Consider the following 71,235-nt stretch of genomic DNA (forward strand, 5'->3'; position numbering starts at 1 on the left):
AGGTTTTTGGGAAAAATTTCTGTAACTTGTTATTCAAAGTTTTTATTTAATAACTAAAGTCCTATATGAATGATTTATTAGAGGTTTAAAGTAATGATATTTGCAAGAGTATGTGAGCAGTGGTATATACGTATTGGTTTTGGGAAAGCTGGAATAAGAGTATTGCCTTGTGAAGTTCATTTCCCTTTTTATTTCTGCTCTTTTGCAGGTTACAATTTTGGCTGGTGTTCTCCTTCACTGCTCTATTTCACCCAAAGGTATTGTTGGTTGATCTTATTTTGTTTCTGAATTTGTGGTGGAGTAAGTTTGTGCACTTACTATGAGACTATACATGAAACTCCATGCTAGAGGCTCATAGGAAAACCTCCATAGAGTATCTTGTATCATCTTCTATTTCAATTGTAGCCGTTTCGCTTCCAAAATCTGGTTGCTAAACTAAAGCAGCCGAGAGGGATGTCTATGATTTCTTCTCCTTCTTTGGCTCAATTGAAACGTTTGTTGGTTGGTTTGGAATATTACATATTCGGTGAATGTACATGTACTGTCTATCTGACATTCAAGGATTCGTATTAATTTAGAACTTTTTATTAATCAAACTTATTTAACCACTAATCATGATTGGAGTCCTTAATTCTTTTCAACTGTTCAGATTTTCTGTCTATCAATCTGTGAACTAGAGTTTCAAATTGGATTGAGATTTGCAGAAGCCTTACAGTTTCATGAATCATTGTTGAGCTTGAACCAGGTAACTAAATGTTTGATTCTATGTGATTTGCTTTTAAATTAAATATATATATATATAATTGAACAGTTAGTAAACCATGCTAGTTTGATGGTTTTATACATATATTGCTGGACCCCTAACCTTTATATTACTACACAGAATTCCTAAAACTTTACTCTGTACTTTTGTTTATCATTTGTCTTCTGTTCAATAAGCTAAAACAATGAACGAGAAAATTGGCAAATTCTGTTGTAAAGTTTACAAATTTAGTTATACCTACAATGACAAATGAATAGATTGATTTCAATTTTATTGACTTGGTTCAGGAATTCAATGTGAATATTGTAGTTTCATATTCAAACCTGTGTCACTAGAAAACTTACAGTTTCTATAAATGCACTTTTCATATCTCTTTTGATTTGATTCAAAATTTATGTTAATATTTTTTCCTGGAATAATTCATTTTGTTTGGTATAATCTCACTTCTTTTTATCAACAAAAGACCTGTCTAACTAAAAAGACGTACTACAGTTTCTATAACTGTACACTTTAACTTTTATTTTGATTTTATTGGAGCCTAATCTAATTTTTTTTTTTTGTGCAGTATTGCAGTGTGCTAATGTCATTAACTCCTTGAATGTTTTATGATATTGCTTGCATCGAATCAAATAAGTTGGTATTGAATTTCTTTCACTTAGTATTGATTGAAATTGATTTTCAGTACTGCTCAGAAAGAATGCTCACATATTAATAGCCGTTTCTAATGTTTTTATGTGTAGCAACTTCTGACAGTACAATGCATTATTTGATACACAGACCACTACACCTTAATGAAATTGTTAAGTCAATTCCAGTAGTACTGGCTACAACTTTTTTGTTACTAACTAACATTGCCATGTTTTGGAGATTTGGTCTTAAGCACCACCATTGTATCTGGGGGAATATAGAATGTGTCTCTGTCTTTCATGTTGAACTTTTCTTAATGAAATAGTCGAAGATCATGAGAATGCAGATGATCAATTCAATCTTGATCTCATTCTAAAATTCTCTAATTGCTGGAAAATTTAGAATCTGTCTTAAAATAATCAAACTTAGTCATGAGAGATTGCCGGTTGTCAAAGTGGCATGATGGTTAGTTTTGGGGTTGTTAGGATATGCATTTAGTTGCTTCTAAGTTGCTGTCCATGAGGTAATGAAACTGTTGCAACAAGTTTAATAATTTTAATCAGGTTGGAACTAGAGGAATCATTCATGCAGTTTGTGCATTCTTTAGATACATTTGCAAAAATCATTCATGCTGTCAATCATTTAAAGAGAAATTATTATCGTTACTATTGTTTTAGTTTTATCTATACGTGATATTCAAATGTTCAGCTGATTTAACTGTCAAGTTACGACAAAAGAGGCTAAAGTTCTAAATTATGTTGTTGTCTAAAGCTGCAGTTTTGTGTAACAAGTGTGCTTTTATTAAATTAAATATAAAATTTCTTCTTTAAAATATTTGCAGAATGAATTGACACAAAATTGAAGTTTCATTATCACATTCTTGACTCATTGACACAAAATTAAAGTTTCATTAGCTAGGTACCAGCAAGATGTTCTTGTCTTAGAGAGTCATGATCTACCTGGTGGTGCTGCTCGTTCATTTGAGATTAAAGGATTTCAATTTGACTCTGGCCCATCTTTGTTCTCTGGTTTCAATTAAAAGACCCTCAGGCCAATCCTCTTGGACAAGTAACGTGTTCTTTCATTTTTCTTTTCTTACTTTTAAGTCATGATTTTATGGACCTACTTTTAGTGTTACTCAAGTATTACTCGAGATTATATTTCAGTTTCTTGCCATCGATACCATTGATCAAGCTTGCAGCATGACCAAAATGGATAAAAACAGTATAAAGTGCTATGTCAAACTCAAAATCATTGTGGAATAAGTTTGACATGTTTACAGTTCATCGATCTAATATATAATCAATGCCCCTGACATTTCCCCTTTGATTAAACCATGGTGGTATTTTGGTAACACAGAATTACTAGGTTGTTTCTTATCTACTTAAGACCACCTATAATAATAAGTAATTTAATTATTGCTTCTTCGAATATGAACTCTTTTGGAGATACAAGACTATTGGCTTTAGCTATTTGGTGTTCAAAAGTGGCAAATGAGTTAATTGCTTATCCTGACCTTAAGAGTGTGGTAATTTAGATAAATACTCATGGGTTCTCCAAATAGATGAGTCCAATAACATTGCAATCATTTCCAAGTTCTGGATGCATTGGGTGAGACAATTCCTTGTGCCAGTTATGATTCATGGATGGTCTACTTACCTGGAGGTGAATTTCTGTCACGCATTGATCCCTGACTTTTTCAAGGTGGAATCTAGTTGTGAGTTTATACATGTTTCATATGTTAAGCAATGGTTTGTCTATATTAAATATTTCTCAGTTGTTAATCAGGTCATTGTTAGAATTTCTGTCTTTGTTGTCTATGCAGATTGCTAGAATTATATGGTACACTGGCCGTCTTCTCTTCAAAACTTTGATGCCTAATCTAGCTGCTATATCAGAAGGATTGGCCCTACTTTTTCTTCATTTCGTGATCCGCTTAAAGAATCAGAACTATTACATTATTGGCTAAAGTAAAAACTTCAGCTACTTAGTTGCTTAGGATTGGTATAATTATGGATGTACTTTTGCTGCAATGACAGATTGAATATTGGTATTTTTGTACTTGGATTCCAGATTTGATGAATATATGGCATTGTGTAGTTTTCAGATTACATGCTAAATCAAAGCAAAAATATGTTGTTGAAGAGACTTAAGAACAACAGAATTGAGGAAAAATCTATTGTTGTTTTTCCACTCAAACAACAGAAAATTGTAGTCCTAAAATAAAAACAAAGACAAAGATATATAAATTTTTGTTGACTCAAAACAAAAACAACAACACAAAATTGTAGTCTTAGAAATATATTATCAACAGCGATAACCAAAAATCTATAGTTATAAATATATTCAAACGATATTTAACTATCGCTTAAATGAATATACAACAACAAATAAATGTCTTATGTTAGTAGGTAACAACAAATAATTGTCTTGTGTTGGCAATTTTACCAACAGATAACTGTTATTAGAATACAAAACAAATAACAACAAACTGTTATTGTAAGGCATTACAAACAACAAATAACTGTCATTTGTATGCATCGAAAACAAGTTCTTGGTTTAATCAGACAACAGACGACTTGAAATCCTTCTGTCGTCTGAACTGCAATCAGACGACAGACGAAATCTGTCGTCTGATACCCCAAGAGACGGCACCGTACTAGACAACAGAATTTTTTTTAATCAGACGACAGATCTCCTCTGTCGTCTGATAGCTTTTTTGGCATAGTGCAACGAGCATTTATGAGGATAATGCTGCTTACATTGAACAAATGAAGCAAGGCTATATCAAAGGCGACAACACCAAGCACATATCGCCTAAATTCTTCTACAATCAGCAACAACAGAAGCTCCTCAAGATCAAAGTAAACCAGGTTCGATCTGAGGACAATGCGGCAGACTTGTTTACTAAGTCATTGCCCAAATCCACGTTCGAGAAACATGTGGCAAGAATTGGCTTGCGGAAATTATCTGAACTCCCATGATTGTAGTCATCAGGGGGAGGCACAGACATCAGGGGGAGATGTCTACATGTTCGTCTCGAATCGTGAAGGGTGTGTTGTGCTCTTTTTCCCCTTCGACCGAGGTTATTTTTGTCCCACTGGGTTTTTGTTACTCAGCAAGGTTTTGAACGAGGCAACGAGAGAAGCACCGCGTTTGGACAACACAAGGGGGAGTGTTTAAGGATATCTCTATTTGTGTTTGATCCAAACTCTAGGTTACTTGACCTAGTGGTAATAGGGTTCAATTAGAAGAATCTAGAGATTATCTTTCCTTGTATGATTCAGACTCTATGCATTGTAATCCTCTATATAAATAGGCCCCTATTATCAATGAGAATACACAGCAAATTTCTCTCAATTTCTGATTCCCTAAAACAATAAGATATTAATCATATTATTATTGCATATGTAATTAATCAATGAAATATAATAGTTGAATTTGTAACCAATATATATATATATATATATATAATTGTTGAATCGACGAAGGAGATTAGCCCATATTTTTTGTTTTTCTTTTTGTTTTTTGTTTTTTTTAAGTAAAGATAATCATGATTTGATCCTCACGTGAGCTTAGCATTATCTTATAGTTAGTTATTAAGATTGCAAGCTCCCAAGACGAGCATATCCATTCAATATGATAAAGTATTTAAATTCGAACTATTTCTCATCTTCTTCCTCCTTCTGCACTTCATCACAGTTGCGACCATTTTTAAATACAGATCTTTCCAACCTTGAATCCTGCAAAAAATTGAGGGCACAGCTACCCACCCTTGCCCTCCCTTAAATCTGCCCTTGGCGGTGGGTGCTGGAGATAGAGGAAGAGGAAAGAAAAACAAAGATGGTAGAAGGAATGGGTCGTTGTGAAGACCGCCTAGGCACGCCCATAGCCGCCTAGCCCCGCCTAACATCCTCACTGGCTAGTTCCACTGATTTCCAAGAAATTGAGTCAGTGCTCCACCTCCCAGCGCTTAGACCGATTTTTAGAACACTGGTTTTACCCGACTGATTTTTTTTTTGATCAGTTAAAAAAATTTCATTGATAACAAATGGTCAATACAACCTTCGGGGTAAGGTGGCCTCGCTAAAAACCCTGCATGATCATAGCAAGTAAAAAAGAGCACCACCCCCCATATCATCAATTTCTACATTCATCTAAAATGATATCAGTAAGCCAAGGTGGCCCTGCTTCCTGCCAGAGTCTATCTTCGTCAGCAATCAAGGCATGCTTTGCCATCTTGTGTGCAGCAATATTGCCTTCTCTATTGACTCTCTTCCACAGGATTGATTCGAAAGTTGAAGCCAAGCACTTAATATCATCCAAGACTCCACCCTCCACACTAAGATCAAGCTCTGTCTTATTCAACGCATCAATTACTATGGAGGAATCACTCTCCACTACGAAGTTCTGAAAACCAGCTTCTCTACATAAAAGTAGTCCATGATAGACAGCAAGAGCTTCAATAGCAACAATAGATGGGTTTCCTGGCAGTACCTTGTGCCCTGCACACTTCAATTTCCCCTCACCATCTCGTACAACCATGCCTAGACCAGCCTTCTTCTTTTTATAATCTATTGCTGCGTCAGTATTCAACTTCAGATTTGGTGCAGTAGGTGGCCTCCACTTGACTTTCACTCTCTTTTGTGTTGCATCTTTAGTCACGGTCTCATTACTCCTTTGTGCATCTTGGAAGTTGTTTAACCACTCATTCGCACTCCATACAATATGCTTACTCTCCTCCACAACTCTTTCATGCTTAAATCTGTTCCTGCTCTTCTAAAGTAACCAACAGATAACACTGAACAATTCAACCTCCTCTTTGGAGGAAGTTTTAACCACATGCGCAAACAAGTCAATGAAACTAGGTTCTCTCCATTGTTTATAAACTCCATTTAAGAATGAGAATTTCCAAACCTTCTTAGACCACGGACAGCTCCACATACAATGGATTGTTGTCTCCTCCTCCCTCCCACATCGGCAACAAAGGCTAGAATTTCCCACATGCCTTCTGAACAAATTAGCAGCACAAGGTAGGAAGCCTTTACAAGCACGCCAAAGAAAAAGTTTCAACTTATTAGCAATTCTTAATTTCCACAAATTGTCCCAAACTTGGGTACCTTCCTTATTGCTACTGTTGCTACAACCCACTGACCCTTCATGAACCCTGTGAAGCTCTGATGCTAACCAACACCCTGACTTCACTGTATACCTTCCATCTTTGCAATAATGCCAAACAATAGCATCATCCCTCCTACCCGCAGCAATATGTATTGACAGAATAGTATCGACCTCATGTGGGCGAAATGTAGATCTTATCAAACTTTCATTCCACATGCCAGGATAAAGCATCAACTTACTAACCTTCAAATTTAAATTACCAGTATGGGGAGAGACCGGTCTGAAGGTCCATTGTGTAGGTAACCATTTATCAAACCAAACCCTTATATTACGTCCTGTCCCCACTCTCCACCTAGTCCCACTGATCAGCAAATCTCTACCCCACATCAAACTACTCCAGATTAAAGAGGCACCTACTTCATTCCTAGCTCCCGCCCAATTTGTATGCGGGAAATATTTACCTTGCAGTAGCCTGTGCACAAGGGAATTAGGCTCCATCACTAGACGCCATACTGTCTTTGCCAAAAGTGCTCGATTAAAAGCTTCAAGGTCCCGAAAACCAAGCCCACCTTGACTCTTACTCTTACAAAGTTGATTCCATTTACACCAATGCATCCCCTTCTTCCCATCCGCCTTCCCCCACCAGAAGTTTGCAACTTTAGATTGAAACGACTTGCAACTTTAGATTGAAACGACTATTTTGATCTTCTTTAATTTAAAAAATAAAAAAAAGATTTTATTTAATTATTTGAAAAAAATTATCAAATTTTTGTTTTTCATAAAAATTTTATTAAATATTGATGTTGTACCAAATTGGATAAAAGAATTAGAACTAAGTGATTGACATGATATTTTCAATAAATGTTAATGACCAAAATAATTCTACAAAAACAAATGTATAAAGTGTAGACTGAATCAAAATACAGTGATTAGGGTTCGAGTCCCAACTCTCACAAGTTTGTGGCCAGCAAGTTTGAGGGGCTTTCGGGTTCGTGCGCTTGCGGAGGGAGATTAGTCTGGTTTTGCAAGGATACTCTCATGGACCTTGGTCCGAATACTGACGACCTGCCCCAATGCAAGGGTCAGACCGAACGGGCTTGTAATGGACTTAAGGCCTAAGTGTCAAATGATGACCCCCAGTACAAGACAATTGAGAACTATATTGTCGTAGTAAGTAACTCTTTTGATCAAGGAATCTGAAGAAAATGTTTATTTTTCTTTTCAGATTGTGTAAAATATAGACATGAAAAATTGAAAATCAACTAAATGAACCCTTAAAATTGCCGTACGATTTTAAATGCAATCTTCTCCATAGAAAATACATTGAACCCAAACATTAAAGTATGATTTTCCAAGTCTTTTAAGTCATCGCCTCTTAAAAAAAGAAAAAGAAAGATGATGTCCAAGTCAAAAAAGAAAAAGTGAAAGCTGGCACCAAGAAACAATCATATAGGTGTAAGCTGCTTGGCAAGTGCGTACACTAAAACAAGTTGCAAGGAAAGATAACATTAATTAATGATAGAGGTTCTCACATTCACATTGCAGCTGGCGCTGAGAATCTATCTACTTGAGAGTTGAGATCTAGGAAGGCAAGTTTCAACAGATCGAGCAAAGCAAAGATGGCTTCTTTGACCACTAGTTCTTCATCTTCTTCTCTCCCACTTTCTTCTACTGATCACCAAAATCACTACACATACGAGGTGTTCCTGAGTTTTCGAGGCGAGGATACGCGCTTTAATTTTACAGATCATTTGCACACTGCTTTGTGTCAGAGGGGAATTGAGAACTTCAGAGATGATGGGCTCAGAAGAGGAGAAGAAATATCATCGGCTCTTCTCAAAGCAATTGAGGAATCGAGAGTTTCAATCATCGTCTTCTCTCAAAACTATGCTTCGTCAAGGTGGTGCTTAGATGAACTGGTCAAGATACTTGACTGCAGAAAATCAAGAGGACATGAGGTTAGATCGATTTTCTATAAGGTGGATCCCTCAGATGTCCGACACCAAAGAGGTGCTTTCGGTGAGGCATTTTATGCGCTTGATCAATGCAAATACAAGGATAGCATGGACAAATGGAAGGCAGCTCTCAAGGAAGCAGCAGATTTGTCTGGATGGCCTTTCAAGGATGGCGAGTATGTCTTTAACCCCTCCACTAGCTATTTAATCAAAATATATTTTTGAAGTATTTGATTTCGTATATATGCTTTTAAATTCTAGGTACGAGTCTAAATTTATCGACAAAATTGTTGGGGAGTTGTCTGCCCAAGTGATAAACCCTTCATGTGAGTTGCAAGTAGCTGCAAATCCTATTGGAATAGAATCTTGTAGACAAGATGTCAATAGACTTTTACACACCGAGGAAAATATTGTTCGCATGGTAGGCATATGGGGGCCTGGTGGAATAGGAAAGACCACAATTGCAAAAGATGTGTTTAATTCAATTCACCATAAGTTTGCTGGTAGTTGTTTCTTGGCAGATGTTAGATCAAATTACCTAACTCAATTGCAAGAGAGGCTTTTGTTTGATATTTTAAGGGACCCAGCTTTGAAGGTGAATAGTGTTGATCAGGGAGTCAGTTTAATAAAGACAATGATGCGACATAAAAAAATTCTCTTAATCCTTGATGATGTGTCTCATTCCAACCAATTGCAGAACTTAATTCCATGCCCAAATTGTTTTGGGCCGGGCAGTAGAATTCTCATAACAACAAGAGATAAACGTTGGCTAATTGCTCATCAAGTTGATGAAGTATACGAGGTCAAAATGTTAGATTATGATCAAGCTTTGGTGTTGTTTAGCTTGAATGCATTCAAAATAAATGGACCTCCAAGTGATTATCTGGAACTTGCACGACGTGCTATATGTTATGCCCAAGGCCTTCCATTAGCTTTGATTGTTTTAGGGTCTCATCTATTTCGTAGAAGCAGGGAGGAGTGGGAAGCTACATTAGATAGTTGTAGAGAAGATCCCCATAGAGAGATAAGAAACGTTCTCAAAATAAGTTATGATGCTCTGGGAGTAGATTTGAAAGGATATTTTCTTGATATTGCTTGTTTCTTTAAAGGTATGCATATAAACCATGTGAAACCAATACTAGAAGCTTGCTACGACCTCAAATCAGTGATTGGTATTAAACAACTCCAAGAAAAGGCCTTAATAAGAATTGACAGAGATAATGAGATTTGGATGCATGACTTGATAGAAGAAATGGGTAAAGACATAGTGTATCAAGAGTCACCTGGTGAGCCCGGGGAACGCAGCAGAGTATGGAGCAAAGAAGATGTCGACCACGTTCTAACATATAATACAGTAAGTATATTAATGATGTTCTGTGTTTTTCAGAAAGCATTTTATATTGAATATAATTTCTTATTGAAACCTTGAAGAATGTTGTATTGAAACAGTACTTGTGCTTACAATAGAAATTGCTATGTCTTTTTTTTTTTTTTGGTCGGAATAGAAATTGCAACTATAAATGTTGCTAAGTTAGTATGATTGCTTTCTTTTAATGTAGGGCACAAATAAAATTATAGGCATCCAGGCCCGGGTCTTCTGGCGATCTTTTAAGATATCTTTGAATGCTAAAAGCTTCTCAGGGATGAAGAATCTTAGATATATTTCTATGAGCGAAATGATGGAGTATGAATTCTTTTCTGGAGACATTGATTATCTCTCCAACCAATTGAGATGGCTTGATTGGTCTAAATGTCCGTTGCAATCCTTTCCATCTAATTTTCATGCAAACAAACTTGTAAATCTCGATATTTCTGAAAGTTGCGGCATCACACGGCTATGGGAGGGACGTAAGGTACTTTAATCTAATAATCCATTTTATTTCAAGACTTTTTTAATTAAAAATAAATAATAGATAACTATGCTGTAAATTATTGGCTCCACTTGGTTGATCATTTCCTTTTTGTTTTGCCATACAGAATTTTTCAAGGCTAACATGTATGAATTTAAGGGGTTGTGATTCCATAACAGAACTCCCAGACTTTAGTGGAATCCCCAACTTGAAGGAGTTGAATCTATGTGAATGTCGCAATTTAGTCGGGGTTCCGGATTCCGTTGGATTCCTTCCTAACCTTGTCATCTTGAATGTTGACCGCTGCTTTGACCTTATTATGTTTCCAAGAAAAATCAACTGGAAATATGCAGAAACTATTTCTATCCGCTCTCGCAAGCTTGAGGAATTTTCAAAAGTCGGAAAAGAGATGAGTTCCTTGAGAATTTTGGATATATCAGACACTTGCATTAAAGAATTGGATGAGTCAATTGGAAATCTCATTGGGCTTGAATGGTTGGATCTTTTTAATTGCAAAAATCTTACAACTCTACCGTGCAGCATTTATGGATTGCAAAATTTAAAGAGGTTTGAGCTTACTAACTGCTCGAAACTTGTCAGCTTTCCAACAAATACCAAAATTTTGAATGTTGATGGTTGCTCACTATCACTTCCCAAGCTACAGATCTTCGATATCGGAGGATGCAGTTTATTATCAGATTGTGATTTCCTGATGACTCTTGATTGCTGGGAAACATTAAAGTGGCTTAATCTGTCAAGAAACAATTTTGTTAGTCTTCCTGCTTGCATCACCAAATTTGTCAACTTGGGGTGGCTTGACTTGCGGGATTGCAAGAGACTCCGAGAAATTCTGGAGCTTCCGCCATACGTTAGGCCAGACATAAGTGGTTGTGAATCACTGAGGAGATTCTCGAAATTGACAAATCCTGGAGCTGTGATAGAGGCGGAGTCGTCTTTGTGTTCCAAAACTCCAAAACGACACTGCACCGCGGAAGAGTTGTCTATGGAACCAACGCTAGTGATTCCTCCAAAACGACAACGTACCGGGCAAGCATCAATGGTTCATTTTGCTCATGAAATGGTTCTCCTCAATCCCCAATCCCCATGATCCCTGACCTGCACAGCTCCCATCACTCAACTAAGACCCGTAGCTGTCTTTGTCTCTGCAACCAACTCTAACATCCACTTCAACCAAAACTGATCAATCTGTAAGTTCATATTACATCTTCTTAGTATCTTTCTCTTTTCCGACTTTTCTAACTTCTGAATGTTGCTGGTATTGTATTGTATGCGAGGTTGTTTAAGAATAACAGTGTGTACTAAAAGTTCATATTTCAGAACACTGTTAGTAAAATCAATAAACATTGAAAAATAGCTCACTCTAATAGGGTCCTCTCGAAGACTGATTCTTCCTCTAAAGTTTTAGAAAAAGGTTGGAAGGACAGGATACCCACATTTTGAATACCCTATGCATTGAAGTCTCTGAGTATCTCAACTCTGCGACTCCAGCATTGTCTTGATTACATTAAGAATAATCTCTGTTGCATCCAATTGCATGAAGAAATTTTCTGATCCATGTCTGCTGCCAATTGAATTGCAACGATTGTTTTACCCTGCCAATTGAATTGCTGCCATTGTTTTAGTCTGCTTTTAGAGCAGACGGGCAGATCTATCTTGTTTGTTACTGCATTAGAATTTGAAAATGTAAATCATGTACAATTAACTCTGGCCTGTTTTGAGGTGCATTAAGGGCAAGTTTCCCATTTTCAGCCTAGCAACTGTTACAGAAACAATGAACGAATTTTTGTGAATCCTTAAGAATGCAGTGATACTAGCAAATGGTATGAGAAAATGCAGATGCATATGATCATGAATATTCATTCAAGCTAACTAATGGCTGTTACTAACTAACCTTACCTGTGTACTGTCTACAAACTTCTGTGATCAAAACATTTCCATAATATAATAGTTAGCAAAATCTAAAGGCATTTCATCAGTTGCTTTGTATTTATTGTGGACAGATGGAATCAATGAAGGCATGGTGCTTTGGATCTGGTAGGTGCTTGAGATTGGCTAGATGATGATGGGGAACAATGGTATCAAAACTGTTTGTACTTGTCCTCATTGTTGATCCTCAATTGATTCCATTGTTGTAGGAGAATATCGGTGGTATCAGCTAGCTAGGAAATGAAAATTAAGGTAGTCCATACAAATTGGTTGATATGATCCCATTATTAATATTTTTGTTTCTGGTTCGTTCTCTTTCCTTTCACTTTGTTGCTAGTTGATTGATATCATGCATTTTGGTTGCTTTTCCATTTGCAGTGGGGACTGTAGACTTTCCACTCTGAAAGGTTATATATTCTGGCCAAGTGGGGTACATGCTGATCTAGCTGAATTTGAAATGACTGCAAATAAGCTAGAAGCAAAGGTATATGCTATGTCCCCTTAGTTGTACTCTTGCCTATACTCATTTCCTAGTACTTTTATGCTTTAGTGCCTATATGTTATTGCTTACAATTTGATCGAAATATGTTATGTTTAAAGAGCATGATGTTGCATTATCCACATGGTCCATGGATTAAGCACATGGAATATGAAATTTATTACTTTAAGCAAAATCTTCCTAGCACATGCTTCAACCATATTCAATTTTATTCTACAGATTACAACTTGGAAATTCATAAATAAGTATGGCCAAAGATTTGCCTAACTCATATACATCAATTTTTTGCTTTTGGAAGTTCTAGCCTGGCTTTGGCTAAATATCTTGCTTCAAGGTGATGCAGCAGGCATGTGCTGACCTTCTTGAGGAAGAACAAATTGGTTTCATTGTTCCTAAGGATGGAGTTGATGTCACGGTTAGTTACTCCTTCTTGGAGTTTGCCTTTATTGTAGATTCATGCAAGCAAACATTAATTACTTGCTTCAATTAAGCAGCATATATTCAGTAGCTAACATCAATCTGGATTACCATTCACTATGGCACTTTAAGAAAAGGAGCAACTACTTCTACTTAATACTTACATTTTGAAAGAACTGATCTTAATATCCATTAGTTGATGGCAATTTTGTTTTCTAATGCGTTCTTGAAAAAGTCTGATTGCCTGTATTGCCTTGCAGTGATCATATGTGGTGGTTGATGAGAGTTTTCTAATTCATTAGAAACTGGCATGAGTCCCTTCATAGGTTGCTGCAGGATCAGGCTCTCTCCGGAAAGCATTCCAATTCGTCAAAACCTATCAATAAGTGTATATATGTAATCCTGTTAGAATAAATAGTTAAATAGGCGCTGCAATTAAGGTAATGCAAACAAATGATCCAGTACTAATTTTTGGTTTGTAGTTCATTTCTTTGGTTTCACTTTGTTACTTACTACTATGTTTTTGGGTGATTAATGTTTCACATTTTCATTGTTGCTTCCATATGCAATGGGAACTATAAACTTTCACTTGGAATGGTCGCAGATTCCTGCAAAGTGGGTTGCAGGCCGATCTAACTGAATTTGTGATGACTGCAAATAAGTTTACTTTATATATGGTACAATAAGGTGGAAAATAAAACAATTAAAACTTAAAAATAATATTTTCCAACTCATACACGAAGGACAATCTTGCTTAAAGAAAAAAATGCCGAAATGTCTTCACATGTGTTAAACTGTTAATAGTTGGACAGAGGAATTGACAAAAATATCAAAATGCCTTTACATCCTACCAGCTTGAGGCACATTGAGTACACATTTGAGTATCATATCCCTGCAACCATTCATGGGATATATTCATCACTACAGATTGACAATGAATTCAACCTTTGAGAATATATCTTCTTCACAAAATATACAACTCCATGTCCATTGTACTTATAAGCAACACCAACATAATACAAGAAAACTTTTAGAATCTGCACTTTTCATTTGAAAAATGTTACATTCCAATTCCTCCCCCAGGTGTTAAAAGTTCATTCTAAACACGAAGGCCAATTTAAATCTTACGTTTGTACCTGATGGTTTGAAACCTATAAGATTTAATCAGATATTTGTACGTAATGATCTGAAATTCTCTTTATATCTATTATTCGTTTTTTTTTTCTTTCTTTTTTTTCTGGAGAACAACCCAAGGGAAATTTTCTCAAACAACCATTGCCAAAAGAGTCCATATTGAAGTTGAAAATAAATTGTCTACCGAATTAACATATTATTCGTCTGTCTGTGGTAGATTAGTGTCATAGCCATCCAGGAAACCAAAAACCAATTTTCATACATGGTTCATTGTTGAGTTGCAAAGTTCTCATCTTATATGCAGGAACTAGTACAGCGAACTAATCGGACAGCAACTAAACAGTGTTTTACATTTCCGCTTTATAAGAATGAAGGAAGAGAAACTGTACGAGATTGTGCTCTTAGTTTGTTAATAGATATTAGATTGTTCTAAATTGATCAGCATATTGTACTTGACTTTTCAAACAAGAAAAATAAACTTACTTCAGAGCCCTGACTTTTCATAGTTTGAATCTGAGATTCGTCCTCCATTGCCAGCAAAACCAGACCGTAGCTGGAGATCATTCTACCATCAAAAACTAGCTTACAAGTTCATGAGCTAGGCAACATTTTTACTTCTCACCAACTACATTTTTGTGCAGCCACTGTCTATATATATAATATTGTTCTGCAACACTGACTTCATTTATATATTTGTACAGGAGCAAAAACATATAGATAATGATCTTTAAAAGAAACTCTAGACAGTAGAAACATATAGCCGATAGAAAACACAAAGGTCATGCATGTTGATCTATTCATATATTTGACAGGTACCTAATGATATGATGTGCCCTTGATGCCTATTAGATTTAATCATATATTCATACCTAATATTGGAATCCCCTCAAGTCCTCCACTAAGTGGGATTCAGAGTCAATAATGCTCGATCTGCAACCAAAATATTTAATTAACAACAGCAACCTAAGTATGTTTTTCATCCTTAAAACCACTAAATAGTATTTATAAGGACACAGGACATCCAGTGGTAGAATTATTTCCATTACTATTAAGATCCTGGCAAAGGATAACAACTAGAATCAGAGTGATTGCTGTCAACACTAACCCCTTGGGCTTAAAACCTTCTGCATACAAACTCCAATAACAAAAGCACTACAAGTTGAGATAACATAGATTGTGTTTTCAGACTATTTCACTTAACAAAGTGGAGGATTACAGAGCATCGTTCTATGACTCTACTTTGCAAATCATTAGAAACTTTATACCAAACTGCATACAATGAAGAGGAAATTGAGACATTGCAGTACTGTTTTGCTTTACTATCATAAAATGGCCTAGCACTAACTTTGCTTTGTATCTGCAATGCCACATACTATCTGAAAAGGTACATTTCTGTCATGACGAACAACATAGATGCACCCTAATTTGCTAAAAAAAGTATATTGCCAAAAGCTCACAAATTTGCTGGCCGGACTGCCGGAGCCGTTTAAAAAAAAAAAAAAAAAAGATGGAGATGAAGGACAAAAAATCTGTGTTCTTCTGATTTGCTGAGTATGTTCTAGAATGGAAGAAAAAATTTATGTAAACCATAAATTTTCACAATCTATGTAAAAGATAAATTTCATAGTTCTAGTACTGCAGCTAATCTCAAGTAAATGGAAATGGATTAGCCAGAAAGGCTTCTAGTGGATTATGCAATAAAGTGTAACATGGTTAATTTCCTTTATTTTAAACCTTTTACAGTGTTGAACCTTTATTTTAATTTTTTTTTTTTGGGACATTGTATTTGTTGATCAATATTAAATTTGAGTTTCAATGCTAATTTTGATGTTTAAGACAACGAGGGAATTAAAAGTGCTTCTTTGTGAAGTTTACAAGATGAGTAATTAAATTGAAGATCACAAGTGTGCCAAAAGTTCTTGTCAAAATCGGCCACTGATAACCATTGGGGAATGCTAATGACTATTACGGGCACAACCAACTTTCCGGTAAGTCAGAAATAGGTAGCATTAAGGACATGTACACATTCCCTATAGTTAGTTTCACTAATTTACATTTTTCATATGCTGTTTTCAATTACTGTAAAGATTGGCTAAATTTTTCTAGATTCCCAATAGTAATGAACGTACACCTGGGAAAAAATGTTCCACGGATCAAGATTAAGGAATGTACACAATCCCAAATTTCAAGTTTATCTAGACAAATCTTTTTGTAAAGTCCTTGTGCTAATTTGATTATGACACACCACAAGTAATTGATAATTTAGGAAAAAACCACTGCAATTAGTAAATAGAAGTACTTTATAATACCACGCATAATTTGATTACGACAAACCATGAATACCTGATAATCCAGAAAGAACCATTGTAATAAATAGATAGGTATTTCTAATAGAAAGTATAACTTAAATGGCAATAGCAGCATAATATGTATGGGCTGGGATACATATAGATTCCATCCTCACAAACAAGCTAAAGTCTCCATGTAAGGAAAAATAATATCCTCTGGCAAACAATGATTATGATCACCTAAAGTTAGGTAAAGCTCCTTATTGGCTAACTCAATAGATGTCTTGAAGGTCTTATTCCTAGGATTATAAGATATGACCTTACCAGGCATGTGCAACAAAAGATCTGTTGAAGAATCCTCAACCTTGTCATCTATTTCTTGGGAGGTTTCCTCCTCCCCAGAAAGGCACAAGACAACAAAAGCATTCCAATCCTGTCCGGGAAGAGCTGCAACTATCGGATTAAGATCAACACGATAGTGTCGATACTTGAAAAACCAGCCAGAGTAGTCCGTCTCCATCTCCATGACCTCAAAATATTGAGTGTTGCAATGCTGATAAATCTCAATCAAGTACAAACAGCCACCACACTCCCCAAAATATCTCTGAGTCAATAACGGTGGAAAGTTCTTGGCAACCAGGGGGAGAGGAGGGGTAGCTGAAGCAACCAGAAAACGCTCTTGGCCTATGTCGAAGTAGTGCAGCACATCAGCTTCGTTTCTTATGAATTTACCGTCTGGGAAAGAGTAGAATGGCAAGCTTGCTTCCCCTATGTCTCTTATCCAATGAACTGCGCCGTTGCAGTATATGGCGCCTTCTCTGCTCCTGCAGTCAAAGTGCATGGCCTTGTTCATGAAATGAGGGTGCCTGCCCTCGTCGGAGGGGCTGGGGAAGAAAGGAGTATCGAGATGCTTCCACTCTCCGGTCTTAGATGAATATATGTCTATTTTGTGCTTCCCCCTATTATAATAAAAGGTGAAGTTATTCACGCAGACCACCTTGTAATGAGGCGATATGGAAGGATCAAAAGCCAAAGCATAGCGCACAAATAAAGAATCACTACTATGTCTGACAACTGGAAAAGAAAGAGCCCGGAATTCGTTGGTTGTGGGATTGACAACATACACGGGATGATTTTTTGTTTCAAGTCCAGATCTAGGAATATGGCAGAGAAAGAGGCCATTGCAGGACTGAAGAATCCTCAACTTGGATTCATCAGGGACGGAATCGGAATTGTTAAGGGTTTTGAAGGGATTCCACCCAGGTGGGATTTCATGGTTACCATGAAGGATGGACTTGAAGTACTCGTCTTGGATTTTGCTAGAGAAGAAAGCTGAGATTTTGGAGTTAGGGTTTCGGAGGGTGTGGCGGCGACGGAACTCGGGGTCGGAGATGAGAGAGAGCCATTGCTTGGAGACGCACTTGAAACGGATCAGAGATAGAGCTGGAACCCATATAAGGATCTGCTTAAGCAGGTCTTCGATATTCGCGACGGTTTCTGCTGAAGATGACATCTTCCCACCAAAGGGTTTAGGGTTTCTGCTTTCGATTCCCAAACTTGATTCTCAAGTCTCAACTCTGTACAACAACGGATATGAGCAGGGATCCAATTATATATAGGGAGTGACACCTAAAGATATTACCGAAAGCCAAGCCCACACATACCGGCCCAAAAGTTAAAAAGTTCGATCTTCTTCACTTTTTACCACAGATATTGCAACAAAATAAAATTTCACTTTTGACGGTGTAGTTAACGGTTGTACCATACTGAATAACAGCAATTGACGATGTAACAGCCATAGCCAAGGACACGGTGTAGTTCACGTTTCCGTTTGCATTGAGCGATTGTGGCTTTCTGTGAAATGGGTCACATGTGAAGATGGGTTTGGAGGAAAATGTGTTTATTGGGAATTCTTTGGTTCGTTTCTATGAAGAATGTAGGGACTTGGATCGTGCCTGGCAGGTGTTTGATGAAATGCTTGAGAGAAACACTGTGTCGTGGACTTAGTTTGATTTGTGGTTATGGTAGGAGGAATATGCCAAAGGATCCAGTCTCGTTTGATTCATGAGTTTACCTCCGGTGGTGATACTGATACACACACACACACAGAGAAGAGCCATATTGCATTGATGTTGCAAGAAATAAACAGCAGACTCAGAGATGTTGGTCACGTTCCTGATTTGGACAGTGTCCTCCTTGATGTTGATGAGAAGAAGAAAGAGTACTTGCTCAGTCGACATAGTGAGAAAGTTGCCATAGCTTCTGGGTTTATTGGTAAAGGGGAAGGTGTGCCAATTTGCATGGTGAAGAATCTGAGAATGTGTTGTGATTGTCACTCTTTTGCCAAATTAGTGGCAAGAATATACGACAGGGAAGTTATTGTTCAAGATAACAACACGTTCTATTTCTTTAGTCAGGGGCTTTGCTCTTGCAGTGATTACTGGTAATAGAATTATGATTTGAAGAGAACTCTCCCCCAATTATTATTCTTCTTTAGTCTGCGATCCCTTTATCTATTGCTTTTGATCTGCACTGCCATTATCATATTGTGTTTATTACACAGTCCAGGTATGACTCCATTATCATTGAGCCATACTTCAGGGGCAATATGCACAACCCAATCTCCTCCATTGCCATTGTCCAAACTCATTAACTACTCGGCTGAAAAAACAAGCGTTGTATATCAGACCAATCAAGCCCTTGAGCCTGAAGCTGGAATGACGGTGATTCACCTAGTATGCCAACAGAATAGATATTCACGAACCGTACCCCTTCCACTTCAGACTTCAAGCTTCAAAGTGCGAGAGCTAATCAAAATTCCAAGATTTTTCAGGTTTGGTTTTCCTCTTTTTTCTCAGACTCTGCAGGTATATTGATTTTATAAGGCTAATGGTTGAGATTTGTTAGTTTTTAATCTTTTAATTCATAGTGGTTAGTAATATTTGGAATAATCAAAATGGAGCTAGTGCATCAACTAATCAGCATATATGGTAGCATAGATTGTGCAGGTATATTGTTTCTATAAGGTTATGGTTGAGATTTGTTATTTTTTCAAAGCTTTTAGTTCATGGTTAGTTAGATTTGGAATTAGCACAGTAATAGTTGCATAAACTAATCAGCATATATGGATGGCTTTTCCATTTAAGGACAATGGCAAACAAAAATGTATTTGATTGTGATGTTTCCCCACAATCTAGCAAAGGAAAGTGTCCCAAATGTTCTTGAGGCATCAAACTTGTCAAAAACTGCCCACTGATAACAGTTGGGGACTGCTAATGCACCATAAGGGGCAGAATAGAGTTTCTGATACTCAAAAATGGGAATTCAAGAACATTTACATTTTCATATGCTATTTCAAATACAGTGAAGAATGGCTAAATTTTACTGGATTTCTACCAGTACCTTCATATGAAGGTCTGGGAAAACATGTTCCACACATCAAGAAAAAAAATCTACACAATCTAGCTTCTAGCTTGTTGATGCTGATTTCATCTAAATCATTTCTTTTATCTTCTTGAGCTGTATTTGATTATGACAAACCACAAGTAACTAGTAATCCAACAAGTTGAAAGAAATAATACCATTTTAATATGTAACTAGATATGCGTCATACAAAGCATAACTTACATGGCAAAAGCAACATAGCATGTACATATAGATTCCGTTCTTACACACAAGCTAAAGTCTCCATGTAAGGATAGTTATCACCCTCATATTCATCATCATCTAAAGCTAGAAAAAGCTCCCTATTGGATAACTCGACAGATGTCTTGAAGCTCTTATTCCTGAGATTATAAGACACGACCTTACCAGGCATATGCAACCAAAGATCAGTTGAAGAATCCTCACCATCTGTTTCCACATCTCGTGAAAGGAACAAGACAACAAAAGCATTAGGGTCCTGTCCAGGAAGAGGTGCGACCACCGGACTAAGATCAACATGGTACTTGACAAACCATCCAGAGTAGTCCCTCTCCATCTCCATCACCTCAAATTGAGTCTTACAATGCTCAAAAACCTCAATCAAATACAAACAGCCACCACCTGACTCGCCAAAGTATCTATCAATCAAATGGGGAAACTCAGTAGGAAAGTTTTGTTCTTTCTCCAACGGAATGTTTTTCACAACCAAAGGAACTGGAGGAGTAGCAGCAGCGAGCCGCAGACTTTCTTCACCTACGTCATAGTAGTGCAACACATCCAATTTACTTCTTTCGAATCCAACTGTTTCGACCACACCATCTGTCTCCGAGCAGAATGGCAGGCTCGCTTCCCATCTGTTTCTTATCCAATGAATTGCGCCGTTGCAATACACTGCCCCTTCCCTGCTCCTCTCATCAAAATGCATAGGCATTCTGCGAGTATCAATGTGCCTGCCCTCGTCGGAAGGGCTAGGGAAGAAAAGAGCCTTGAAACGCTTCACCCAAGTTCCGGTCTCCGACGAATATATCTCTATGCTGTGGCGCTTGCCACGGAGAATGTCGTGACTGACACACACCACAGTGTAATGAGGCGATTTCGAAGGGTCGAAAGCCAAACCATACCTCACAAACATATACATTTCCTCCTTCTTCGCAAGGCTTGGAGCAGAAAGAGCGCGGAATTTGTTGGTGGTGGGATTGACGACATATACAGGAGGATAGTTTCTTTCTTCTTCTTCGCCGGGGAATTCGACATAGCAGAGGAAGAGGCCATTGCAGGACTGGAGAATCCTCAAGCCGGAAGCGGAATTGGCGAGAGTTTTGAAGGGATTACCGGATGGGCTGCCGAGAGTGATGGAGTTGATGGTGGTGTCTTCGTTGGTTTGGGAAGAGAAGAAAGCTGAGATTTTGGGGTTAGGGTTTCGGAGAGTGTGGCGGCGACAGAAGTCGGGGTCGGAAATAAGAGAGAGCCAGTGCTTGGAGACGCACTTGAAGCGGATCAGAGATAGAGCCGGCACCGATATAAGGATCTGCTTAAGGAGCCCTTCGATGTTCGCTACCGTTTCTGCTGAAGATGACATTTTGATCTCTCAATTTCCCCTCCAAGGTTTAGGGTTTTGCTTTCAATTCCCAAACTTGCTGTGCTCTCAGCTCAGCTCAGTACAATGTGTTCCCAGAGAGGAGAGCAGTGTTCGAGTCTGTCATATAAAGGAAAACGAAGTGGAAAACAAGCCCAAAAGCACCAGAAGATATTGTTTAGCCCAAAGTGCATAAAGACTGGCCAGTGAATAAGTATCGGTTCAGTCCAATAGGAAAAAGTAAGGATCAAGTTGAGTCTAATATAACCATCTTGTGTGATAAGGTTAGTCGAGCAACCTAACATAGAGTCCACATATTTGGTTGAGTCCTAACGCCCACCAGTTTGTGGTCGGCAAGTTTGATGGGCATTCGGGTTCGTGCGCCTATGGTGGGGGGATAAGTCTGGTTTTGCTTGCATACTCTCGTGGAGTTCAGTCTGAATACTGACTAACTGGGTGTGTTACTAAATACTAACTCGCTTACATAATCGAGGTAAATTGCTACCTCACCCCCGATCAAAGAAAAAAGTTCAATCCAATATGACACAATACATGCATACAGTGACAATTACTAATTAAGTGAGTAAAAAAATTATGTTCAACCACTCTTACATTTAAATTAATGATGGAAATAAAAAAATCTTAAACTTTAAAACAATATGTTTCACCCTTAGATTTAGCATAATTTGTTAATTTGATAAAGTTTTTAAAATTAGCTAAATGTCAAATTAACTCCTTTTCGTCCATTCTTTGCGTACCATAGACACAACAAACAACAATCTTGGTTAAAAAAATTTTAACCTTTCTTTCTTCACATGTTGCGCATGTGTTAATGGTTGGACAGAGGACTTGACAAAAATATCAATATGCCTTCACATCCTAACAGCTCGAGGCACATTGAGTACGCATTTGACCACCATATCCATTCATGAAATATATACATCACTACACATTGATAATAAATTCAGCCTTGAGAATATTTCTTCTTCATCCTGGCCAAACAAAAGATACAACTCCATGTCCATGTATTTATAAGCAACACAAACAAAATACAAGAAAACTTTTGGAATCTGCACTTTAGTCGGCTCGGCAATTATTACCTTTCTGTTGTCAATCTGTTTGAATAACTTGATACATTCCAAATCCAATTCCAGGTGTTCAAAGTTCATGCTACACACAGATAGCTAGCTAGATCAGGGGCAGCAGGAACCAAAATAGTTAAACCATTAACTGCAATCATCAAAAGAAAACATATAGCAGGTAGAAAACACAAAGGTCATGTTTAAAATTTAGTCATGCATATATATTTGCAGGTACCTAATGATCTGATATGCCCTTGATACCTATTAGAATTAATCATATATTCATACCTAATTATTTGGAATCCCCTCAAGGCCTCAAATAAGTGGGATCGAGAGTCAATAATACTTGATCTGCAACCAAATATTTAATTAACAACAGCAACCTAAGTAAGTTTTTTATCCTTAAAGCACTAAATAGTATTTATATGGACACAGGCCGGACATCCAGTAGTAGAATTAATTCCATTACTATCAAGATCCTGGCAAAGGATTACAGACCTGAATCATAGTGGTTGCTGTCAATAGTAACCCCCCTGGGCTTAAAACCTTCTTGCCAAGTCTTCTAAGTCATCACCTCTGAAAAAAGAAAAAGAAGGCCAACCTTGGTATTGGTCAAGTGCGAGATGCTGAGGCTTGGGGTCTTGTTCTTGGCCTCAAAATGGCATCTAATTGCAGCATCTCTAAACTTGAGATTGAATCAGACTCTGCAATCTTAGTCAATTTAATTCTTCATGGGGATACTGAATCCCACCCTCTTGGTGCTATCATTAAGAGCTGCAGATACATGCTTTCTCTATTTGATTCTGTGAACCTTATGCATGTTTTCAGAGAATGTAACGGCACTGCGGATGCTCTTGCTAAATCGGGCCTTGATCATGACCATGGTGTTATATCGTATTCGACTCCCCTCCTCCCCATGGGATGATCTCTGTGAAGTTTCCAGATCCAGGTCCTGTGTTAGACCTGTAATTTAGCTTTTCCTTTTGTCTTGCTATGTTTGGGTCTTTCTAAGACCTCCTTGTAACCAAAAAAAAAAAAAAAAGGAAGTCAACTATGTCCAAGTCAAAAAAGAAATAAGCTGGCACCAGGAAACAATCATACAGGTGAGTGGCAGCTGCTTGGCATGTGCGCCTGGCGCGTGTACACTAAAAGACAAGTTGCAAATAAATATAACATTAATCATAGAGGTTCTCATTTAGTCATTTTCAACCTCACATTCACATTGCACCAGGTACTGAGAATCTATCTGTACTTGAGAGTTGAGAGTTGAGATCTAGGAAGGCAACTTTCAACAGATCGAGCAAAGCAAAGCAAATATGGCTTCTCTGACCACTGAAGCAGCAGCAGCCAGTTCCTCATCTTCTTCTCTCCCACGTTCTTCTACTGACCAAAATCATTACACATACGAGGTCTTCCTGAGTTTTCGAGGCGAGGATACACGCTTTAATTTTACAGATCATTTGCACACCGCTTTGTGCCAGAGGGGAATCGAGACCTTCAGAGATGATGGGCTCAGAAGAGGAGAAGAAATATCATCGGCTCTTGTCAAAGCAATTAAGGAGTCCAGAGTTTCAATTATTATCTTCTCTCAAAATTATGCTTCCTCAAGGTGGTGCTTAGATGAACTGGTCGAGATACTTGAATGCAGAAAATCCAAAGGACAGGAGGTCAGAGCGGTGTTCTACAAGGTGGATCCCTCAGATGTACGACACCAAAGAGGTGCTTTCGGTGATGCATTTGCTACACTTGATCAATGCAAATACAAGAATAGCATGGACCAAAGTCACACGAAACGCGGAACGCTGCGGTACGGGAACGCGGTACGGGTACGCGGTACGCTAGTCTTCAGGGTACGCGGTACGCTAGGATATATTAGCTAATTTTAATTAAAATAAATTAATTATGATAAATAAAATTATAAAAAATAATAAAGAGATAACCATACCATAAATAAAAATCTCAAGAAAAATTATAAAATAAAAATAAATTGTCACTACTACTCAAAAATTAATTGAGTTTTTCAATCCAACAAAGAAAAATAATGCTTAAAAGTAAATTTTGATCTGTGTGAGTTTCCAGATTCCGGTGAGTCGGTGACGCCGTGTTTTTGATCTGTTTGACTGTTTGAGACTTGAGTTGTGAATTTGTGATTGGAATGGGCTCTGAGTTCGATTGCCAACACCATGGTTCGACACTTCGACAACAGATCAAAAACACAGGGATTGGCTCTGAGTTTCCAGAATCCAGAATCCAGATTCCGGTGAGTCGGTGCATGATCCGTATGGCTCTGAGCTCCTGCTTGATCCGTATGGACTATGGAGGCCATGTTTTTGATCTGTTTGATCAGAGATTCAGAGGATGTTTTTGATCTGTTTGATCTGTTTTTGAGTTCGCCAACACCAGCGATCCGGATCGCGAACGCCCCGCGATTGGGTTCGTTCGATCCGGAACGCGAGTCGCCGGCACAGGCAGCGTTTCCGGTGACTTTGGCATGGACAAATGGAAGACAGCTCTCAAGGAAGCAGCAGATTTGTCTGGATGGCCTTTCAAGGATGGCCGGTATGTCTTTAACCCCTCCACTATCTATAAAATTAAATATATGTTTGAAGTATTTGATTTTGTATATATGCTTTTAAATTCGTAGGTACGAGTCTGAATTTATCAACGACATTGTTAGTGAGTTATCTGCCCAAGTGGTAAACCCTTCATGTGAGTTGGAAGTAGCTGCACATCCTATTGGAATAGAGTCTTGCAGACAAGATGTCATTAGACTTCTACGTGCCGAGGAAAATATTGTTCACATTGTAGGCATATGGGGGCCTGGTGGAATAGGAAAGACCACAGTCGCGAAAGATGTGTTTAATTCAATTCACAATAAGTTTGCATGTAGTTGTTTCTTAGCAGATGTTAGATCAAATGCCCTAGTCCAACTGCAAGAGACACTTTTACGTGATATTTTAGGAGACTCAACTTTGAAGGTGAACAATGTTGATAAAGGAGTCGGTTTGATAAAGACAAGGATGCGAAATAAAAAAGTTTTCTTAATCCTTGATGACGTGAGTCATTCTAGCCAATTACAAAAATTAGTTCCATCCCCTGATTGTTTTGGGCCGGGCAGTAGAATTCTCATAACAACAAGAGATAAACGTTGGCTAATTGCTCATCAAGTTGATGAAGTATACGAGGTCAAGATGTTAAATGATTATCAAGCTTTAGAGTTGTTTAGCCTGCATGCATTCAGAAGAAATGAACCTCCAGGCGATTATCTGAAACTTGCACAATGTGCAGTATGCTATGCCCAGGGCCTTCCATTAGCTTTGATAGTTTTAGGCTCTCATCTATTTCGCAGAAGTAGAGAGGAGTGGGAAGCTATATTAGATAGTTGCAGGGGAGAAGGACCCCACAGAGAGATAAGAGACGTGCTGAAAATAAGTTATGATGCTCTGGGAGAAGATCTAAAAGAATATTTTCTTGATATCGCTTGTTTCTTTAAAGGTAAGCTTGTAGACGATGTGAAACCAATACTAGAAGCTTGCCATGAGCTCAAATCAGTGAGTGGTTTTGCACAACTCCAGGAAAAGGCCTTAATAAGAATTGACAAAGGTTGGTGTTCTACGATTTGGATGCATGACTTGATAGAAGAAATGGGTAAAGACATAGTATATCAACAGTCACCTGATGAGCCTGGGGAACGTAGCAGATTGTGGAGTGAAGAAGATGTCTACCACGTTCTAAGAAACAATACAGTAAGTATATAAATGATGTTTTGTGTTTTTCAATTCGGAAAGCATGTATATTGAATATAGCTTCTTGTTGAGACCTTGTGGAAAACTGTATTGCAACAGTAGTTGTGCTTCCAATAGAAATTGCAATGTTTTTTTTTTTTTTTTTTTTTTTTTTTGGTCTGAATAGAAATCGCAACCATAAATGTTGCTCAATTAATATGCTTGCTTCCTTAATTGTAGGGAACGAATGTTAGAGGCATCCAAGTCTCGTGGCGATCATCTACGATATATTTGAATGCTAAAAGTTTCTTAGAGATGAAGAATCTTAGATATATTTCTATCAGCGGGGAAGTGAAATTTGAATGCATTTCTGGAGACATTGATAATCTCTCAAGCCAGTTGAGGTGGCTTGATTGGCGTTATAGTCCGCTACAATATTTTCCATCTGATTATCAAGCAAACAAACTTGTACAACTTAATATACCTGACAGCCGCAGAATCACACGACTTTGGGAGGGACATAAGGTACTTTAATCTAGTAAATCCATTTTATTTCGAGACTTTTTTAATTAAAAATAAATAATAATTGACTGTGTTGTAAATTACTGCCTCCACTTGGCCTTTTTCTTTTGCCATACAGAATTTCTCAAGCCTAACATGTATGAATTTAAGGGGTTGTTCATCCTTAAGGGAACTCCCAGACTTCAGTGGAATCCCCAACTTGAAAGAGTTGAATCTATATGGATGTAGCAGTTTAGTTGAGGTTCCTGATTCCGTTGGATTCCTTCGTAACCTTGTTACTTTGAATGTTGACTGCTGCTCTAACCTTATTATGTTTCCAAGAAAAATCAACTTCAAATATGCAAAAACAGTTTCTATTAGCTATTCTAAGCTTGAGGAATTTTCAGAAGTTGGGGAAGAGCTGGGTTTCTTGAGAAAATTAGATATATCTGGCAGTTGCATTAAAGAATTGCATCCGTCCATTACAAAACTTATTGGGCTAGAAACCTTGGTACTAATAGAGTGTCAAAATCTCGCAACTCTTCCATATAATATTTATGAGTTGCGCAATTTAAAGTATCTTAATGCGACTTTATGCCCAAAACTTGCTACATTTCCTGAAATTTCAATAAAGATGGATTCTTTGAGACAACTTTTTCTATCAGGCAGTAACATTAGAGAATTGGATGAGTCAGTTGGAAATCTCATCGGGCTTGAAAAGTTGTACCTCAGTGATTGCAGAAGTCTTACAACTCTACCATGCAGCATTTATGGATTGCAAAATTTAAAGATGCTTTATCTTCGTTACTGCTCAGAACTAGTTAGATTTCCAGCAAATACCAAGATTTTGAATGTCGATGGTTGCTCACTATCACTTCCCAAGCTAGAGTTGTTGGACATCCGAGGATGCAGTTTATCAGATTGTGATTTCCTCATGACTCTTGATTGCTGGGAAACATTAGATCACCTTGATCTGTCATTTAACGATTTTGTTAGTCTTCCTACTTGCATCACCAAATTTGTCAACTTGCGTATGCTTTACTTGAATGGTTGCAAGAGACTCCGAGGAATTCCGGAGCTTCCCCCAAACCTAATTGATCTAGGTATGAGTGATTGTGAATCAGAAGAGCCAACTCAGGACATAGAGGGGGCATCGCTATCAATTGAAGAGGATGATGAAGAAGAGCCAACTCCGTCGTCACAGCTTTCTTTGTCTTCCGAACCTCCGAAACGACACCACACCCCAGAAGAAGCACCAACAGTGATTCCTCCAGAACGACATTGCGCTGCCGGGCAACCATCAATGGTCCATTTGCTCATGAAATGGCTATCTCCCCAATCCCCATGATCCCTGACCTGCGTAGCTCCCACCACACAACTTCTACTCCACACTGTCAACACCAAGAGGAACCGACTGAGTTGTTAAGGCTTTCTCTGTCTTCAGAACCAACAAAACCTCGTGGCACAGTTGAAGGTAATCAAGACCCCAAGAGGAACCGAGTTGTTAAGGCTTTCCCTTAACCATCTACTTCAAAGTTTAGACAATATCATCATTTAATTGAGACAGAGTGGTTTGAAATCCCACCTGCTATTTATTATACTTGAAGCTTCAGAGTGTGCCATAACTAATCAAGATTTCAACATTTTCAGGTTTGGGTATGAGCCCGTTTAGAGGCTTCTGCAGGCCCTCTGCAACTTCTTACTGATCAATGAGTAAGTGTATACGTGTAAATTGTAATCCTCTTAGAATAAATACCTTTCCTTTTTCATTTTTTTTTTTTTTTAACTTAGAGGAAGTATTAAAACTATTCAGTTTCAGAATAATAGTGCATACATATTAAGGTTTGTGTTTAGGTTTTATTTGATCATATTCCTCTGTAATTTTGGAAAACAGTTGGAAGTACTGGACTATCCTCAATTGAAAGACCTACACATTGAGGTCTCAAGTATCTCAACTTTTCCATGATCTTAATTACATGGAGCATCTCAATTTTGCAGCCAAATTCCCCAAAGAAAATCCCAGCCCATGTCTGCTTCAATTGAATCCCAATTGTTGGGTCATCACCCTGTGAAATGCTTTGTGGTAGTCTGAATTCATATCAGAAAGTGGCAGATTGATCTTGATTGTTACTGCGTTAGAATTTTTATACCTTGTTACTCCATCATCATATAATGTCATGTACAATTTGCTTTTGCTCTATCTTGAGGTGCATAAGTGGAAGCAAATTTCACTTTGATGTATTCTCTTCGAGTGGTTTGAAGCAACAACTTGAAATGCTGCTGCAGTTTCAAGTTTCGAAGTGCAAGAATCGAGATTTTTGTGAGTGAAGCTACAAAATTTTCCAATTTAGGGTTCTAAAAATAAGATATTTTGCTTGCTTGGGTTGAGATTTTTAGACATTTGGTTTTTCCTCCCTCTTTTCTGTGTCATTCGTTTCATTTATATACTGGAAGGACAAACGTATATTTATTTCCTTGTTAATCTTTCCATTGGTAGTTTGATTTTTAAACCTAAGGATTCTGCTATATAATTGGTCTACTTGAAAAACTTTGCAAACAGTGAATAATGTGCACTCTTTGGTTTAGGTGGTAACACAAACATTGCTGTACTTTCTGGGAATCTATAACGAGGCTGTTTCTTAGAAGCCAATCTGTTGGATTTGTGAAAAACTTTTATATTATGTTCACATCTAGAAATACAAGAATCTGTTTAATCTGAACCAATCAAAGAATTTAATAAACATTTCATGACAGAAAATAACAAGCATAATATAGTACTTGGAAGAACCTAAAGGCCATTCCTGAGTTGCTTTGTGTTATTGTGGACAGATAGAATCAACAGTCATGGTGCTGCAGAGATTGGCCACATGATGATGAGGAATAACGGTCTTCATTGTAAATTATCAGTTGATCCCACTGTGCAGGAGAATATTGGTGGCAGTCAGCTAGGCACTGCAAATCAAGGTAGTCCATAGTCCATACAAATTGGTTTATGTGATCCAGTATTAATATTTGGTTTTACTTTGTTACTTACATTTTGATTTTGTTATCCAGGAATAATGGTTCTAAGTGATTAGTGTTATGCATTTTGATTGTTGCTTCTGTTTGCAGTGGGAACTATAAACTTTTACTTGGATTGCAGATTTGAGCAAAACGGGTACGTGCTGATCTGATTAGATAGAGACAATTGAAATAAAGCTAGAAGTAAAGGTATGTGCTATTTCCCTTGGTTATACTTGTGCACATATACTTTTCCCCGTACTTCTATGCTCATGTGCCTTTATCGCATTGTTTACTAGTTATTAAAACATATCACGTTTAAGAGACACGATGTTGCATTGTCCACATGATAATTGTTGTTAAGCAAATGGAATATGAAACTATCAATTTAAGTAAAATCTTCCTGGCACAATTACACGCCAGAGCCAGATCAAGTTGTCATCTATAGATTACAACTTCTAAATTCATAAACAAATTTGGCCAACAAATTTGATTGGTCATATACATCATTTTGTGGTATCAGCTAAGAGTTCTAGTCTGGCGTTGAAATTCCACCTCAAGGTGATGCAGCAGGCATGTGCTGACCTCCTTCAGGAAGTAGAAGTTGTTTTTCTTTGTTTCTAAGGATGGAATTGATGCTGTGAGTACTGCCTTTGGAGTTTGCATATCTTTGTACTCTCGTAGATTCATGCAAGCAAAGTTGGTGCTGTTAATATCAAATGAACGCCACCTAGATTTATCCACTGGTGGATTTTACCTATTTTAAAGGCATGATCTCTGGTCAAGTAGTTTATATTTTGGTATAATATTCCTTTGCTTATGTAGGTGGAAGGTTACGATAAAAAAGATGGTATATACCTTGATAGTGGCGAGACTCTTATGCTGGTCAGAGCAAGCAATGAGTGGTGAGTCTTTATACACATGTATATTCTGTTCTTTTTTTCCGCCAACCTCCTTATTACCAAAAGAGTGTTTCTATTCATACCTCCACATTTGGTATATAAACCTCCCTAAATTTTTGTAAACATTTATTTCTCATTTTACCCTCTAAAAACCTAAAAAGAATTAACATGAAAAAACCCAATCCCCGATTATTCCATTTCGTGTCCGCAACTCTTCGTCTTTCTATGTTTGTTTTCTCTCATATTCTTTTTCTTTCTCTTTCTCCCTGTTGTTTCACTAGTTTGCCTCAAAATTGCCAGTAAGAATTTGGTGGTGTCTTGGTGAATACTAACTGCTATATAGAATTGGGTGATTGAATTTTGCCAAATTCCTGGTATTTCTCGAAAACACTTTTGAATCTGAATACTCTTTTCAAAACAAAAACCTCTCACTCCCTATCTTCATCGATATCATCTTCTTTGATTTTGGTTTTCATAAAGGAGTGAAAGCATTTTAATTTAGGAATTGGGAAAGTTTTCAAACTGTGTTAGAGTGAAATATTTGTCAAAGATCGATGCTGGCTTTCACGAGTTGGAGTTCGATTTTTATGTAAACAATTTGTTGGAATGAAGAATATATATTAATTGATGTGGCAGTTCAAGGTTAACCCAATTCCGATCCAGGTCATTTGAACTCAAAACATAAATATGAATCATCAAACTAAGGCATTGCTCTTTGTCTTGCTTGTACATGACATCCACTTTTAAAATGACGTGAAGAGAATCAATGATCTCCTCATGAGCGACTGAGAGAAAAGATACATATATAAAAGAGAAAGAAACAATGAAAGAGAGAGAGGAGCTGGGAGAGATCAGAGAAATAGGGGGAGAAAGAAAGAAGACTGTTGGAATATAGATGTCTTTTTTTAGCTCAAACAATGTTTTTCATTTTTTTGTTTTGGTGAATTAAACTGAACAGATATTTTTACAGTTTTCTAAAAGGGCATAATAGGAATTAAATTTGTACAAAAATTTGGAGAGGTCTATATACCAAATGCAGAGGTATGAATAGAAGCACCCTGACCAAAATAAGATATGATTCGTATGTAGCACATTAAAAAAGAGGATGATAGCAATTTCTATTTCTCATCTGTTTGAAAAACTCTGATTGCATGTCTTTTCCATTGCAGTGGTCGAGTGGGGCGGTTGATCAAGAGTTTGCGGCAGACATAGCTATAGGCAAGTGGCATGATACTAGTGCTTCCCTGATTGGAAGCTCCAAATGTCATCAGGCCGATATCTAAGGCTTAATTGAGTTCTAAAAACCGATTTATATGCAAGTATTTGCAATCATGCATCTAAGAATATATGCCTGTATCTCTCTTTTCCTTTTTGTAACGCAGACTCTTATAGGAAGTAGTAAAACTATAACTAGTTCATCGGAGCTGGTGTTGTATGCTGAGGTTGTTTCAGAAATAGCAGTGATTATGAAGATTAGCTTAGTAAAATCAATACATATTCAAACATTAAAGTCTTCTACTGATTCTTCATCAAAGAGCTTATGAGGTAGTGAGAAGGATTGAAGTACCTGAATTTTGAATACCAATACATTGATATCTTGAGCATCACATCAATCGAGAAATATATATCTACAAAATCACCAATATAGAACGTGAAGATACTATTGTAGATTGAGATCCCTGTACTGCTATTCATGTGCAGATATCTAAGTAGACCACTTACAAGACCGGTGGTAATGCTTTTATCAAACATATATGCATCAAGATGTTGCAAAAGTGAGGCTACATTAAGAGAGGGATCCGAAGGAACCTGGATCAAGTTCAATTGAAGTTAATGGAATGATCCATGACCTTACCTCTGGCGGTGATACTGATGCACGGACAGAGAAAGCTAGATTGCGTTGACATTGCAATAAATAAACAAAAGACTCTGAGATGCTGGTCGTGTGACAATGTGGGGGAGGAGGCCGAAAAAACCCAGAAAGATTCTTCAGTTCTTGTGAATTGGGTAGTCTAAAGCTTTGACCTTTAGGCTTTTGGGGGTTATCAATTGGTTTTAGCTTTCTGTTGTGACAGCACAACGTTAAATAGAAGCAAAGGCGGAAATTATCAATAAATACATGGGACAAAGTTCAAATGTGCCTATAGATATGCTAGACACGCGGTAATTTCTGCAATCCTACATGCATTTAGGAAATAGTGATATCTGAGGGCATGTTTACTTACTTGGAATGGAATGGAAGGATTACGGATTAAAAACACTCATGTGTTTACTAACACATAAAGGAATCAGAATGATTCCAGGTAAAAGAATTCCTGTGTTTACTAACACATGAAGGAATCGGAATTGGTGTAGGTCCCACCTATTTATCATGAATCGATTCCTGAATACTCAGGAATTCGATTACGAAGGGGGAAGATGAGTTTAGGAATCATTCCTCCGGAATCAATACCGATTCCTTTCTTCTCCCATTTCACTTGTCTCCGATTCATGATTATTTTCCATTCCAAGTAAGTAAACATGTCATCAATTCCTACAACAATCACTTTGTCACCTTTCTCTTTCAATCAAAACTCAATTTCTATGTTTTTTTTTTTTTTCCGAGAAATTCGATTTCTTTGTTTGAGACAGACACACAATCCATGCTTACTTCAGATTTATATATATAAATGATAGCCATTAAGACCCTAATGTTTATATTGTGGCTCAGCATATCAACTGCCATCTTCCCCTAGTAATAACTACAAATTCGATTGGTCCAGCTATTTATAATTATCATTCTTTTTGCACAACTTAAACATCCTAGTAGCTTCAGGCACATTAATTTTCCTGCTTGCATAATGTAATACTTTGCAGTTCTTCACCCGGGTGTTCAAGTTCCTCGTAAACAAAAATAACTAAGATCGGTAAACAAATATAGTTAAGATGATGAGGGGGACCAGAACTCCAAAAGGAAGGAAGAAGCAAGCACACTAGCAAATTTTCAAAAACAGAGGCAAAGCAAGCATTCAGTACAGAACAAAAACATAATTAGTATAACTGCAATCATCAAAAGAAATTCTATATTGCTCGAAAAAATGTATAGCAGACCAAGGTCATATTCAAGATTTTGTCATACCTTGTGTTATCACTCAGTATGATCTGCTGTCTTAGATTCTTAATGCATGTTTCCAAAGTTTCTCTCGTTTTTAGACATGATTACATAATGTTCACTGTCAACATGCATTAAGTATGTTTGCTGTATATTGCATTGTGTCTATGAAAGTTGAGGAAGCTAGGCTTAAACAAAGCATTACATTTAAGTACTCAAAGTCACATGTAGTTACAACTTCATTATAGTCTAAGCAGGACATTCAAATAATTACTTACAAGGGATTTGCACTTCAATCCTTTGTGCTGTATTTCCTAAGGCTGAAACATTAGTGTCAGCTAATTCTTTTCATAGTGATGACCTTTTTTCTTTTGGTAACTTTATCTAACTCAGTTTTAGATTTTTTGTGCTATATATGATTATAACAAGCCACAAATAATGACTGATAATCCGGCCCATATTCTGAAAGAAATGATAGTATTTTAATCTATTCTAATTAGAAAATATACATGTATTTCTCATACAAATTCAGCAAAACTTACATGGCACCAGCAGGATAATATATATGGAAAACATATAGATTCCATCCTCAAGTCAAACAGAACAAAGGAATAAGAGATTGAAAATTTTCTGATATGAGAAACATGGAAAAGAAGGGTCTGAAAAAACCAATCTTGGAGGCTTTCCTGGATGAGCAAGGCATGCCACGTAGAAGGCCACTTGGTTGACTTCCACAATTAGTCCCACAGTAGCTGGAAAGAATGGCCGCATGAACCATTTGTGCTCTCTTGATGCCCACTTCTGCTTGATCTCCCATCCCCAAAACAAGGCTCCAAAGGTAGCTACAACAAGCCCAGCAATACTCAAACTCCTACTCTCGGGCCATTTAAACTCCTTCAATTGTTCTAGGATAAAGGCAGTTGCACAAAAGACATATGAATGAAGGTTGTTATCATCCCATTTTGCACAGTGGTTTTCTTCTTGTACACCTTTCATAAAAGGTTGCAACAGGCTGTCCACTCTGAGTTATTTTGAAAGTTTTGACATTCAATTCATGAACACGAGCAAAGTAACTCTGATACCATGATAAAGTAATTTGGGGTTCACATCTAAAACCAATTGGCTTGCCGCTTTGCCTCTTTGACCACCACCACCTACATTGGAACAAGCTTTTGCCTATATCCGAAGAGATGAAGGTAATAAGGCTGCCGCTCAGAACCTTCATACTGAAATTTCTGGTTTAGCAATCCATGCTACACCTCCACCTCCACGTCAACCTCATATTGGGAATTCTACCTTAGTTCCATCACAGAGTCAGTATCAGCCACAGAATCAGGGATATCAGCAGAACCAGAATTATAATCAAATGTCTTGCAATTATTGCAAGGAAGTTGGCCATTTCAAGAATCAATGACCTAAACTGCGAAGGTTTAATTACAACAACTCTGGTTGGAGAGGAGGCAATAATACTGGAGGACGTGAAGGACGTGGTGGTGGTCAAAGAGGCAAAGCGGCAGTCCAATTGGTGCCAGAACCAGACTTCTACGGCATTGCAGGGCAAGATCCCTCACAGGGTAATGTTTCCTTGACTAAGGGAACTCGAGGTAAAATTGGTGTTGCTTTACATGTTTCTGACTTTACTTGTAGTGATACATGGATAATTGATTCTGGTGCGTCTGACCATATGACCTATGACAAGTCCTTCTTTATGTCTATGTCATCCCCTTCTATATCCCATGTATCTAATGCGAATGGTGCATCTTTTCCAGTCTTAGATATTGGGTCTGTTCAGGTTACACCATCCATTGTATTGCATGATGTGCTTTATGTACCCTCATTGTCTCATCATCTTTTGTCTGTATCCCAGTTGGGGTCACAAAATAAATGCTCTGTAACTTTTTATCCAATGTATGTGGAGTTGCAAGACGCAATAACTAAAAAAAGATGGTGGATTTGACTCTTACCGACCGGAATACTGGAGGATCTCAGAATGGAGGGGTGAACTCTGTGGCCCGTGAGGTTGTGATTATTCAGAATGTGACAGATAATTCAAATTTTGGTGTAAAGCTCAATGGCACCAATTATCAGTTATGACAGAGGCTTATGAAGATCCATATTCAGGGGATTGGAAAGTGGAGTTATGTTATCGGTAGTGCAGCAAGACTTGCTGCAGGACCAAAAGCCGATGAATGGGATACGGCAAATACTAAGGTGATGGGAATTCTTCTCAAGGCTATGACTCCGGAGGTAATGAGATTATTTGCTAACTATGATTCTCCCAAAGTAATTTGGGATTCTGTTGCTGCAACATATTATGATGGGAGTGACTTTGCTCATGTTCATGAATTGAATGTCAAAGCTTTCAAAATAACTCAGAGTGGACAGGCTGTTGCAACCTTTTATGCAAATTTGAAGGCAATTTGGCAGGAGCTTGATCAGAGAAACCCTAATCCTATGACTTGTGAAGTTGATATTAATTTCTATCGGACTGAGCAGGACAAGATGCGTGTCCATATTTTTCTTGCTGGCCTGGACCCTCACTTTGAAGGGGCAAAGAATGAGTTATTGCGTCTTGCAACTCCATTGTCCCGATATTGTCCCAACTTAACCACCTATTAGGGGTTGGGTTTTAATCACAAAAGGCCTCGGTACAATTGGGTGAGATCCATCCACTTATAAGTTATATTTTATTTGTCACTTTTCCAATGTGAGATCTTTCCTCTCCAACACCTCACACACAAGCTAAAGTCTCCATGTACGGACAATTCCGATTCTCCCAAATAGGATTATCATCTAAAGCTACAGAAAGTTCCTTATTGGCTAACTCCACAGATGTCTTGAACGTCTTACTCTCAAGATTATAAGATACGACCTTACCAGGCACGTGCAACCAAAGATCAGTTGAAGACGCCCCAAACTCATCATCTTTTTCTCCTCTCGTGAAAGGAACAGGACAACAAAAGAATTTGAATCCTGTCCGGGAAGAGGTATGACCACCGGATTAAGATCGACATTGTACTTGACAACCCAGGCAGAGTAGTCCCTCTCCATCTCCATGAACTCAAATTGAGTTTTACAGTGCTAAAAAATCTCAATCAAATACAAACAACCACTTAGGGCCGGCCCTGAGGGCTGCCGCCTCAGGCCACACGCTCTCGGGGGCCTCTGTAGTTTCTGTAGATGTGTTAAAGACAGTATAAATATTTTGTTTGCTTGTACAAACAATGGATGGCATGTTGCTCCAGCGGAACCCTAATCAGTTTGTGTCCTCCCCACCAAGGTTCAAATCCTAGATTTCCTTTCTTGTTTTTACTTTTTTTTTTTATTCAATCTCTTAAGGCTCCGCTTGAGATTGCTTTTTTTTATTTTTATTCAATCTCTTAAGATCTCGTTTGGGATTGCATCGTTTTTAAAAAAATCAGTTTTTGTTCAAAATTTTAGATTTTATTGTGTTTGGTAAATAAATAAATAAAAAACAGCTTTAATTGAAAGTTATAGGTAATGGTAGCAGATTTTAGAAACTTCTCTTTTTTTTATTCAATCTCTTAAGGACCCGTTTGGGATTGTTTTATTTATTTATTATTCAATCTCTTAAGGTCCCATTTGGGATTGCTTCGTTTTTAAAAAAATCATCTTTTGTTCAAAATTTTAGATTTTATTGTGTTTGGTAAATAAATAAAAAACAGCTTTAATTGAAAATTATAGGTCACTGGCAGCAAATTTTAGAAGCAGCCCAGAGAAGCTACTGTAGATCAAAACACACTCTGCAGTTGTTTTATGTACTGACAGCACTTTTAAAAATATTATTTACCAAACACGAAACTGTGTTAATTCACAGCTGATTATTCTCACAACACAGCAGCAACAGTTTTTTTTTTTTTTTTAAAGTCACAGCAATCCCAAACTAGTCTGCAGTTGTTTTATGTACTGACAGCACTTTAAAAATATTATTTACCAAACACGAAACTGTGTTAATTCACAGCTGATTATTCTCACAACACAACAGCAACAGTTTTTTTTTTTTTTTTTTTTTTTTTTTTTTTTTTAAAGTCATAGAAATCTCAAACTAGTCATAAGTCAAATTTTCTTAGACCCTATGGCCCAGCCCACAGTTTTTTTTTCTTCTTCTTCTTTTTCCATATAAACTTTCTTTTTCCTTTTTCCATATGACTAACTAATTTAATTCAGAAATTTATGTAGAGAATAAAAATTCATATACTTTTGTTTTGTTATTAATTTCATACTTTTATTCAAAATACATGATTTTATATTGTTATTTGAAGCAAAAAATATAGGGAAAATTTCACAAACAGTACACTAAGTAAATGCCACTAATAATTCTTATACATAAAGTTCCAAACTAAGCATTTAGGTACACGAAATCTGAAACTCGACCCATTATTAGTACACGACGTCAATGACGCTGTTAATTTGAGGGGTAATATGGTCTTTTCAGTTTTTTACTTTGAGAACCGAGCTCTCTCTCTCTCTCTCTCTCTCTCTCTCTCTCTCTCTCTCTCTCTCTCTCTCTCACTGTAGGCACCCATCTCTCTTCCTCCCTCCCAATCCCAATCACCTCTGCAATTCCAACCTAATCAATCCACAGCTTTTCACCTCTGCTGAATCAACATCCATTATCATAATCCTAATCCCGATGTTCAACAACAACTACAACAGCAGCAATAACAACTTTGGGTTCTCACCACCTCTTCCGGTCCTCCCCGACCAGAGCCCGACTTGCCCCGCCACCAAGCCGCCCAAGACCTCGACTGACTAGATCGTAATCCATCTCGCAGCTCATCATCCAAAACCCCAATTCCAATTCCAATTCCAATTGAATCTTTCTTCTTCATCATCAAAACCAATCAATCACACGCATACCAGAAATAAAATGAGAATTACATACTTTGGAGCAACAATTTCCTGCAATTCCAGCTTACCTTACGAACTTGCAGGTGCAAAATCACCATCTGAGCTCCGGCAATTGACTGATAAGAGAGGAGGCAAAAACACAGACGTGGAAATCGTAGTTATTGCTGAAGAGACATACAACAACAACCACTAGAGAGAGAGAGAGATGGAGGAGGAAATTGGGAAACTCAAGAGAGGAGGACGGGGAATTTAAATCAAAACCAAGAGGAGGAGGAAGAAGAAGATATCACTACTACACAAAATGCTTCACACGACGGTTTAAAACTGTCGTCTCATGTTTTGCATTTCCGTGGTCTATCGAGGCGTCGTCTGATGAAACGCTGTCAGACGACGGTTTTCAACCGTGGTATACCGATCATTGGGTCAACGGTTTGCAGCTAAATTCGTCTTCTGATAGACCGGCAGATCTGCCGACATGCTGTCGACAAGTTGTCGACAGAAATATGTCGTGGTGTGACTTCTACTCATACCACAGTTTTTAGGATTTCAGCGTGGTGTGACTTCTACTCATACCACGGTTTGTAGGATTCTAGCGTTGTGTGACTTCTACTCATACCACGGTTTTTATTTTGAAGACGTTGTGTAAATTGTATACACACGACAATTCTTCCAACATAAAATGTGGTGTGATGACTTAAAAATTCAGTGCGTGCGCTTTCACACGACAAATATAACTCTAACCGTTGTCTTGTGACATTTGAGACGATGGTTTTTGCTTACTTGTTGTCTGTGTGTGTATCCAACAATGATATCAGTAAGAACCGTCGTCTGAATTGTAAAAATTTTGTTTGATTCCACCCTATAATCCTCATCAGACGACATATTTTTCATTTTTCCTACTGTTGTTTGATTCGGTAATGGTAAGATTCAAATTAAGCTGAAACCAAAAATTGACCAAATAAACAGTAATTTTCTCATAATAAATAGCTATTACTAGCGAGGTACCCCGAGCAATGCTGCGGTTTTGTTTGCTTGCTAAATTTCACATTCAATCTTAAGAAACGTTGAACATTTACATACTCTGAAACGGCGCACATTTACATATGCTTAATAGAGTTTTGCATTTATACTTGAAAGAAGATAAGGAGCGAGCATTTTGTGAAGTCTGCAGATCTGCTCTTGGTTAATACCCTTAAATTCTTCTTCGAACTCCTCTAGATATGCAGACTGCATAAAGGTACAAAATAGACAGCAATCTCGAGCCCACTATCCGTCTCTTCCTACCACATACAAAGGGAACAAAGATAACGTTACGTGCCATGGTGGGAAATGTAAAACCCAAAAAAAGAAGAAGAAGGAAGATTTCATATGTAAGTGTTTGCATTCTTATATAATTTAATGCTATTTGCTTGAACAAAAACAAAACAATGAAAGATAATATTGTTGTCAAGGTCTATACTACCTCAAGAAAACTTGATACGAAGAACAAATGAGAAACAAAATTCACAGTTCAGAAAGGAATACTACCCCGAGCATTACTTCAATATGCCATATCCTCTTCCTTTATATTTGTGTACACTTTCCTGCAAATAAATTTGTGACCATTGTTAGCAATATACACAATAAATGACTCATTTTCCAAACAAATCGATCAAACAATATCCAAATTTTAACAATGATATTGCATAAACAAGGTTAAAAAACTTCAAACTCATTTTGGTCTCATACTTCTAACAAATCATATCTTGTAGAAATCAGGATATGCTGGCTCTAACTATAGGCATGCTAAATTATAAGGTGCACGGGACGATGGATCACATAAAAGAACTTCAGATAATGTTCACAAGCTTGAATCGAAAGTTTGAAACTGACCTTGATTCAACAACCTGAGAGTGTAAACTTCCCAAGTAACTCTGATAGATATCTGCACAGAAAATTAATCACAACAATCAGTTATGCAAAAAACCAATCAAGCTCTCTTGTTTGACAAAAATCAACACTACTGCAACTAAGAAGCATCAGCAGTTCTTTGAAGGCATGAGCAGATGAGAAAGAGTCTAGCAATAGTGTCTAGCTGGTGAAGGTTGTATTAGATATTCACTACACGAAAAAAATTAATTATAGATTTTCAAGAGAGCATATTTTCAGCAGCAAGCAAATCGATATTTATTTTTCCTATAATGGATATAGAGATTGGTATACTTATGAGCCACGGGAGATTTCTCATGTTAATGCTCAATAAACTAAAGCACTCAAAACACCTTTAGAAGGAAATGGAGCAATTGTAACAACCTTGAGTCATGCCAGAATGAACGTTTATCCAATTGAGGAATGACCAAGGTCGCATTCATAATGTGTGCCACAACCACCATGTCTGCAATCAAAAAATTTGAGAGCTGAGATATATGAATGTAACTAGACCAAAACGGATACAAAACTAAAAATACAGAAGATAGGTGAAAACAGATGTAGAAGTATGGAACTTACAACAAACTATATATATTGCACAAGTATAGAAGAAATCCTAATTTATTTTATTTATTTGATTTGTGATACATATTCATATGATTCACAATTTACAACAAAAACTAGTAGCCAAAGACAGGGATAAGAGAAGAAAGAAAAATGCAAAAGAGTCAAAAACAGATCTATAAAATTAGATACAAGAAAACTGTGCAAACAAAAGGAGTTCCAAACCTCAACAACATGACCATGGTTATTACACAAAAAGACAATGACCTACACCAAAATGCACCTGAGATGGCCTTTGTAAGTCTGAATCTGTGATGCATTTACAATATCCAACATTGAGAGACTGTAGTCTCGTCAAACCTGCACAATCATAACTCAAATGATTTAAGAACAAAATCAAGGTATATAGAAAAATTCTGCAGCAGACTGTACACCTTAATTACGTCTGGAAACAAGATGAAACCATAACTGGCACTTGGAGAAGAATCTCACCCTTAAATGACTACAATTAACTACTCCTGCTTATACCTGCACAACAAACAATTTTGTTAAATACAAACTTTGAAGCAACCAATTCCAAGACAAACTTGATGCACAGGTCTTTACATTTGCAGAAGGCCAAAATAACCAAAACACGATCCAAGGCTTAAACCAAAAGATGACAAGTATAGGATTTTGGGGTGCAATCTATCAAGATACAAATAAGTATATATGACAAATTGGCCGAGTGCAATAAGCAAGCTGCAAATTCATCCTAACGTTGCGGCATATTTGGACCAATTTCAATGCAAAAAGCTTAGACGAGGTGCCGTCATTAAAAGCTAAAGAAGAAAACCCTTAGCGGTGGGATTCTAAATTTATCTTTCATGTTTAAGCAAATGTCCTCAGTGTGGGAACAAATTCCACAAGTTGACATAGCACAAAGTTACCAAAAAATAAATAAATAAATCAAAGAGTGCAGTGGTCATGTTCCACATTGAAGGAAGAGGTTTTATTGAACAAATGAACAAGATAAAAACCTCAAACTAGTGGCCTCGAGTGCAGGAATACAAAATGAAAATCATATACCACAAACTCCCTATATTCATTGCATAAGTAACCCAAAAGAGATTTGTGAATTGATCATTACAAATGTTCTCTATTTTTACCATATAAGCATTCAAGCACACACAAATTTGAAACAACCTGATCGGTTTCTTCCCATTAAACACAACATCAGGTCACAAAAAAGAGGTTTTTCCCGTTTGGTAGTTTCCATGATGTAATGCAACCACTGAATAGATACACATCTCCCTCACTGCAACCCAACAAATTCAATTACCATCAGCATAAAAATATCAACTTTTCATTCCCATATGCAAATTCAGCTACACATTCAATAACCTATTAGTACAAAAATCTCAACTTTTCAATTGCATATGCAAATTTAGCTACAAATTCAATGACCCATTAGAATAAAAAAGTCAAAATTTCATCAGCCTTTTCTAAATTCATCTAAAACATAAGAACCCACAAATCATTAGAATGTACTAGCCATTTGAACCGGTCAGAACTCAGAACAACCTTGGGTAAGTTTATGTCTTCTTCTGTAAACTACACTCTAGAAGTAGTAATCTTCTTGTGTGAACTCGCCATAGCAATAACAGGAGACCTTTGAAAACAATACTTGATTAAGTTCAAAGGAACAATCGCAATGGGGGACAAGGAGGCTTACTATTTGATGTCAGTAAGCACTTCTGCAATCAAGCCCAAAAGCCAAAATTGCACAAAGTCTGCTGAACTCTTACCCAATTCCTACATACCAAAAAATGTTAATCATAATATCATATACCCAAAATCATTGACAACCCGAAACCAAGCTCAAAACCCCCAAATTTTTACCCAAAATCAAATGCCCAAACTTTGACACGAAATCAAACACCCAATTAAAGTTACCAGATTCGAGAGGACAAGAATTTATCATATTCGAAGACAAATCATGGATTGGTACCAAAGAGGTTTCGGAGGCGGTGGAGTCATGGTCAAGGGCTTCAGGGATTGGTACCAGAGAGATCTCAGAGGTGGTGGAGTCGTGGTCAAGGGGCTCGGAGTTGGGGATTGGTACCTGAGAGATCTAGGAGGCAGCGGATTCGTGGCCAATGGCTTTGGAGTCGGGGATTGGGAAAGGGAGTGTCGGAGTAGCAGTGGAATTCTGGAAAGAGAGTTAATGCTACCACGAGAGTTGGGGATTGGTACCAGAGAGTCAAGGATTGGTACCAGCGACTTGGGATTGAGGGATTCAGAGGCGGTGGATTTAGGGTTGACGGCTTTGGTGTCGGAGAGAGTCGGGCTCGGTGGAGTTTTGGAAAGATACTGCTGTGCTACCAGAGGCTCTGGGGAAGTCGAAATTAGAGCACTCATCTTGGGGTGGTGAAGATTTGGAGTGAATGCCGCCGTGTGCCTGTATCTAGGGCTGGTAGTGATGGAGTGCATGTGTTATTGGGGGCTTTTTAAAAAATTTTTTTTTCCTCTAACTTGGTCTAAACGTGTAGTGGTTTAGGACACATGGCTAGATAAGTCATTAGTTAATGCATGCATGTACAAGGCATCAGACCATGGTTTTTCACATACACGTTGTCTGAATGCCATTTTTTAAATTTTCAATTTGCCTCCTCTTGTTGCGCATGGGAGGGAAATGGGAGAATGGAGGGAAATGTTAGGAGGAATGTTGGTAGACACGTTCTTTTTGCTTCTAAAACTATGGATACATACCACAGTTTTAAACTAACTGTCGTATCACCGCTATATTTAAGCGCTACCAAATTGTGGGAAACTTGCCATATAAGACATCAGACCACGGTTTTTCACATATATGTTGTCTGAATGCCACTTCAAAATTTTCAATTTTGCCTCCTCATATTGCCTGCTGAGAGGGAAATAAATTTGGGGGGAAGACAATGGAGGGAAATGTGAGAGGGAATGCCAGTGAACATGTTTTGGCTTGCAAATCTATCAATTCACACCACAGTTTTAAAGTAACCGTCGTATAAACACTACATGTTGAGGAAATTTAACTGGTGCCAATTGGTGCGAAACTTGCTGCCTCTATGACAATTTAACCTCACACCACGCTTCCATTTATAAACGTCTTCTGAAGCAATGCATAATTTCAGCATGAAAAACACCCGTTGGTTGAATTCATATTAGAAGACGGAAATTTTACAACCGTCGTCTCAATAATGAGAAATGATTCACACCACGGAAAACAGTATGACGTCGTCTGAGAGGTGTCGTGTGATTCATTTTCTGTAGTAGTGTATATATATATATATATGTACCTACATGTACGTTTACAAGCATAATTAGCTATAATGAGCCATGCTCATTATACCGCCAAAGGTATCGAATCTCACCAAGTGAGTGACCCGCGGAGACACAGCCAGACGGGCCACCGTCCGAGCCCGGGATCGCCCCCAGATCACAGCTAACGCGCCGCGCCAAGTTAGCGTCAGAAGCTCCAGGCACTGGATGTCGAAGCACGTCAGTCCCACATCGAAAACAAGAAGAAGATCAACCTCCTTCTCACCTATAAAAGGTTCTCTTCTCTCTCCTCATTAATTACTCATTTACGACTCTTTTATTGCTATGCTGCTCATATACAGTGACTGACTTAGGCATCGGAGAAGTGAAGACCGCCCAACGCGGTCTCCCTCTGACGCCTTGTCTCTCGTGTTACAGCAAGTGGAAGTCATCAAACCCTCGGAGTAGTGGTCCGCCCACTGGACCCGCTTTAAACGAAGAATAGGCCACCGCCGGACTTTGAGCATTAACATTGGCACCGTCTGTGGGAACCCTTGAACAAAAGGACATCCCGCCACAATCACCAAGAATAATGATAGCAGGGGAAACGCTGAAGAGCAGGCAGATCAGTCCGCCATTCCCCAACCCATCAACCCAGCGGTACGCATCAACCGCGCGTTGTTCACCACCCCAGTCAACCCCGGCGGTGAGACAAACCCAAGCAGCAGCCGCCCCTCGGGCCAAGACCTTGCCTTTCTATATGAGTTGGCACTGGCGAATCTTCACAAAGCAAACAGAGAGCGTGAGCAAGAACGAAAAGAAAAGGCCGAGGCCCAAAAGCAGGTGGCCACGCTCGTGTCACGGTTTGACGAGCTAAAGAGAACGCTGGAAGCAACCGCCAACCCTGCGCGAAGCGAGCAGTCACGAAGCACCAGGCACAGCAGACCTGGTACCGGAGCATTGATACCAGCACCAGTTGTGCACATGCAGGTCCCGCTACGCCCACCAGAGCTAGCGGGAATTGGACCGCCCCCTGTACCCCAACCAATGTTGGAACAGGAGGCAGAGTCATCATTGCGCTCCCACCGCTCGAGGCCTAGGGCAAGAACCGAGGGCAACCCACCCGCTCCTAGGCGGGGATCAGTTCAGCGGGATACCCGGCTAAGTCTGCCGGCGATGTAACCGCTCAGATACTGGAACGGATGCAATAGTTGGAGCAAAGATTGACCCGAGCGGAGTCAGGCACCCCGGTACCAATTTCAAATCCGCTTTTTGCATCCAGGCCAGGACCATTCACTGCTGCGATTCTGCAGGTTGCCAGACCGGCATACGCAAAAACTCCAAAGATGTCACATTATAGCGGTAAGACTGACCCCTTCGTCCACATGGACACCTTCAAGAAGGTCACCAACAACAAAGGATTCGATGATGCCACCCTGTGCCACTTATTCAGCATAAACGCTAGACAATGAGGCAATGAACTGGTTCTTCGAGTACCCACCAGGATCCATCGACTCATTTCAGGCATTGTCACAAGCTTTCCGTTCTCGGTTCATCCTATTATCCGCTGGACACCACAATACAAGCCAACTGTTCAACGTCAAGCAGGGTACGGAAGAAACACTGAGGGCGTTCGTCACAAGATGGCGAGCGGCAGCATCTCAATGCCGTGATCTTGAAAAAACAGTGGCTTCGGCGGCCTTTAAGCATGGACTCCTCAAAGGGCCATTCCTCTATCACCTCAACTACAATCACCCAAATGCGGTATACGACCACCTCATGAGTGAGGCTGTCATTCATGCCCAAGCAGAATTCATCACATATGGAGAAACCCCACCGCCACCAGCAGCACTAACAAAGTCGACACAACCCTCCTCCAGCCAGCAGGGGGCCACTAACAGAACCTTCACACCGCCAACTGACAAAAAGAGGGAGTGGCAGCAGGGCCAGAACCAGAACAAGTTGCAGAAGGACCAACATTACAAGGGAAACCGCCCATCCCATGGGGACAACCACAACAAACATACGGAGTCTTCCCAGAGGTATGCAGTATTTACAGTCCTCAAGGCCTCATATGAAGAAATATACAATCAGTGCAAGGATCATATCCCACCGCCACCCCTGGAAGATACCCAAAAATAGGAAAGCCAAGAAACACCGGCAGGTGGTGCAAATACCACGAGGACAGCAGTCACAATACCAACAGCTGCAACGCTCTTAAAACGGCCATTGAGACTTTGTACCGCGATGGCAAGATGGAACAATTCAGGGTGCGCCAACCACCACCTGTGATCGCTGACATTGAACCCTTGGGCCGCATCAACACCATTGACGGGGGTGCTCCAATCACCAATATGTCCTACAAGGCTAGAAAGCGTTATGCACGGGCTAATCACCCAAAGGAGGTCTACAACATCCGCTACGAAAGATCCGCCAAACTCCCAAAATCTGGTTGGGAACCTATTACCTTCTCAGAGGAGGAGGAACGCGAAGTGCATCTGCCTCATGACGATCCTTTCTTGATCGACGCCATCCTCGGCAAAATGTCAGTCGGAAGAATCCTGGTTGATAGCGGATCCGCTGTCAACGTTATATTCAGTGGTTGCTACAACGACCTTAAGCAGAACAAAAAACTACTCCAAGATCATGAACCACTGTTCAGCTTCTCCGGTGACGTCACACAACCGCTGGGTTTTGACTATATGCTGCTAGTTATCGGTACTAGTCCATGTATAGCTGAGATACATGCGGAGTTCATAATTATCGATTGTTTCAGCTCATATAACGCCATCATTGGTCGGCCAGCACTCAACAAACTCAAATGCATCATCGCCGGGTACATGTTGCTCATGAAATTCCCCACACCCAACGGCACAGGATGTGTTAGGGGAAGTCAACAGTTGGCACGTGAGTGTTATTCAACTACTATAGCACAATCAACCCGCCGCCATGAGATCCTGGTGGTAGGCAGTCAGGCACCGCCACCAAATATTTTTGAAGACCCTAGGGATGACGAAAAGAAGTACGTAAGGAAGGAGCCGGTCAACCCGGAAACATCATTAAGGATCGTCAGCATCTCTGATGAGCACCCTGAGCGGACAGTCCGCATAGGCGCTCAATTAGACCCAGAGCTGGCGGCGGAGCTCACTCAGTTCCTACTTGACAACGCTACGGTCTTTGCCTGGTCATATGCAGACATGCCAGGTATCTCCCCTGAAATCATTACACACAAGTTGAGCATCAAATCATCCTTCTACCCTATCAAGCAAAAGTGCAGAGCCTTCGACGAAGAGAAGTACCGTGCTATAGGAGAAGAGGTTGCCAAGCTGCAGGACATTGGGTTCATCCGCCAGGTCATCTATCCCCGGTGGATTTCCAACCTGGTTATGGTCAAAAAGGCTAGCGGCAGGTGGAGGATGTGCGTCGACTACAAAAATCTTAACAAGGCATGCCCGAAAGATAGTTTCCCACTACCCCGCATCGATAAACTAGTCGATGCAACCGCTGGACACGAGCTCCTCAGCATGATGGATGCTTTCTCCGGCTATAATCAGATCAGGATGCATCCCGACGACCAGGAATGCACCACCTTCACCACCGACAAAGGCCTGTATTGTTACAATGTCATGCCTTTCGGTTTGAAGAACGCAAGGGCAACTTATCAGCGACTGATGAACGCCATGTTCGCGGAGCATCTGGGTAAGATAATCGAGGTCTACATAGACGATATGTTGGTCAAAAGTATAAAGGCCAGCGGACATGTGGCAAACCTAAAAATCATAATAACCATCCTCTTAGCCTACGGTATGCGCCTCAACCCAGAAAAATGTTTCTTTGGCATCACCACCAGCAAATTTCTGGGGTATATTGTCAGTGAATGGGGCATCGAGGCTAACCCTGAAAAACTGCAAGCCATCCTCGACTTGAAGGACCCAGAATGGAAGGTGCACGTCCAATGCCTCCAGGGCAAACTAACCGCCCTGTCTCGATTCATCTCCAGACTGACCGACAGGTGCGCCCCATTTTTCAAGGTCCTTAAAACAACCCATAAGAAAGTCATCGATTGGAACCTGGACTGCCAGGCGGCGTTCCAAGGCCTGAAGGAGTATCTGGCGGCAGTTCCACTTCTTTCCATTCCTGTGTAAGGGGAAACATTATACATTTACTTAGCGGTATCACAATCAGCGGAGAGTTGCGCCATCGTCAGGCGGGAAGGCCAGGACGAGCTCCCGGTGTTCTATGCCGGCAGGGGCATGAACGGAGCCGAAACCAGGTACCTTCCCTTGGAACAACTCGCCCTCGCGCTAATCGTTGCCGCCAGACGCCTCCTCCAGTACTTCCACTCCCACACAATCCATGTGTTAACCAATCAACCACTGAGACAAGTAGTGAAGAACCCTGAACATTCGGGCCGCCTCAGCAAGTGGGCCATTGAGCTCAGCAAATTTGACATCGATTACAAACCAAGAACCTCCATGAAGGGCCAGGCGGTGGCAGACTTTATCGCTGAGCTCACCGAGCGCCAACCCGAATCCAAGGTCGGAGCACAACCAGGAATGGAGATGGTGGTGTCTGAGGAGCAATCTCCCCGGCAGTCAGACTGGAACCTACATGTGGACGGTTCCGCTAGCGCCAAGGCCAGCGGCGCCGGAATCATCTTAACAGGACCAGGGGGACTCAGCGTAGAATACGCGTTGAAATTCAACTTCAAAGCTTCTAACAACATGGCGGAATATGAAGCACTCATTGCCGGCCTACTCCTCGCCATTGATTTAGGGGTTGACAGTGTCAACATCTTCAACGACTCTCAGTTGGTCCTTAACCAAGTCAACGATAGTTTTCAGGCTAAGGACCAGCAGTTAGCGGCATACTTAGGGTACGTCAAGACACTGCTCCAAAAATTCAAGTTTCATTCCATCACACAGATCCCCAGGGAAAAGAACTCCAAGGCTGATTCATTGGCAAGACTGGCAACAGCCCAGCCACACCAAAGTCTAGCGGACACAAGGGTAGAGTGTTTGGACAGGCCAAGTATCACAAAAACCCTGGCAGAGATCTTCAACATTGAGACCAATCCTAGCTGGATGGACGAAATTATTCAGTACAAGCGCAACGGGACATTGCCAGAGGACAAGATCAAAGCGCGACAGCTCCAGCGGAGAGCAACCCGCTACAACATCCAGAACGGAAAACTCTACCGCCAGGGATTCACTCACCCCAACCTCCGCTACCTAACCCCAGAGGAGGGCAAGGTCGTGCTGACAACAATACACGGTGGAGAATGTGGAAACCATTCGGACGCCAGATCCTTGGCTAATCGTACAATGAGACAAGGCTACTTTTGGCCTACGCTCGGTGATGACGCCCGACAGATATCAAAATCTTGTCACAAATGCCAACAATATGCTGATCTTCCACAGGCCCCGGCGGAACCACTGTCGGTCATCATCGGTCCCTAGATTCACTCAACGTGGGGCCTCGACTTGATGGGAAAATTCCAAACCGCTAAAGGTCAGTTCAAATACATTATCATCGCTATCGACTACAACAGCAAGTGGATAGAGGCGGAGCCCCTGACGGCAATAACTACCGCCAAAGTAATTCACTTCCTCTGGAAGAACATCTACTGCCGCTACGGTGTTCCACATACAATCATCACAGACAACGGCACACAGTTCAATAATAAGGAACTCATCTCTTTAACCGCCAACCTGGGCACCAAGATGCGTTTTGCATCAGTTGCCCACCCACAAACCAACGGCCAGGTCGAAGCGGCAAACAAGATAATCAAGAAGCTGTTACAGAAGAAGCTCGATACGGCCAAGGGTTTGTGGGCGGAGAAGCTTCCAGAAGTTCTATGGGCGATCAGAACAACCCCAACTTCCGCCACGGGTGAAACCCCCTTCTGTATGATGTTCGGAACTGAGGCTGTCCTGCCTATCGAGGTAACCCAACCAACCGCTAGGGTTGAAGGCTATTGCCCAGAGACCAACGGTGACGGCGTCAACCTCGACAGGGATCTCCTAGAGGAGAAACGAGACGTAGCCCATTTGCACAATCTCCAGAACAAGCAACGGGTCTCACGTTTCTACAACGCCAGGGCCAAAGCCCGCAACCTCCAATTGGGGGACTAGGTAATGAAGGAAGTCATACCACCACCAACAAAACTCTGCCCAACTTGGGAAGGTCCATACAAAATAGTAGAAGTCGTTAGCCCAGGCACCTTCTACTTAATGGACAAGGATGGCGTCACTACGACCCACCCTTAGAATACCGAACACCTTCGGTATTACTACACGTAGTCATGCCGCTACCCAAGAGCATCTTGACTTAGATAAATTTTTGTTCAATATTTAGCTAAGGGAAGCTACCCAACGGGTGCGACCCCGCTTTTGTAAAACGCTGATCAGTCAGCTATCAATGAAACGAGGAATTATTCAGACCATTGTTACCAAGTCTAGCACTAAGGGTAACTGGCAACGCCGGTCAGCGGACCACGTCCGATACACTGTGCACTTGGATCAATTTTAATTCCTTTAATGTTTCATTTGTGGGCAAAAGAAAACTTGTCAAAACTCTAGCGGTACAAGACATGGAAAACAAAATAACCAAACTCTGAAAATTCATTAACTTTAGAGCTGTTCTATACATCAGATGAAATATGCCCTAGCCGCTACAAAAATTTGTCTACTCCTATTTCAGGGGTTGGCGGGGTTGGCGGGGTCGGCTCTGCTACCTTAGGCATCTCCACCAGCGGCTGGCAGCAGATGTGAGCGGCTTGTTTGGTCGGACCCTCGGGCTGTGGGACTAGGGGTCTCTATTGTGTCATCCGCCCGGGTATGGCCTGCCAGGAACACAGCACGAGACACCTCGGACTGGGTGGGAGTCCGTTGAGTGTGGCCCTCCGAGAGTGCTCCACTCTCCCCACTACCAGAGCAGGCACCTTCAACTGACCAGGGGCCGTAGCTGGGGCAGTACTTGTTGTCGGCGGAGCTTTCTTCGCTGGCGGCACGACCGGCATCGATGCCTTCGCCCAGTCGATGGCACCCTTCTGCTGCAGCATTTCCACATTGGCCATGGCACCGGCCTTCGCTGCTTCGATCATTGCCTTCTTGTAGTCCGTCGACTTCTTGTACGACTCCACGGCGGTGGCCGCAGCGCTGCTCCCCTTGGCGCTCAGGCGGGCAACTTCACCCTCCAACCGCTTCACCTCGGCTTGTCTGGCGGCAGACTCCCGCTGAAGGATTTCAACCTTCTTATCCTTGGCGGCCACCCTATCCCGTAGCAGGGACATGTCTTGCTCCAACTTGGAAAACTGTTCGCTCCGCTCTAGGTCCCGCTCAATGGCAAGGCCAGCTTGCCACGGGAGTCTACCGCATGACAGTCGGCCTTTGTCAAGCGTCGCTCGACATCAGCCAACCTTTCCTGGGCCTCCCCCAAGTCCCTCTGTAGGCCCACCACCTCCTCCCTGAGCTCCCGCTCAACTTGGGGCTGTTTTGACGCCGCTTGGAACATTTCATGCAGCCCAAAGGCGACGTGGCCAAATGCCGTGCTGAAGGGCGATTGGTTGACGGCGGTTGTCCGAAGAATCCCCTCCAGGCAGTCGAACCCCAACCGCTCGCAGAGGTGATATAGGAACTCCCGCTCACCGTCATTCAGAAACTCGGCGCAGGCGGCAAATGAGTCCAGATCACTCGTACCCGCCGCTTTCGCCACATCAGCAGGAGCCTCGGGCGGAACCTGCCTTGCCTTCTTCTGCTGCTCGCTGGCCCCAGTTATCTCCACGGCATCTTCCTCTTCCCCGCTAGAGTCGGGTTGGCGGCTCTTTGGCTGTAGCACCTGCGTGCTTCCAGCTACGGCAGGCCTTGAACCTCTCGCTGCCGGCTCCAACCCTGCTATGGTAACGCCCTCTGCTGGGCGCACTGTTTTCTTCTGCACCCCACGCCGCATGGCCGACTCTCTCTCTTTCCGAGGCGCCGTCTCACTCACGCGCCGGTCCCCGCCTGAACAACAGGCAGCCCGTCACCACCAAGATGAGAGTGGTGCGGTGTTGGCAGCACCACAGGAACCTCTGACTGGCTCAGCGCCAGTGTCTCTGGGTCCACCGCAGTTTTCTACGCCGCTAGCCCTGAAGCATACATGGCCTCCAGGAAGTTGTCGATTTCAGCGCGGTCCATTGCTTTCGCAAAAGCGTCACGGCTCGCCTTGTTTCCCGGTGGAGTCTCTACAAAAAAAAAGCATATAATAACAAATCGGTCAGCATGAGGCAACCTCACAAATGGTGCGATATAGAGGAGAGTACTTACCAACGGAACGCGTCAGTTGTTGAGCCACCAACAACTCCCACCCTGTAAGGAGACGGAAATCCAGCAAGTTGCGATTCCGCCAGCAACCTCTAATGCATGCCACGCGGCACTCTTCCTCACGAGTTTGGTTGTACCGCAACCTCGCTGCACAAAAAAGACATTGTCAGTATAGAGTACAAGGCAAAAAAAAAAAAAAAAAAAAAAACCCCGCCAGTCATGTTCAGCGGAAACGGCAAACGACCTCGGATGGGCTAAAACTCCAACTTAATTCTAAACGTCGGCTCCCCCTCGTTGGACCTCGCTTGGTACTCCCACCCCACCGTGGCAACGCAGAAGGAACCCCGCCAGTAAGACATTGAGTCCCTCAGATTCTCGATCAGCTTGGGAGCTCCTTGGCGACGGCTGAGGTTTACTTGCCCTCTACAACCCTGGCGCTTCACGTACACCAGTTCGTAGAAGTGTAGTACCTCCGCCACGGTCGGTCCTTCGTAACCAGACAACCGCTACAACGAGTTCAGCGCCAGCAGCAACCGCCACATGTTGGGGCACACCTGCCCAAAGGCAATGCCGAACTTGCACACCAATATCTGAAGGTTGGGCACTAGCGAGAAGGTCACTCCCTCGCGGAATATAGCCTCTTGCACGGCGGCGTGGCCCGCTGGCAGCATCGAGGCCTTCTCCTCTATCGTCGGCGGACGCAGCTTCACCACGCCGGACACCCGCTTCAACCGATTGACGGCAACAGCAGTCATCCTCCCTCCCGCCTCATCGACGGGGGTGCCATCCTCGAACACCCATGCCGACTATGTATCCTCTCCCCCTACATCTCCCCCCCCCCCCCCCCAGCGGAACCGCTGGCTGCACTATTGCTTTCTAAGCACTCTTCGTGCCTGTTGTGGGCGGCGGCAGTCTCCCCCGCCCTAGAACTCTCTGGACGTGGTGCACGACCCATATCTACGTCCCACGAAATGGTCTGTAGCTGCTCAACTTCTAGCGGTTCTGGCAGTGAGGTTCCTGCACGGGCAGAAGGACGCAATGAGTCAATAAAATTTCTATCGGCCTCGCTGAAGGACACTTCAGATCCGGAATCCTCACTGCTCGAAATCTCTATGACATCGGCCATCCCAAAACCCTAAAACCCAAATCAGTTAGCTCACACAAGATCTAACCTATACCTATATCAGTTAGTATCCAAGAACATCAAGAACAGTTACCCAGAAAATACCAAAACAAGAACAAGCACTCAAACCCAGATTCGACCATCTAGCAAACCCCTAGAAGCCCCAACTCTATGAAACACAGCAACCCATCCCCAAACCCACTCTCACACCCTCACAGCAAGTCAACGAACGACATTACAGAAATACCCAAAACCCAGAAATTCTCCATGACAGACATTTAATGAAAAAAGGATATAGATCACAGTACCAACCTTAACGATGGAGCCTCTGGTAGCAGCTTATGCACACTTGTCTTCTAAGCCGGAGTCCGTCAGTTTCCCCACCTACGATGACTCAGCGATATCGCCTCAGCTTTCTTCTCCGATCACAGACGTAGAGAGCTTGAAGACGACGAGTATATTTCAAAGTTTAGAGCTAAGTGTCAAAATTAGCCGATTTCCCCCCCCCCTTTTATGTCAGCGTCAAACAGTTCTAGGCCTTCCGCTGAAAAACGACATCAAAAATCAGCCGTCCACGTGTCCCACGGTTCCACTTACTCTCCGGATTAACCAAGGCGATGCCTCGGTTACAAAACCTACCATTACTCGGCATTAATGGCAGGGAGACGGCTAGGCGGAGGTAACACGCCTCTGCACGCTAACCTTCTCAGCGTTCGCCACGTGTCAACCACCATCACACGAAGCGTCTACTGGAAGCCTCTACTTTTGGATACACAGCGCAAAGTATCGAAGTCCGCTAAACGCAACCCCGCTAGCGGAACTTCTCACTTGTCACTTTCCAAGTATTGAAGTCCGCTAAGCGCAACCCCGCTAGCGGAACTTCTCACTTGTCACTTTCCAAGTATTGAAGTCCGCTAAGCGCAACCCCGCTAGCGGAACATCTCACTTGTCACTTTCCAAGTATCGAAGTCCGCTGAGCGCAACCCCGCAAGCGGAACTTCTCACTTGTCACTTTCCAAGTATCGAAGTTCGCTGAGCGTAACCCTGCTAGAGGAACTTCTCACTTGTCACTTTCCAAGTATTGAAGTCCGCTGAGCGTAACCCCGCTAGCGGAACTTCTCACTTGACACTTTCCAAGTATCGAAGTCCGCTAAGCGCAACCCCGCTAGCGGAACTTCTCACTTGTCACTTTCCAATTATCGAAGTCCGCTGAGCGCAAAGTATCGAAGTTCAGCTAAGCGCAACCCCGCTAGCGGAACTTCTCACTTGTCACTTTCCAAGTATCGAAGTCCTCTAAGCGCAACCCCACTAGCGGAACTTCTCACTTGTCACTTTCCAAGTATCGAAGTCCACTAAGCGCAACCCCGCTAGCGGAACTTCTCACTTGTCACTTTCCAAGTATCGAAATCCGCTGAGCGCAACCCCGCTAGCGGAACTTCTTACTTGTCACTTTCCAAGTATCGAAGTCTGCTGAGCGCAACCCCGCTAGCGGAACTTCTCACTCGTCATTTTCCCAAGTATCGACGTCCGCTAAGCGAATCCCCGTTAAGCGGAACTTCCACTCATCAACTTGCAACAGGCAGCCTCAGCTACACGTGACACTGGCGGCAGAGCTCCCTCCTTGCACACCTAGTGCCTTGCTGAGCGCAACTCCGCTCAATGGCTACATCAAAACACGTCCGCGCGACGCTGTTTCCTGCTACAACTAGTGGGGGGTATCCGCCAGCGGCGAATCCCGAGGCTACGCCTCACTCTGACGACGACCGCCACGCGGCGTTACTGTCAGAATGTCCCTACGGGACATGGGGACTTGTCAACAGTCTACGACTATCCTGATCAGGTACGTTGACCCCCGTCACTTGGGTACTAAGATTGGGCTCGCTACCCAACACCTTCTGCTCTGCGCAGCTTACCCTCAACAAAGAATTTGCCGACCATCCGGAGGTCCGTCTTAGCTAGGGAGTGGGGGACTCCCTGGAGGGCCTAGTAGGGGCCCACCCGAAAGGGTATAAAGCGTTCGCTCAGTAAGTCCATGGTTGACAATGCACTGACGCTAATTATGCTTTCTGCAAGTCTAAGTGGAGAAAACGCTTCACACCGCCGATCAACTCCCCAACCAAGATTGCCCTCCTTGACTGGGGACTTGGGGGACTTGTACCTACATGTACGTTTACAAGCATAATTAGCTATAATGAGCCACGCTCATTCAACTGCCAGAGGTATCGAATCTCACCAAGTGAGTGACCCGTGGAGACACAGCCAGGAGGGCCACCGCCCGAGCTCGGGATCGCCCCCAGATCACAGCTAACGCCCCGCCACGCGCCGCGCCAAGTTAGCGTCAGAAGCTCCAGGCGCTGGATGTCGAAGCACATCAATCCCACATTGAAAACAAGAAAAAGATCAACCTCCTTCTCACCTATAAAAGGTTCTCTCCTCTCTCCTCATTAATTACGCATTTACGACTAGTTTATTGCTATGCTGCCCATATACAGTGACTGACTTAGGCATTGGAGAAGTGAAGACCGCCCAACGCGGTCTCCCTCTGACGCCCTGTCTCTCGTGTTACAACAAGTGGAAGTCATCAAACCCTCAGAGTAGCGGTCCGCCCACCGGACCCGCGTTAAACTAAGAATTGGCCACCGCCGGACTTTGAGCATTAACAATATATATATAAAATGGAATAAATTACTGCAGAAGGCAAGGGGATTAGATTGGAGAAAGGATCATGTAGGCATTTGTGCCGTACAAGATCCTCTTAAGCCTTTCTTTGATGCCTCTTTCTGGGTTTGGGCATGTGGGGGGAGAGAGAGAGAGGGAGAGAGGGAGAGAGTCCAAGGAGATCAGGAGAATTTTTTTAATTTTTTTATAACCAAAAAAATGAGCTTGAGTGTGAGAGTACTAAATTACCCTTTGACAAATGCATAATGGCATTAGAGTTAACGGCGTCATTGAAGTCATGTCTACATAGTGGGTCGGGCTCAAGAGTCCGTGTACCAAATGATCAGTTTGGAACATTATGTATAAGAATTATTAGTAACATTTACTTGGTGTACTGTTTGCGAAATTTTCCAAATATATACACACACACACACGCACATACACGAGGCCATATAAAACCAGAGTCATAGGGCTTGGGAGATGCTGATTGCGAATTCGATCGCGAACACCTGAAAATCCTGATTCCAGATACACAATAAGAGATATTCAAGCTCAAATGGTCTCCACGGAGACCATCTTTCACCGCCAAAGAATCCATAAACACCATAGCAAGAAAAAGAGTAACCAGATCGACAAACGGATCTACAAGACAACCATCCAAAGGGTGAAGTGGTGAATAGCCCAACTTTTGTCTTTTGGCCGACTCGAAGTATAAGATGTTTTGAGACAGAACTGCCCAGAAGACACAAACAAATGTTACAGAGATACAGAACATAATCAGAGAGGATCTTTTATAGAATTTATGGATGAACTGATGTCTGTCATTGTATTGCTTTTTCTTAATTTGAATCCATATGTTAGTTAGCTTGATTTAGTGGAAGGGTGATCGAATAAGTGATTGAGTAGGGCTAGACTGAATTTCCTCGGTTTTCTGGAAATATCTTATGAAATTATTAGAAATTCCTGACTGATTCCACCCCCCCCCCCCCCCCCCCCCGCGGTGTTATACGTGTTTGCTGATTGATATCTTCGGTATATCGGATACATATCTGGTTTATCCGGTAATTCATGATTCCTGGTTCATAGTGACTAAATTATAGGACCTCTCGCAGACAGATACAACAGAATCCTTGTAAACTTAGATATATGTTTACATTATCATGTGCAAGGCCATCTTCATAAGCTTAAGTCATACTTGCTTCTTTCTTCTGGTTCATGATTGAATTTAAACGAAGTCATAGCTGAGAAAATTATACTCTTTTGCTCTAGTTTTATAATTGCTATTTTTCTTGGAAGAAGATTGCAACTTCTTTGGTAATGAGATTGTCAATTGCACAGCAGCTATGGTTGCAAGGTTAGACCGACCATTGGATCCCAAAAAGCGTATGCGTAAAAAAACAGGCCAAGCTAGTCCTCATCCCGGACCCTTAAGTGCAGGCCTATACAAAAATATCATATCAGGTTATTCTAAGGCTGATTTTTTTTTTGAAGAAGAAGGCAGTAGCCAATATATTGATCAAAGGCCAAAATGACAATTACATACCCTTCCGCTGTCATATAAGACAGACAATAAGATGTGTTAGTACCCACAGTGGTACATAGAAACTAGGACACTCATTTGACATTGAATACATCATAGACATAACGGAATCCCCCTTTGGTACTACGCCGGAGGTGCTAGAAAACTAGAAGGATCCAGCCCTCCCAACCTAACCTGGAACACAGTATATCTAGTCGCCTAGAGACCTCAATTGGTGTACAACTAGATATACTGAGAATTAAGTCGACAAGACTAAGATCCAGTACTACAACTAGATAAGGAAAAAACCACTAGAATGCCCAAAAAAGGCCTACAAAAAACATGAAAATAAAAGGAGTAAAAAGCCCCCCCACCAGATTCGGCCCAGTAGCCAAAGGGAGACCCAAAGGCCCAAGAACCAAGCTAAGGAGCGCGGGTCGGAGTGAACTCGCCTGTGTAGCCGGACCAGCACCGCGGCTTCCGACAGATCATCGTCGCTGCATCAAACCGCCACCAACTGACGACGTCGGTAGGAACGTCGTGGATCACGATTCCAGACCGAAATTTGATCCGATACTGGTTCGATCACCACAGCCTCCATCCTCCGTCAGACCTTCTCAACCCCAAACCAGGGCACCGAAATGACAACTTGCCTCCGCCGCGCACCAGAATCCCTCCGTCGCACCCCCCTTGCTCAAAAAAACTCCGCCGCGCAGATCGAAACGAAAAACAAGGACGAGCCCTTCTGCTGGTCGTTCTCTCTCCAGATGCGACCAAGCCTCCAGCCCTCTGCTCCTGCCCAAAAACTCCTGGTCCTCCCCGGTGGACTGACACAACTGGTTTGCCCGTACGACGACGACATCCCATGGACACGCCGCCGGACGCTGCATAGAAAAATTTCTTAGGGTTTTCGTTGCTCCGACTTTCTTGGAGCTCTCAGGCTAGTAGCTTTCAAATGAGAAAAACTTTTTGTTTTCTCCTTTCAGAGAAGGCTGACTTTTGATGTGTATCCTCCTAAGTATATATTCCTTTAAAGAATTAAGAGGGACAATACGGTCATAGTGCCATGGACAGTATGGGCCTTCTCTAGGAACCTTTTAATATAGCCAACATCCAATGTATATCAGAATCCCATGTAAATCAAAATGTACAAAATTTTCTAACTCTCCATCCATTCTCAATGACTTTCTTATCACTCTGAATCATTGTATTTTTCATACAGCTAGTTAAATATCATGTTATATATAATCTCTTTTGTCAGGGAAGATGCAAATGAAGTACAACAAAGTGCCTCTTCAAGATGTGATTTAGGAGTGTTGCACTTACTATTAAATGATTCGCCCTTATGACAATATACACCTTTTATACAAACATGTTTTTTACAAGTACGTAAGTGAGCGACTGCTTTTTATTCATTCTCATATTTAAATCCACAGCTTACTGATCACCGTTTTGATCTACCCAGAGAGCTAAGGTCTGGCCTAGTTCCACTTATATCTTCCTTGTATTCAGTCATCTATCTAGCAAGATGACATTGTCTCACCAAAACCAAATTTACTTGTCTATACTTAAGAAGTAATGTATGAATTATGCTACTTATCTAGTCTCACAAACTTGTAGTACTACCTGTCAAAAAACCACATACTGAAGTTCAGAGTTTGAATCCCTTCTATCCCCTTTTTTTTTTTTTTAATTGGTAATAAATAACCATTCATCCCATATGGGGACATGTATTGTAGTGCCAGATAACATCCTTTGTAAATTTTAGGTCATCCAATAAGCATTTGAGCATTTGGCCACGAGGTGTGGGATGTTGGTGGTGAGGAAGGATCTCTGCCAGTTCCTTGTCGACGATGATGTCGGGGTCCGAGAAAGGCAGCGGTGTGGCTGGCATGGTGGTCCGATGGTGGTGGCAAGCCTCCCTGTGCAAGGGCTGTCTTGGGCTGGGGTCAGGGCTTGGGCACTTATGGCCTTGGTATTGTGGGCCTGTTCTTGGCCTGGTTGTCCTTGGGCCTGGGGCTTCACCCTAGGTCCATTAGGTTTTATTTCATTTACTGTTGTTTTTTATTTATACTATTTAGTTTGTTTGCGCTATTTGCGAGCAATAAGTCCCTGCAATTATTGTGTAGGGCAAGTCGAGCTTTGTGCCTATGTGTGCACTCTAAGTGCCTTGTCTGCTCTAGGTAGGTGGCGAGTTCCTTGCTACGTCAAATGGTCGCTTCCGCCTAGTGGCAGGGTGAGACTAAGTGTCGCCGGGTCTCTCCGGCGGCAACATAGTAGGAAAGTTGTGCTAAAGCTGGCAATTATGCTACGTTGTAATCGTGTTATATATCAAGTTATCTTTTTGTTATGTCACCGCTATGTCAAAGCAAATCGAGTAGCTAGTAGAGCACTCTTTGCTAGTTGGTGCTTCTTTGAATACATGTATTACGTAGAGATTCCTGATATTATTTCGGGACATACTCTAGATGCTTATTGTAATAAGGGGTTTAGGCTTAATGTCCCCCCTGTGTATTCGACAGTTTCATTAATTAAGGTGTGAGGGCAGCCGCACCAGCCCTTTATTCAAAAAATAATAATAATAAGCATTTGAGCAAATTAAAATAAGTTAAATTAGAAATTTTTAGGTTAAATTAGAAAGAGAATTTCATTTCTTAGTAGAGATATGTTTGTATGTAGCCCTAGGATGACCCAAAAATCCCATCAATTGCCATCGTTGGTGAAATGAGGTCAAGAATTATGGACATGATGGTCAACATTGTCAACCCAGGAAAGCCTATGAGTAAGGTTTCTAAATCCCATTGCTTGACTATCTTGAGTTTTAGACAAAGGCACAATTGAGGGCCTTGTTCTGTGAGATCAGACCCCGCAGGCCTCGAGTGGTGACATTGGCGCAAATCCCCTGGTAATTATTGCTTCGAATGTAAATGGACCCAATTGTGCTCAAACCTAACATAGCGCTAGGTTATGTTAAGTATTCAATTTATGTAATATGAAAATTCAATTTTTAATTAGGACATTTCGTCCCTTTATAATTATGTTAGTGTTTTAGGGAATCAGAAATTGAGAGAAATTCGCTGTAACGTCCCGAACCTAAATCCATGTGTTTACTAGTCATTTGGACGGTAAACGACCTTTACTTTCACTTTTACTTTCGGTTTATTACTTTTAGTGGCCCTAAAAGTTGACTTTTTGTTCGGGTCAAAATTTGAGAAAATGTTCTTCATGGAAGTTGTAGAGGACGTTAAACCGAGCGCGTGCATATGTGGTACGTAAAAATCGGACTTCGTATGCGAGAGTTATGGCCAAAAATGTGAAGTTACTGTTCATGGTAATTTTTGATTAAAATAGAAATTTACCCCGGGTAGGTTTCCATTTCCGGAAACCCACCCCAGCTCTTTCTCTCTCCTCTCCCCCGACCTCTCTCTTCTCCGGTTCGACCATTTTCCCTCTCCCTCCGATTTCCGGCGATTCCGGCCACCAACCGGCGTGCCACCGGTCACCAGAGGAGCGCCTCCTCCCTCCGAGCACCCTAGCAACCTTGGTTTTCCACGATTTGGCCGGAAAACCACGGATCGAAGGAAAAACTCCTCCGGCTGCAGTTTGGAGATTTTGCCGATTTCCGGCGATTCCGGCCACCTCCGGTCCCCATTTCGCCGTTGAAGGTTCGGTTTTCATCACTGATCATTTCCCCTATGGCCTTGTATCATGATTTGAAGTTTAGAGGCCGGATCGAAGTTAGGGTTCTTGAGTTTTCTGGGTTTTGTTCATTGATCGATTTCGACTGTTTTTAGTTGTTGTTTGTAAATGTTGTAGTTATGAAGTTGAATCAGTGTGTTGAGTAGGTGTTGTACCTGAAATTTGGTGGCCGGAGGTGGAGGTTGGCACCGGCGCGTGAAACCCACGCGCCGCCACTGTAGGTGGCGCGTGAGACAGTGTTTTGGCCGGGAATTTTGACTTGTTGTACATGTAATTGATAGATTATACGTCTAGTTTAATAATCGTAGCTTGGAAATGGATTTGGAGGTGAATTGAATATGAATATTGGTGGTTGTTCAAAGAATGGTGAAATTGTTAATCGAATTACGAGGAATCCATCCATCGGATTTCCTCGGTTTGGCCTTTGAGCCTATATATTAAGGAGATAATATTGATGAAGAACATTGAGAGGAATTGGACAAATAAAGTTGATATTAGGATTGATTTTAATTAATCCAATTTAGTTTTCCATCCCGAAATTAAAGTTACGAACGTTATATTGTACAGGACGTGAGGAGGATTTCCACGAGGAGGGTTCGGATCGACGGCAGGCTTAGCCGTACTTTGTGAGTGGACTTTTGTTTTCAAACAAGTGATGCATGCGTTAATTATTAAAGCTTGTTCTGTTTTATTAACGTATTTTCCGAGCATATAAAGATAATTGTGAATTATCTCATGGTTTTGCTTTTAAATAATGATTCTCATGAATAATTATGATTTATACCGGTTGTGAGTTTCGGTTATTAAGTTGTTATGCTCGGATTCGAATTTATAATTGATGTTAATATTCGACGAATGGTTTTCGATATGATTTTTTTGGATTTATACAGTTTATATTATATTTATATTCGTCGATATGAGACTTTATTTATAAATTGAGTTTGGTTGGAATAAATCTCCATGTTTATTCACTGATTTTCGATTTTGGCATTGGGAATGCCTTATTAATTGATGACTTATTTATTTCTTTAGCGTGTGGGACACACTGTTAATTTATACGGCTTTATACGTATTTCCGTGTACGGTTGGGAATCGTACCCGTGTTTTCTTTATACGTGGGACATGGGGAAGCTTTAAGGATTTATCAGCTTTTAACCACCATATCTGGGTCGTTATATATATATTATATTGCTAGCTAGCCTATTAGTACTCCTCCCTACTTACTATGTGTTCGTAGGCGAGTAAGAGCAGAGCATGGGATGCTCCAGAGTGTGGGACACTCCGACCCGAGCCTATGAGGCTCCCTTCTTACGTATGGTGAAAGTTCTTCCCCATATTTTATTATGATTTGACTAGCGGGGCTAGTCTGGTTTATTTTTATCCAGCGGGGCTGGTATGTATTGCTTGAGTTATAAATTTAAAGAAATACGTTTTATAAACGTTGCATGCATCGAGACTTTATATTGTAAATTTGTGGGAAAGTATAAATTTATATTCTTTTATACTTATTTATTTTGTCCACTCACGCTAACGTTTTTATGTACTTTCCCCCTAGGCCCTTTGGTTTCAATTGCCCAGATCACAGTGTTGCTGACCGCCATAGGAGTGGAGGCTAGTACCACCTTTGTCATCCATTCTCAGTAGGTTATTGATTAACCTACTTATTGTACTATTTCGAGTGTGTTCCTTAGATTGCTCTGAATACTTGTTGAGAGTGGATTTATACAGTTGTATAATTATGTGTGTAAGAGAGTGGTATAATTGGGAGGAAGTAGAATGATTTGAGTTGTTGGGTTGTAATTCGTATAAGATGTTAAGATTGTGGAATTTGATGTTTATACTTGGAAAATTTTGGAATGTTGCTAGGAAGCAGGGTGGCTTCAAGCATAGAACTTAAATTATATTGAGTGTTTTCAGCAGGTTTAGGGTTGCCCATTTTTAGGGGAGGTTCTGTCGAATTTTCTCGAAAAGTGGGCCCCGCAGGTCCATCTTGGAGTTAGGAGGGTAATTTCCGGGGTGGGTCCTGACATTCGCTGTGTTTTCTCATTGATAATAGAGGCCTCTTTATATAGAGGATTACAATGCATTGAATCTCAGTCATACAAGAAAAATAATCGTACATTGAATAGGAATCTAGATCATTCTAAATCAACCCTATTACCACTAGGTCAAGTAACCTAGAGTGTGGGCCAAACACAAATTAGGGTTTACTTGAACACTCCCCCTTGTGTTGCCCAAACGCGATGCTTCTCTCGTTGCCTCATTAAAAACCTTGCCGAGTAACAAAAACCCAGTGGGACAAAAATAACCTCGGTCGAAGGGGAAAAAGAGCACAACACACCATTCACGCCTCGAGACGAACATGTAGACATCTCCCTCTGATGTCTGCGCCTCCCCCTGATGACTACGATCATGGGAGTTCAGATAATTTCACCAAGCCAATTCTTGCCACATGTTTCTTGAACGTGGATTTGGGCAATGACTTAGTAAACAAGTCTGCCACATTGTCCTCAGATCGAACCTGTTCACTTTGATCTTGAGGAGCTTCTGTTGTTGCCGATTGTAGAAGAATTTGGGCGATATATGTTTGGTGTTATCGCCTTTGATGTAGCCTTACTTCATTTGTTCAATACAAGCAGCATTATCCTTATAAATGCTCGTTGGCTCATCTGTGGTAGACTTCAAACCACACTTGCTTAGAACATGCGTAACTATGGATCGAAGCCATATACATTCACGAATTTCTTTGTGAAGAGCAATAATCTCTGCATGATTCGAAGAGGTAGCAACTAAGGTCTGCTTTGTAGACCTCCAAGATATCGCGGCCTTTCCGATGGTGAAAACATAGCCAGTTTGGGAGCGACCTTTGTGTGGGTCAGAGAGATACCCAGCATCAGCAAAACCTTCCAAAACACTTATATCATTTTGGGATGGGGAGAGGGAATGTAGTCCACCATGTGTGGCGTCCCTGGTACCTGATGGGTCCGAATCCATCTTCTCTCTATAGGGTTGAGATATGATATGGTCTTAGAAATTGCCATGATTATTTGTGATAATGTTAATCGATAAATGTGTGTGATAATCATGTTGACCTTCTGAGTTGATTAGAGGGTAGAAATGTAGTGCTCTGAGGATAGAGTCCGAAGAACGCCGGTTAAATAATAACCGAGATGTAGTGCTCTGAGGACAGGGAGTCCGAAGGACGCCGGTTAAATAATAACCGAGATGTAGTGCTCTGAGGACAGTGAGTCCGAAGAACGCCGGTTAGATAATAACCGAGATGTAGTGCTCTGAGGACGGAAGAGTCCGAAGAACGCCAGTTAAATAATAACCGAGATGTAGTGCTCTGAGGACAGGGAGAGTCCGAAGACCACCGGTTAAATAATAACCGAGATGACAGACAACAATGTAGTTAGAACTCTAACGTAGGGTCAAGTTGGACCAAAGTGGTGCTATGTGGGTTGGGTTTTGTAGGACCAGTATAGTGTATTGTGATTTGAGGGTTGTGAAAATGTATTACTTGTGGTTTTCCATGAGTGATTGATGTCTCTTTACAGATGTGTTATAGTTGGTTGATTTCGTGAGTTAAATGTTTTGTAAATTATTAAATCAACAGTTCTTTCTTGTTTACTCACGAGCTGTCAAAAGCTTACCGGGTTTGGTGTTGTTGCAATCCCGGTACACTATTCAAATTGTGTAGCGGGTAGTCCTGCAGGTCAGGAGGATCGTGGCGGAGATCGTGCTGATTAGAGTATTTGTTTTTGTTATTCAGCCTTGTAAATTGTGAGGTGAGTGACTCTCAATTGGAGCTTTACAAATTACTTTGTATAAGTGAGTTGTATTATGTAATTTGAGGTTTTTAAGATTTGAAACTTGAGTGGCGTGAGTTGTAGTGGTTTATTCATGTTTCGGATTTTGAATTAGTTATTCAAAATTCGGGGCGTGACACACATCCTCCTCCGATCTGAGTCGCAGCTGTTATCGTCTATACCCGAGGAAGAGGGAAGGGAATAATCCATCATACCCCTTCCAGGTGATTGTCCTCTGGGATGGAGATGGTCTTCAGAACGAGCGCGACTCACAACCACATCTACCTTCAGGGGAAAAACGAAAGCCTTGTAGTTGGACCCTGGAGGTAGACCGTGAAAGAAGAACGGTCGGCTTCAAAGTGGCCTTCTGCCTCTCCCCCTCCTGCCCACGCGGACAATCGGAGGAGAGGGATCCCTCAGAATCTGGTTCTGCCGCGTTAGGAGTGTGGCGTGTTCTTCGGCCTAACTGAAACCGGTGAATTTTATCCAGATTTCCAGAGACCAAAGACATACCACTGGACCTGAGATTAGGCCATGAGGCCTACCCAGGTCTTGAGATTAAGCCATGAAGCCTATGAATTTATGGCTAAGGGTGAGATCATGGGAAGAAGATTTTAGAAACTGAAGGAAGAGCAGCAAGGCTTGTGAGATTATCTCTGGAAAAGACATAGTTTCTTGGCTTCATGCTTTCCCTAAGTACATGTATTTATAGTTCCAGTCGCAGTAATCTCAAACGCGTGATAGGCAGTTGAAGTACTTTCAACGCCATCAATGAGAGTATCAATGGAATTGAATGCTAGAATCTCTGAAATGAAGGAAGTTGAAAACGCGTGGGAAGCAGGGCAGTCTTCAAGGAGGTAACCGCCCAATTTGGAATTATCCTTTCAACAGTTTCAATGTCAATAAAGAGGTGATAAACTACTTGAAATTTGGAGTAATATTTGGGCCAAATGAAGTGGGCTAAATATTTAACCTGCTAATAATAATATTGTTCATACAAAAGAAGAGGGGGCCTAATATAAGAGGCCTAAAGTTTTCGGCCCGCATGGGTCAGATGCAGTAAATGTTCATCCAAGCGAAAACTGGCATCGGCAGCAGCTCGCTCCGCTTGTCGGGCCGCTTCGAGAGCTTGAGCTAGGTTTTGAGACAATGCTTCAAAGGCCGCTAGGGGTTGCTCTAGTAAGGGTTCCTCATGCTCAAGCCGGGCCGTCACCACAGTCAATTGGGCTTGAAGTTCCTGGATTTGGGTCCGAAGATGATTTTTGCGTGATCCGCAAGTCTCTAATGAGGATAGCCCTATCTCCCAAGAAGTCGCGAGAGGTATCCGTTTGTTATGCGAGGCCCCGATAGTGGGCCTGAGCTTGCCTGGCTTGCGTAGTCGCGGCCGCTCTTTCATTAATCAGTTGGGGAAGATTCTGTGGCAGTTCGTCTATCTCGGTGAACTCATTCTCAGTGATAGTTCGCTCGCGACGGAGAACCCTCAAGTATTCCAGAGCTCTGGCGGATGCGCCAGGCAGTAGGATGTCGGGGCTCAGAAGGCGTTGGAGCCCATCCCTGGTCTCATCTATAACTCCAGGAGGGGCCACTTCAAGTACGCGGGCTAGCCTTTCCAGTCTGGAAGGAGGCTCAGGCAGTGGGTCTGGGGCAGCAGCAGCGGCATGAGCTTCATGAGGCTCCATAACAAGAGCCGCTTCCAGCTCCGGTTTGGCATTCATCCCTTCTCCCGCTTCAGGAGCATGGGGGGCAGGCTCTTGGATCACTATGTCTTCACCGACTGGGCCGGCAGGATTGGAGCCAAGTACTTCCATAGCGACGACCATTTCTTGACAGGACCAAGATGCTGTGGTCAAGGAAGAATCATTAGAGTGCACAAAGAATAAAATAAGGATGAAGACGTTATGCTTGTTAAGAGAATGTACCTCTGCGGCCGGAGGCTCTTGAAGGATTGCTATCGGTGCAGGCTCTTGAACCGCTTCACCGGGAATTGGGTCAGGCGCTATCTGTGCTAGGGGATGTGCGGCGATCAGTTCCTCAGGCGGTGCGTCCGAAGGAGTTGTTCTTTCTTCCAATTCAGTCAAGCTGTCGTCTATAACCTGCACTGGGATTGAGACCAATTGCACGTCGCTCTCGATGCTGGCAGGAGGTGGAGGATTATCAGAATCCGTGGGCGCTTAGGCTTGCGAAGCAGATGTGCCTTCACCAGCGGCTGAAGAGCCTTCCCCAGCTTGTCTGGAGGTGATTATACACATTTCTATGCATGTAATTGTATCCAAAATACTAAAAAGTAAGCTAATCCTTGAACTAATTATAATGTAATTAATCCAATTTTATTTCTTGTGTAGGAAATAAGTGGAGTTGCGGAAATCGGGAGAAAATTGTGCGAAATTGGAGTAAATTAGAGTTTCCGACAAAAGGACGAAATTGTCAATACGGGTCAACTGTGGTCAATGCCATCAAGGGAACAAAATCTAATTGCCTCTGATAATATTTGCGGAAATGCAATGAGAAGGGAGAAGAAAGAAAAAAAGAAGAAGGAAGAATGAAGAAAAGAAGAAAAGAAAAGAAAAACAGAAAAAAAAATAATAATAATAAGCCTATGCTGACGTCATGATGATGTCAGCATCAGCATATTTTCCTCCCCTCCCACGTGCTGTTCCTCTTCCTTCTTTGTTTTTTTTCCTTTTCTTTTCCTTTTTTTTTTTCTCCTCTCTCCTATCCCATGGTGCCACATGTCCCCATCACCCTTCTTCCTTCTTGGTTTCCCGACCAGCCACAGCCATCTATATATATATATATATATATATTCATCTCTTCACTAACCTAGAGAGAGCAGCTACAGCAGCCGCACCCAAAAAAAACAGAGGCAGCCCCTTTGGGCTGCTCTCTTCTCCCATCTTCTTCCTCCATTTTTCATTTTCTATTTTTGTTAGTTTTCATTTTTCCTCTTTTCTTTCTATTTTATTTTGAGATTTGAAGGATTTACTCACCCAAAACTTCAAGGATCCATCAAGTGGCTCAACCTCCACAAGATTCAATATTTGGGTATTTTGTGGGAGTTGTAATTCAAGGCTAGTCATACTAGCTTTTTAGCTATTTGTGATTATACTTGTTTTCTCTCACACTTCTCTACTCTTTGCTATTTGAATTTTGTAATTTTGATGTCTATGATTATGGGTTGTGAGTAATTTCCTTGTTGGTGGTTAGGGTTGTGTCCCTAACCCAAATTTTGTGTAAAAGATGTTTAATTTAATGTAATGATGCAATTTTCATATGATGGATGTTTATATCTATTTTTGTTGGGTTAAAATGCATGTCTAGGAGCCTAGTCAACTCTAGGGTGTGTATTTTGAGCATGTCTAGGACGGAGTTAGAGGCTTGACCCCATATAATTCCTAAGCTAGAAATCTTCAATTTCGTATTCGAGGGGTTATAAGCATGGTGATTTACACCCGTTGCGTGATTGCGCGGGCGGGTCGCTTAGTAGTCTAATTCCTCGTTCTCTACGCCTCTTGATGTGAATTAGTGACCCTTGAACCGGCTCTAATTCATGCCAAGTGAGTTCCTACGGCCCTTGAACCGGAGTAGGAATACCATGAAAGGGAATTTCGATCCTTGAGCCTTGAAACGCCTTGGATACGACTACCGCCAAAATAGGAAATATGCATCTACATTAGATTAGCTTCTGACACATGAAATTTGGTAAAGGAACCTCCCTAGCACCCGACATTCCCATTTATTTGGTTACACTTTTATCAATTTCTTTGCATTTTTATTAATTGCTTTACATTTCATTACATTTTGTTAATCTAAAATCATCTCTCAAAATATTGAATTTCGACTCATTGTAGATAATCATCACTAGGCTCTTAGTTGTGATTAGGCTTTGGTGAGAACCAAAACCGAGCATTGCTAGGGCTTGGTGCCTTAGATTAGCATTTTAATTTGTTTTACTTTCCTTTATTTGCTAAGTGTCTTTATTTCCGATTACCCAAGGATTGTGGGTTAGCCAATAATCCCCGTGGTACGATAAACTTTGGGCATAATACTTCCCTATCTTGACAATGATACGTACGCTTGCGTAAATGTGTATCCAAGTCAGGAGGATCGGCGACGAACCTGCGAGCGAGGACAGTTATAGGAATTGGACGAAATGGGAAGTAAATTCTAATGTGTGTTTCCAGTTTTGTACCAGTCGATCAACGATTGGTTCATCTTCTTCCCATGAGTCAGTGCGAGGGTCCGAGCGACTGCGCTTGCGAGCCAAGGTAGCGGCAACCTGCCATAATCAAAGGATTAGACTTGGCTTAGGGAGAAAGCATGGTTCTAAGAATAAGAGGGTTCTTACCGTCTGCGGATTATCATCATTGGAAGAAGAATCTTCAACTTCAGGCTCCGCGATCACCGTTTTCTACTTTCCAAACTAGCCAGTGGTTGGGGAACCACTGACTGCCCGACTGCCAGAAGCTAGCACATTTCCCTGATGCAGCGAAGAGTGAGTGAAAGGGGAGGAGTGAAGGAAGGGATAAAATATAAACTAAGATACTTACCTCGGAAGGGGGCTCGCAAATTACGATACCAGCCTAGGCCTGATGTGGGGCTCGCACCGGTTGTGTTGTCTGAGGAGGCAGAGATTGTGCGACATCTTCAGAGATGCGAGTGAGCATTTCGATGTCGGCGGCATATGGGTTTTTCAATTCCCCAAAGATGGCCGCGAAGAGTTCTTCATCCCACTGAATCCAGCAATTGACGGAAACTTCTGCCCACCATTCTTCGTATCCTTCCTCAGTCCCATCCACGGCGTCAATGACCTTAGCCCAATCGGGAAGGTCAACCAGCGCGAGCATACTTTGTGCTAGTAAAGGCCTGAAAGGGGGCCCGAATCTACGTCAAGAAACATTATAGTTCCAGGCATCATACAGAGGAAATGACACCAATTGGACGAGGCCGAATTGGCGAGCGAAGTGGTTAGGAGCGTAAAGCTCATAACTAAGTTCTTCGGCAGCGATCCTAATATCTGAACAGGAGATCGCGCGACAAAAAGCCAAGCGCGCGCGATCGCTGTAGTGAGAAGCACCAGGAAGGAACCCGTTTTCAAGCGGAGTTGGGAATCTTCTATCCAATATTATATCGCAGTAGGGCATCTCATCCAAAAGGTACAGATAGGTAAAGCATTCGGAGTAGGGAGGAGATGAGTACCTTTCCTCGCAGCTGAACCATTGACCCAAGAGTTGGTCGGCCGATGGAAGCAGCGGGATGTCATCGCGACGGAAGAATGGAAAATAAGTTTGGATCCAGAAGTCCAAGATCCAAAAGGGGCCAGATATGCTAGTCTAAAAAGGATGCATAGTGGCCTGATACAAAGTACGATAAAGGGCTTCTAGCACGGGTTGCCCGAGCCCGACACTGCGGCCGTTGTAGAGGGCCGTTGCTAGAAGAGTCCAAGTACCAGTGGGCTTGCAAGAGGAAGTGCAGAAGATGAATTTACAGAGCCAATACTCCAAGAACGCGATTCCGCCGGTCGCATTGTGCTCCCGACTATAATATGACAACCACCGTGGATAGGAGCCACTGTGAGCGCTGCGACCATGTTGGGCCATGGT

General features: G+C 41.2%; 5 protein-coding genes and 1 long non-coding RNA gene across 11 annotated transcripts; 3 read left to right on the forward strand and 3 right to left on the reverse strand.

Moving 5' to 3' along the window:
- The first annotated feature begins 7,951 nt into the window (after positions 1–7,951).
- LOC112198624 (disease resistance protein RUN1) lies at positions 7,952–13,843 on the forward strand. 5 transcript variants are annotated; one of them, XM_040518051.1, is made up of 9 exons: positions 7,952–8,642; positions 8,728–9,820; positions 10,026–10,319; positions 10,444–11,524; positions 12,338–12,515; positions 12,642–12,747; positions 13,061–13,177; positions 13,440–13,565; positions 13,784–13,843. In XM_040518051.1, exons 1-4 carry the CDS (start codon positions 8,131–8,133, stop codon positions 11,422–11,424), a joined length of 2,880 nt encoding a protein of 959 aa, XP_040373985.1. In that variant the 5' UTR covers positions 7,952–8,130; the 3' UTR covers positions 11,425–11,524; positions 12,338–12,515; positions 12,642–12,747; positions 13,061–13,177; positions 13,440–13,565; positions 13,784–13,843. The 5 variants fall into 5 exon arrangements, with proteins under 5 accessions (XP_040373985.1, XP_040373988.1, XP_040373986.1 ...); XM_040518054.1 differs by lacking the exon at positions 13,784–13,843 and having other exon boundaries at positions 12,338–12,371; positions 12,473–12,515; positions 13,440–13,729; XM_040518052.1 differs by lacking the exon at positions 13,784–13,843 and having other exon boundaries at positions 12,982–13,177; positions 13,440–13,729.
- A 2,930-nt stretch (positions 13,844–16,773) lies between these two features.
- LOC112198625 (F-box protein At5g07610-like) lies at positions 16,774–18,114 on the reverse strand. Its single transcript, XM_024339768.1, has one exon. It carries the CDS (start codon positions 18,112–18,114, stop codon positions 16,774–16,776), a length of 1,341 nt encoding a protein of 446 aa, XP_024195536.1.
- A 2,154-nt stretch (positions 18,115–20,268) lies between these two features.
- Positions 20,269–21,603, reverse strand: LOC112198626 (F-box protein At5g07610-like). The gene has a single exon (XM_024339769.1). It carries the CDS (start codon positions 21,601–21,603, stop codon positions 20,269–20,271), a length of 1,335 nt encoding a protein of 444 aa, XP_024195537.1.
- Positions 21,604–22,332: 729 nt separating this feature from the next.
- Positions 22,333–23,535, reverse strand: LOC121052657. The gene is made up of 3 exons (XR_005809720.1): positions 23,181–23,535; positions 22,971–23,033; positions 22,333–22,830 (listed from the first exon to the last, which is right to left on the reverse strand). It is a non-coding gene; the product is annotated as an uncharacterized LOC121052657 (long non-coding RNA).
- LOC121052655 (disease resistance protein RPV1-like) lies at positions 23,527–24,899 on the forward strand. 2 transcript variants are annotated; one of them, XM_040518056.1, is made up of 3 exons: positions 23,527–23,631; positions 23,914–24,539; positions 24,762–24,884. In XM_040518056.1, the coding sequence occupies exons 2-3, from the start codon at positions 23,999–24,001 to the stop codon at positions 24,791–24,793; spliced, it is 573 nt and encodes a 190-aa protein (XP_040373990.1). In that variant the 5' UTR covers positions 23,527–23,631; positions 23,914–23,998; the 3' UTR covers positions 24,794–24,884. The 2 variants fall into 2 exon arrangements, with proteins under 2 accessions (XP_040373990.1, XP_040373991.1); XM_040518057.1 differs by lacking the exon at positions 23,527–23,631 and having other exon boundaries at positions 23,684–24,532; positions 24,762–24,899.
- Positions 24,838–32,322, forward strand: LOC112198627 (disease resistance protein RPV1-like). Its single transcript, XM_040518608.1, has 10 exons — positions 24,838–24,942; positions 25,072–25,241; positions 25,327–26,428; positions 26,648–26,932; positions 27,048–28,382; positions 28,559–28,621; positions 29,738–29,872; positions 30,020–30,118; positions 30,734–30,813; positions 31,980–32,322. The coding sequence occupies exons 1-5, from the start codon at positions 24,838–24,840 to the stop codon at positions 28,254–28,256; spliced, it is 2,871 nt and encodes a 956-aa protein (XP_040374542.1). The 3' UTR covers positions 28,257–28,382; positions 28,559–28,621; positions 29,738–29,872; positions 30,020–30,118; positions 30,734–30,813; positions 31,980–32,322.
- The last annotated feature ends 38,913 nt before the right edge of the window (positions 32,323–71,235 follow it).

This window comes from Rosa chinensis, chromosome 4 (assembly GCF_002994745.2).
Source record: "Rosa chinensis cultivar Old Blush chromosome 4, RchiOBHm-V2, whole genome shotgun sequence".
NCBI lineage: Eukaryota > Viridiplantae > Streptophyta > Magnoliopsida > Rosales > Rosaceae > Rosa > Rosa chinensis.

Excerpts from the sequence above, each read along its gene's own strand:
- LOC112198627 (XM_040518608.1), top strand. The coding sequence starts at position 24,838 with ATGGGCTCTGAGTTCGATTGCCAACACCATGGTTCGACACTTCGACAA. Across the intron at positions 24,943-25,071 it reads AATCCAGAATCCAGATTCCG|TTCGCCAACACCAGCGATCC; the intron begins GTGAGTCGGTGC and ends TCTGTTTTTGAG. Across the intron at positions 25,242-25,326 it reads TGGCCTTTCAAGGATGGCCG|GTACGAGTCTGAATTTATCA; the intron begins GTATGTCTTTAA and ends TTAAATTCGTAG.
- LOC112198624 (XM_040518051.1), top strand. The coding sequence starts at position 8,131 with ATGGCTTCTTTGACCACTAGTTCTTCATCTTCTTCTCTCCCACTTTCT. Across the intron at positions 9,821-10,025 it reads ACGTTCTAACATATAATACA|GGCACAAATAAAATTATAGG; the intron begins GTAAGTATATTA and ends CTTTTAATGTAG. Across the intron at positions 10,320-10,443 it reads GGCTATGGGAGGGACGTAAG|AATTTTTCAAGGCTAACATG; the intron begins GTACTTTAATCT and ends TTTGCCATACAG.
- LOC121052655 (XM_040518056.1), top strand. The coding sequence starts at position 23,999 with ATGGCTTCTCTGACCACTGAAGCAGCAGCAGCCAGTTCCTCATCTTCT. Across the intron at positions 24,540-24,761 it reads GCTAGTCTTCAGGGTACGCG|ATTCCGGTGAGTCGGTGACG; the intron begins GTACGCTAGGAT and ends GTGAGTTTCCAG.
- LOC112198625 (XM_024339768.1), bottom strand. The coding sequence starts at position 18,114 with ATGTCATCTTCAGCAGAAACCGTCGCGAATATCGAAGACCTGCTTAAG.
- LOC112198626 (XM_024339769.1), bottom strand. The coding sequence starts at position 21,603 with ATGTCATCTTCAGCAGAAACGGTAGCGAACATCGAAGGGCTCCTTAAG.